Source organism: Triticum dicoccoides, chromosome 6B (genome assembly GCF_002162155.2).
Source record: "Triticum dicoccoides isolate Atlit2015 ecotype Zavitan chromosome 6B, WEW_v2.0, whole genome shotgun sequence".
Lineage (NCBI taxonomy): Eukaryota > Viridiplantae > Streptophyta > Magnoliopsida > Poales > Poaceae > Triticum > Triticum dicoccoides.
Window position 1 is genome coordinate 78,957,050 of NC_041391.1, and position 72,089 is coordinate 79,029,138.

General features: G+C 47.0%; 1 protein-coding gene and 1 long non-coding RNA gene across 5 annotated transcripts; both read right to left on the reverse strand.

Moving 5' to 3' along the window:
- Positions 1-8,498: 8,498 nt before the first annotated feature.
- LOC119321968 (collagen alpha-3(VI) chain-like) lies at positions 8,499-10,472 on the reverse strand. Its single transcript, XM_037595473.1, has 2 exons — positions 9,903-10,472; positions 8,499-8,956 (listed from the first exon to the last, which is right to left on the reverse strand). Exons 1-2 carry the CDS (start codon positions 10,250-10,252, stop codon positions 8,701-8,703), a joined length of 606 nt encoding a protein of 201 aa, XP_037451370.1. The 5' UTR covers positions 10,253-10,472; the 3' UTR covers positions 8,499-8,700.
- A 28,611-nt stretch (positions 10,473-39,083) lies between these two features.
- On the reverse strand, positions 39,084-49,767 carry LOC119326337. Of its 4 annotated transcripts, none has more exons than XR_005157921.1 (5): positions 49,189-49,767; positions 48,788-48,918; positions 47,753-47,867; positions 41,151-41,250; positions 39,084-40,566 (listed from the first exon to the last, which is right to left on the reverse strand). It is a non-coding gene; the product is annotated as an uncharacterized LOC119326337 (long non-coding RNA). The 4 variants fall into 4 exon arrangements; XR_005157920.1 differs by having other exon boundaries at positions 47,753-47,858; positions 48,788-48,914; positions 49,189-49,766; XR_005157919.1 differs by having other exon boundaries at positions 47,753-47,858; positions 48,788-48,932; positions 49,189-49,766.
- Positions 49,768-72,089: the final 22,322 nt, after the last annotated feature.

Here is a 72,089-nt window from a genome sequence, read left to right on the forward strand (position 1 = left end):
AAGTTTCCCTGAGGGGGCGCTGCAAAGGGCTCTGGTTCGGACCAGTACTTAGAGAAGCACTGGCCCGGGGGGGGCTAACTAAAGATGACCCTCGAGAGAGCGACTCCCAAGGGAAAAGTAGGTGGTGGTGAGGCAAATGGTAAAACCAAGGTTGGGCCTTGCTGGAGGAGTTTTATTCAAAGCGAACTGTCAAGGGGGTCCCATAAATCACCCAACCGCGTAAGGAACGCAAAATCCAGGAACATAACGCCGGTATGACGGAAACTAGGGTGGCAAGAATGGAACAAAACACCAGGCATAAGGCCGAGCCTTCCATCCTTTACCAAGTATATAGATGCATTAATTAAATAAGAGATATTGTAATATCCCAACATAATCCTGTCCACCATGGAGCAATCTTCAACTTCACCTGCAACTAGCAACGCTATAAGAGGGGCTGAGCAAAGCGGTAACATAGCCAAGCAACGGTTTGCTAGAAAGGGTGAAAAGGTTAGAGGCTGACATGGCAGTTTGGGAGGCTTGATCAACAAGAGATAGGTAGCGCGACAAAGCAATAGAACGAAGCAACTAGCATAGAATGATAGTAATGAGATCCAAGGCGACGGTCATCTTGCCTGAAATCCCGCAAGGAAGAAGAACGAGTCCATGAAGAAGACGAATGGGAGTAGTCGAATGAATCCTCACAATCGCAACATTATCGGAACTAAGAAGCAATACCGGAAAGAAACAAACAACATGGTAAATGCACAAGCATAAACATGGCATGATGCACAAACAAGCATGATGCATGTCCGGTTTAATAAGGCATGGCATGGCAAAATGCAACAAACAATACTACAAGTTAAATGGAGCTCAATATGCAACGAGTTGCATATTAACGAAACACCACATTCAACTATTTAGTTAGCTCTCGTTTAGGTACACAACAATATTAAATGTTGCTAATCATGGCAAGAGGTGAAACATAATGAAACTACCTATCTAGGCAAGTTTAAATGAGGCCGGAAGTAACAAACAACAATTTCGGAAAATCCCCAAATGCAAATTATGAATTTGGTACTGTTCTGCCCTAAAACATATTTTATTGTTGTTAAACAGGAAAATAAAGTGCACCATGTTAAACTAGGCATTTTTCCACCCCATTTACATATATAGTTTATTAAATTTGGAGCCACGATTAAATAGTTATGGAATAAATCATTTTAACATGCTATTTGAGCAAATTTAAACAAACATCATTTTAAACATTTTAAACATGGATGAAAGTAGGATATTATGAAAGTACATGAAATTCTAAGCACTTTACATATATAACATGTTTCATTTGGATGCATGGACATTTAGTTATTAACAATCCAAAACAGTGGCATTCCTGTAATTATGCATGCATTGGAAATTAGGAAAATCGTCAGCAGGGAAAAAAATGTAGCCAGGCTCAATCTGGTCTACCAGGCTACACAGGACATGGGCGCTTGGGGGTGGCCTCACCTAGTGGGCTGAGGCCCAGTCGGTGGAAGAGGATGCAGGCTAGCTGGATCGAATGAGGTGGAGGGGGCGCGATCAACGGGTGCTGCGGGGTCGAGCACTGCTCGATGCAGCGCGATGCAGAGGCGGGGAGCAGAGGCAACAGCGGGAACGGCAAGGGCAGCGGCCCTCCGGATCTGGCTGGCGCGAGTATGGACGGCCACGCGACGAGAGGCGGTGCTGGAGCTTCGAGGCCTAGGTGGTTCGGGCATCCATGGACTCCTGAAGCTCCTGTTCATCTGAAGAAACAGAGAGGCAGTGAGGTACGGAAGCGAGAAGAACCGGGAGAAGAAGGAAATAGAAAGAGAGGCGCGAGGATCTGGTCCGGCAGCGGTCTGCAGGTGCGGGTGCAGGAGGAGCTCAGGGCTTTGGTGCAGCTCGGGCGCAGTGGAGCTCCACGCGGCTGCGGGCTGGAGGTCGAAGAAGAGCTCCTCTCTTTGGGTTCGGGTGAGGCAAGGAGGAGGAATCGCTCGGGCAGGAGATGGCCAGGGATCGAGTGGAGGCGCTGGGAGGTGGATTTGGATCGGGGTGAGGTGGAGGCTGCCGGTTGGGGTGGTGCTGAAAACGAAGGAGGAAGTGGTGGCTGGCAGTGGATCGGGGAAGATCCCGAGGTGGAAGAGAACTGGCGGCGGCGGCGGCTGAGGGGATTTGGTGGATGGGACAAGGCTCCTAAATTCTAGGGTTAGGTAGGTAGGTGGTCTATTTATAGATAGAGGAGAAGGTTTAGGGACTCGTCGATTTAGATCCGATGGTCAGAAGAATAGGCTAGGGAAACCAAATAAGAAACCGAAGATATTTAGGGGATGATTGGAGATGATCCGGACCCATCGATGATGACTGAGCGGGTCGGGTTCGGGGCAGTTTAGGACACGCGCAAAGGGGTTGGTGGCTGAGCAGAGAGGGTGGGCATGAGAGGTTAGGTGGTCACGGTCAAGAGGGAAGCAAAAACCCGATTGGTCTCGGAACAGTCAACGCAAGCAGGGGTGACGCGGCAACTAACAACGGATGCACGTTTTATGAAAACATGCAGATGCAATGCGCATGATGCTATGAGATGAAATGCAAGACATGAACAAAATGCAAAACAAAAGACAAAAACCCAACCACGGAGAAAATATCATATCGCATCTCCGGAAAAGGCAAGAGTTGGAGTTACAAATATAGAAAGTTGTATCCGGGGCGTTACAACACTCCACCACTACAAGAGGATCTCGTCCCGAGATCTAGGATGGCACCGGAGAGAAACGGAAGAGGAAGAGAAGAGGTAAAACTAAGTTGCTTCTTTGACGAATGAGTGAAACCATGAACCTTGAGAGGTTGAGCAATTTAAAAGAAAGAGTACAACAGAGATGAACGAGATTGCAAACAATCCGTTAGAAAAGAGGAACAAGGAACATTACGAGAACTTGAAGGTTTAGTGATAAGATAGATATTGAAACCACTCCAGTTAAAACTAGATAGAGAAGGAATAAGATTGATATAATTTGGGCAGCACTCCGACTGAAAGAAGAAGGAAAACTTGATAAGATGAAAAGCACCTGAAGAGATGACACAACACTCCGGTTAAATGGATAAGCAAGAAAAGAACACGATCCTAACAATTCAAGATGATGAGTGAAGAGAGCAACATCATAATGCCTCCGGAAGAAAGAATAGAAGATAGATCGCCGAAATAAGAGAACGGAGAAGGAAATGATAACTTCTGCCACAACTGAATTTGGGAAGCACCCTTCCAAGAACCCTTCCAAGAAGATTATAACGGAGTTGATTGAAAACCAACAACAAAATGAATAAGCTTGTAGTGGGTTTATGGAAAACTTCCCAAAATTATGAGGTTACAACCGGCCACTAAAGGAAACCATTGATTTGATTGAGAGCACCAAAGAGATGAAAACTTCTTCCACCAAGAGGATAAAGAGCAAGCTTGGGTCATGCATAATCACCACCAATAGCAACAACCCTTAAGGAAAGGCTTTAGGTGAAATCTGACACAAGATAACTCCAACAAAGAAGTTGATTGGTCGAAAAGATCTTTTGAACGAAGAGAAAATGATGGATTTAAAATACCTCATTCTTGACAACATAAGAATCATGAACCATGAAGGAAATTGTCAAGAGTGACATAACACCACCTCAAAAGATAAGGTAGAAAGAATTGCACTTTGGAATGCAAGATGAAGAATACTTGAGCACCTCCAAAAAGATTCTTGAAGAACACTTCGAGAATGAGTTAAATCTTTAGCGAACCACCATATAGAGCCTCCATGAAGAACTCTGGTAATAAAAGGATGATAAAAAGAAAAAGAAGTTGAAAAACACAAGGTGAAGCCTTGCAATGATTTAGATGGAACTTCGTGACGAGATAATGCGGAAAACTTGGAACTCCGGAAAAGGAAAAGATGAAACACTAGAACCGAGAATTACTTTATCATGACCAATCTCCAGAAGAAAAGAATTGAATCACCTCGAGGAAATAAGAATAAGATTTATTGTATGCTTATCCTTCATCAAATTAAATTGATGACAAGCAATGGATTTGGCATACTACTTATTCCCGTAGAAAGGATTAAGAGAGATATAGCGCAAACTTGAGAAGGTATTGATGGAACCACCGGTGGAATTTGGAAACAACAAATATTCGATATGATAACAAAGGGAGTGAAATCTTGAACGAACCACCGTAAAAATTGCAAAAGAGAGTAGCAAGGGCACAATTCACCGGAAAGAATTTGAAAACGAATGAAGACACTTGAAGGGATTTAGGTACATGAGAACGAAGAGAACATGAACTGATTAGAGGATATTTGAATGATTCACCGGTAAGATTTGGAGAACGATAACTACACGCCGACAATGAAGAATTATGACCTGATGGCCTTCGGAGGAAAGAAAAGGAAACAACTCAAGAAATGCTCTGGATGGTAAGAAAAGAATTGTCACAATCAAAAACAATTATGAGAGGATGGCATAAAGCTAGAACCATGAATCTCTGGAAGAACGGGTAAGGATTTAAGAGGAACTCTTCATTGGTCTTCAAAATCCGAGAATGAAGATGAGAACCACCATGAATTGTTGAGATACTCCGGGAGAATTAAAAGAGGAAAGGTTGAGCCAAAGATGAAAAGAATTTGAAAACGACCTTGGAGAAGGCATGTGACTGATGAAAATTCATTCTTACATCAGACTTGGAAATGAGTTTGAGAATCGCTCCTGATAATTCGAAGAGTCAGGTAAGATCCTGGGAAAAGACCTGTGGGTTAGGGCCCACTCAAAAGAAAACACCGTTGGAAATGATTTTAAAGAGAGATTGCATCGGTTGAATTAAATGGCTTGAATGAGATAACAATCTCCAAATAGCTTGAACGGATTAAGAATGGAAACACAAATCTTCTGAGATATCTTCAACACTCTGAAACAAATGAATAGCAAGAGGTGAGTGATTGAGAGGTGCACCGGCATGAGAAAGCATTTGACACGAGGAAAGGAATATGATCAACACTGAAAGCTTGAATTGGATCCACCGGAGAAGAAAAAAGAACGAAGGATGATGAACTTGAAACTCCTGGCCAACTTAATGATAATCACCGGGTAAGAACATTGACGGAAAAGAATGGAGAGACTTCCCATCAATAAAAGGATACTTGATTAAGAAATCTGAGTCCTTGAAGAAAAGGGTGGGAGGGCGGGGAAACAAAGGCAACTTGGGGACGGATGAAACAAACACTATAGAGAAAACTTAGAATTGATCTTGCGGATGGGGAAAAAGATGGGATCATCTCGAAGAGAAGCGCATCGGTTGGAAAAGACTTAACATGACAACCTCAATGATCAAAAGGATTAGTATTCACATAGCAATATGAGAACACCGTTTAAGAAAGGTATGAATTCAACATTTGACTTCGAAGCAACTCAAATACCACAAATAAAACAAAACAAAGGATTTGTCTTGCAGAATAAGCCAGAACAAACACATATGATAGAGATTTACCCAATCCCATATCAGGCATCTGTCGAAAAGATATTCTAGGAGCTACTTGAATTCCCACCTATAAAACTCCCGAAACTTTCTGGTTATGCAATCAGGTGTTGGGGATACAGGGGAAGCATAATATCTCACTCAAACTAACAATCTCTACATCCAGCTGTATCCATCCGTCAACACATAACCAAGAAACCTTTGGAAATCGTGTACCTCAACCTTCGAAAAGCATTCGTTATACGAGCTATGGCAATACTCCCGAACTCCCGCCCCAGTACTGGGTGGCGTCGAGGTTATCTCACCAACCACTGCATAAAAGAGATTTTCGATGTCGGCAAAACTCAGGTATTCCAGAACTGCAATGATAAAATTGTGACGACAACACCTCGGAGCTCAACTCCCCGGGACACTGCCACAACCCCTAAATGCCAGGAGGCACCAAGAACATTGTTCTCGTCACAAGACTATCGGAACGATCCCAAAATACCCGCGTGATCCTAATTTTTTTTAGTGAAATTTGAGAAGAGGAAAGTCAAAACATCTACGTCAAGAGTCCTCACCAGAGCGACAAAGGGGGCTGAGGAGTAAAAAGAATCCTACTCTCCGATATATATAATCCTAAGACTCAAAATAGTTTTCTTCTAGACTCAACAACAGCCAACAATCAAGGGGGCTCCTATGGTCGATCGAGGATCTGATACCAACTTGTCACGCCCAAGATGCGACCCTATCCTAAAGGAACTCGAAGGTCTCACCAAGGATAGAAGCGCATCTTGAAGACGCTTTTGCAAGGTGGATATCATTACATCAACATTACATAATAGATAGGGATACATACATAAGGCATACAATGCCACACGTACAACAATACACATACACAATAGCATCATCCGACTATGGATGAAACACAAACAGAAACTCAAACGACATCCACCCTGCTAGCCCAGGCTGCCGACCTGGAACCTATCCCCTGATCGAAGAAGAAGCAGAAGAAGAACTCCAAAACAAGTAACATCGCTCTCGCGTCAAGATCATTGCATACCTATACCCGCAACTGTTGTTGTAGTAATGTGTGAGCCACGAGGACTCAGCAATCCCATTACCATGGGTATCAAGACTAGCAAAGCTTAATGGGTAAGGAAGGGGTAAAGTGGTGAGGTTGCAGCAGCGACTAAGCATATATGGTGGCTAACATACGCAAATAAGAGCGAGAAGAGAGCAAACGAAATGGTCGTGAAGCTAGCAATGATCAAGAGGCGATCCTGAACTCCTACTTACGTCAAGCATAACCCAAAACCGTGTTCACCTCCTGGACTCCGCCGAAAAGAGACCATCACGGCTACACACGCGGTTGATGCATTTTAATTCGTATCTGGTGTTAAGTTATCTACAACCGGACATTAACAAATTCCCATCTGCCACATAACCGCGGGCATGGCTTTCGAAAGATAATACCCTGCAGGGGTGTCCCAACTTAGCCCATGATAAGCTCTCGCGATCAACGAAGGATATACCTTCTCCCAGGATGACCTGATCAGACTCGGAATCCCGGTTTACAAGGCATTTCGACAATGGTAAAACAAGACCAGCAAGATCGCCCGATGCGCCGACAATCCCAATAGGAGCTGCACATATCTTGTTCTCAGGGCAACACCGGATGAGCAATCCGTACAACTAAAACCAGACCTCAAGTTTCCCTGAGGGGGCGCTGCAAAGGGCTCTGGTTCGGACCAGCACTTAGAGAAGCACTGGCCCGGGGGGGGCTAAATAAATATGACCCTCGAGAGAGCGACTCCCAAGAGAAAAGTAGGTGGTGGTGAGGCAAATGGTAAAACCAAGGTTGGGCCTTGCTGGAGGAGTTTTATTCAAAGCGAACTGTCAAGGGGGTCCCATAAATCACCCAACCGCGTAAGGAACGCAAAATCCGGGAACATAACACCGGTATGACGGAAACTAGGGCCGCAAGAGTGGAACAAAACACCAGGCATAAGGCCGAGCCTTCCATCCTTTACCAAGTATATAGATGCATTAATTAAATAAGAGATATTGTAATATCCCAACATAATCCTATCCACCATGGAGCAATCTTCAACTTCACCTGCAACTAGCAACGCTATAAGAGGGGCTGAGCAAAGCGGTAACATAGCCAAGCAACGGTTTGCTAGGAAGGGTGAAAAGGTTAGAGGCTGACATGGCAGTTTGGGAGGCTTGGTCAACAAGAGATAGGTAGCGCGACAAAGCAATAGAACGAAGCAACTAGCATAGAATGATAGTAATGAGATCCAAGGCGACGGTCATCTTGCCTGAAATCCCGCAAGGAAGAAGAATGAGTCCATGAAGAAGACGAACGGGAGTAGTCGAATGAATCCTCACAATCGCAACATTACCGGAACTAAGAAGCAATACCGGAAAGAAACAAACAACATGGTAAATGCACAAGCATAAACATGGCATGATGCACAAACAAGCATGATGCATGTCCGGTTTAATGAGGCATGGCATGGCAAAGTGCAACAAACAATACTACAAGTTAAATGGAGCTCAATATGCAACGAGTTGCATATTAACGAAACACCACATTCAACTATTTAGTTAGCTCTCGTTTAGGTACACAACAATATTAAATGTTGCTAATCATGGCAAGAGGTGAAACATAATGAAACTACCTATCTAGGCAAGTTTAAATGAGGTCGGAAGTAACAAACAACAATTCCGGAAAATACCCAAATGCAAATTATGAATTTGGTACTGTTCTGCCCTAAAACATATTTTATTGTTGTTAAATAGGAAAATAAAGTGCACCATGTTAAACTAGGCATTTTTCCACCCCATTTACATATATAGTTTATTAAATTTGGAGCCACGATTAAATAGTTATGGAATAAATCATTTTAACATGCTATTTGAGCAAATTTAAACAAACAGCATTTTAAACATTTTAAACATGGATGAAAGTGGGATATTATGAAACTACATGAAATTCTAAGCACTTTACATATATAACATGTTTCATTTGGATGCATGGACATTTAGTTATTAACAATCCAAAACAGTGGCATTCCTGTAATTATGCATGCATTGGAAATTAGGAAAATCATCAGCAGGGGAAAAAAATGTAGCCGGGACGAATCTGGTCTACCGGGCTGCACAGGATAGGGGCGCTTGGGGGTGGCCTCACCTAGTGGGCTGAGGCCCAGTCAGTGTAAGAGGATGCAGGCCGGCTGGATCGAATGAGGTGGAGGGGGCGCGGTCAACGGGTGCTGCGGGGTCGAGCACTGCTCGATGCAGCGCGATGCAGAGGCGGGGAGCAGAGGCAACGGCGGGAACGGCGAGGGCAACGGCCCTCCGGATCTGGCTGGCGCGAGCATGGACGGCCACGCGACGAGAGGCGGTGCTGGAGCTTCGAGGCCTAGGTGGTTCGGGCGTCCATGGACTCCTGAAGCTCCTGTTCGTCTGAAGAAACAGAGAGGCAGCGAGGTAAGGAAATGAGAAGAACCGGGAGAAGAAGGAAATAGAAAGAGAGGCGCGAGGATCTGGTCCGGCGGCGGTCTGCAGGTGCGGGCGCAGGAGGAGCTCAGGGCTCTGGTGCAGCTTGGGCGCCAGAGGAGCTCCACGCGGCTGCGGGCTGGAGGTCGAAAAGGAGCTCCTCTCTTTGGGTTCGGGCGAGGCAAGGAGGAGGAATCGCTCGGGCAGGAGATGGCCAGGGATCAAGTGGAGGCGTGGGGAGGTGGATTTGGATCGGGGCGAGGTGGAGGCTGCCGGTTGGGGTGGTGCTGAAAACGAAGGAGGAAGTGGTGGCTGGCAGTGGATCGGGGAAGATCCCGAGGTGGAAGAGAACTGGCGGCGGCGGCTGAGGGGATTTGGTGGATGGGACAAGGCTCCTAAATTCTAGGGTTAGGTAGGTAGGTGGTCTATTTATAGACAGAGGAGAAAGGTTTAGGGACTCATCGATTTAGATCCGACGGTCAGAAGAATAGGCTAGGGAAAACAAATAAGAAACCGAAGATATTTAGGGGATGATTGGAGATGATCCGGACCCATCGATGATGACTGAGCGGGTCGGGTTTGGGGCAGTTTCGGACACGCGCAAAGGGGTTGGTGGCTGAGCAGAGAGGGTGGGCATGAGAGGTTAGGTGGTCACGGTCAAGAGGGAAGCAAAAACCCGATTAGTCTCGGAACAGTCAACACAAGCAGGGGTGACGCGGCAACTAACAACGGATGCACATTTTATGAAAACATGCAGACGCAATGCGCATGATGCTATGAGATAAAATGCAAGACATGAACAAAATGCAAAACAAAAGACAAAAACCCAACCACGGAGAAAATATCATATCGCATCTCCGGAAAAGGCAAGAGTTGGAGTTACGAATATGAAAAGTTGTATCCGGAGCGTTACAACTGCATCTCCGGCGCCGCGCCACTGACCCGCCGGAGCCGTGTCTCGCTGAATCCCCGGCCTCGAACCGCCCCTTCCGATGAGCCGCCACCACCGGAGCTCGCCCCCGTGGCCCTGTATCGCCGATCCACAGGCTGGCCACCGCTGTTGCCTTGCGTCTTGAGCTGGCCCCGTCGTCGAAAAGCCCCGGCCTTGCCTCCGCTGCTGATTCTTCCGCCGTCCCGGCCCGTGGGCAGCCGTCTACCTGAGCCTCCGCTGCGGCCTCTCCCCATCGGCGTCATCTCCACTTCATCGGCCCGCGGCCGTGCCTCAGAGCCGCCTGCGTGTCGCCTCCGGGTTGTGCCGACCATGCCTCGACCGCCGCTTCAGCCGCTGCTGCGGCCCCGTTCTTCCCGCGGCCATGCCGGCCGGTGAGTGGCACCAACGCGTGGAGCTTCGGCAGCAGCTTTTGGGCGCGTCCATGGGCCATGGCAGAGATAGCAGTAGGAGGCGAGAGCTACGGGACGAGAAGAATCGATAGGGATACAGGCGAAGATAATCTGCCATGGAAATAGTGCTGGGAGGAGTGGCTCTCGCTGGAGCTAAGAAGATAAGGCTTCTAGTGAGCAAGCCCCACCTGGACGCGTGTCATCTGGAGCCAACGATTGACAGGAGAGAAAATCATCTGGTCAAAACAGAGAGTATTCCTTGAAGAATAAAAAAAAGGAAGGCCTCTTGTGGCTAGTGCTACATCATGTAGACGTACATCTAGACGGTTTGTCTTTTTGTCTGACAACTACGTCTGAGTATCATCCAACACCCGCATCCTGTTCATCCAGAAAAAAATATTAGGTGCTATCCTTCCTATATTTTTTATCAGAACTATATTAACTCATCTGAGAAAAATTACTCTGGTATATGATATTTTTTCGCAGGACCATTATTCATTACAAAGGTGTTGCGAAGGGGCATGCGCCAACATTATTTTTGCACTAATGCTCGTCCATGCCATACTGCTCGACGGATACATGTGCAAGTCGCCGCCCTCACTACATCAATACAACATGGCTGACTCGCCTGTGTGCACGGTTTATTAGGCCTGCAATTAACTCACCCGTCCGTGCCGGCTTACAACACCGCGGCTGATTCATCTGTCTGAGCCACCTCTGATGCCGCGATCGTCTCTTCCGCCCATCTATTGCGGCCTGGTCTACATCAACCCACTGGGCCGCACCTGTCCGGATGAGCTGTTTATTGAGTATGAGCAAGTCACTGCTTGGGTAGCCGGTTTTCTTTCAACAAATTGGAGGCAAATTATCATCAACCGCCGTCTGCACTGGATGGATCAATGAACATGCGCACAAATCGTTGCCACTACAACTAAGTTAAATTTCTAATAGCCAGTTGGAAGGAACCATTGGCCGAGTTGCTGACACGGCTCATACGGGACATTTATAACCCACCGCAGTCACCTCAACCTTCTGTGGATTTACATCGCGTTATCAAACCAATGATATATACCTTCTGCTATGGTCAAGCACGGAGAATCTCAAGACAACTCCTTTAGTCATCTTAAGACTCGGGTGCTACGATGATATGACTCAGCAAGTCTTGCCAGTTTCAGCAAATTCAAGTGCCCCAGGATGTTGAAGGGAAATATAACCCGGTCCCGGAAGCTACTGTTATATTGATGAAACTTTAAAAGCAGTCAGAGAATTTCCGGCTCAAAAAGGATATGACAAAATCCCGGCTCAATGAAGAAGTTCCGGGTCATCAGAAAGGATTCCGGTTTACAATCCGGTTCAAGGGGAAATCTATCTCCCACAAATCTCTGAAGCTCTCAATATCCGGTTTAAAATCCCGGTTCAAGAAGAATTTATCTCTTGCAAAAAGTTAAAGGTTGCCGAAGAGGACCTGTTGCCATGATGCATGGTTCAAACATGGGTATCCCGCCTTATTGGCTTATCATATTATTGGTTACATGGGGGCTTTAGCTGACAAAGTGGAGTTATGTCGATTAATCCGGCTATCACGCCACAACAAAGCTTGCGAGCTTCACACCCAAAGGGCCAAAAAGAGTCTGGATGCTATGCACAACTCAAACATAGGCACCTAATAAGCACAACTCATCATGTTACTTGGGGGCTCCTTGTGTCAAATACCAAGGAATTTGAATGGACCCTTGTAGCTGGGTATCGACCCACGGCTTGGAAGCCTAGTATATTTACCTAAAACCCCGGGTTAACCTGCCTTCATCAAGTAAGCCACTCCTATCCAGGTAATCCTGGCACGACCCTCCGAACGTTTGACAGTTACTCTCATTGAGACCCTGAACTTGTCAAAGTTAAAACGGTGATTGGTTAGTTGGAGGTCCATCTTAAAAGGCTTCGTCAAATGGTTTAACTCAACGGCCTGGCAGCCCATGAAAAGCCTTGAATTTGAGTCTGGCAGCCCTTGAAAAGCCTCGACTACACGATTTTATTTGACTTTGTCAAGATTTTTCTATTCTGATAAATTTTATGCTAAACCGGTGTCTATTGACTCGGCATGACTATCAGTCATCATATTAACCCGGTGTTCATTAACCCGGCTTGACTTTCAACTACAAGTTGTCAGTACATAATCACTTATAATCCGGTGTTTATTGACCCGGCCTGGCTTTGGACAATAAGTCGCCAGTATATATTTGGATTGCGCCATTGGAATCATGCGCTTATAAATCATTGGGTATATTATTCAAATAGCCAACATGGCTGGATTTTATTATGGTTATCAATAACCACTATTATGATCAAGGTTTTCAAAGTCGTTTTAGTGCAATGGCTATCATATTATCAATGGATATGATTTTTATTCTACAATTGAAGGAATAGTCCTGAGTTGCTGCAGGCTTACAACCCGGCACTTGGGGGCTATATTACATCAAACACACAAGTCTCATGTCGCTGCAAGCATGCACCATGACACTTGGGGGCTAATGCAAAGTCATTTTTTGCTCCTTGAAATATTGAAGACCCGACTCATCACATTATAATGAGACGGCCCTTGGGGGCTACCAATTGCTCCTATCAACAATTCAAGGTACAAAGCTTTTTATCCATTATATTGAAGGGTCCACTGCTCAGTTGGTAAAGCATAAGGCTCTTAACCTTGTGGACGTGGATTCAAGCCCCATGATGGGGATTACATCATATGATGTTATTTTCATTGAAGTATATATCAAAGTCCCAGCTCAATATTATCTTACTGAGCCGGCCCTTGGGGGCTACACGTTTCTGTTCAAAGTTTACAAGATTATATTTACAAAGTCCCTGCTCATTATTGCATAATGACCCAGCCCTTGGGGGCTACACTGGTTGAAGTTTTTATGAGCATCAAGCAATTACAAGTCCCAGGTTGCTGCAAGCATGACAACCCGGTGCTTGGGGGCTACATATGTGGAATACTCAATTCTGACTAGTGATTGAGATGAACAACCTGGATTTCTTCAAGATTGTGATATTTATATTGAAGCAAGTCTTAAGTTGTTGCTATGCTACCTTCTTAAGACTTGGGGGCTACAAGTGATAGGCATATAAGAGGTATATTTTCAAGCTGGATGATAACTACAAGTATGACCCGGTGCTATCAATATTCATAAACCGGTGATCTTGGCAATGATAAACCGGTGAGTTCTACGTCCTTAAACCGGCTGAAGATCAGATGAATATTTCAAGGACCAATATTGTTTTTAAGCATTGGGAGCTGAATCAAAGGAGTTATTCTTCACAATATATTTTCTATGATAAACCAGTGTCAGCAAGTTGATTATGAAGCTGGCTTATTAAACCGGATTTTCTATAAGAAGGAAGTGACAAGGACTTAAGGATGATCAGGATCAATTTAACATGGATAAATCCAAATTAAACTGGGGGCTAATGTCGGGGATATACCCCGCGGTATGACCCGTCCGGAGTCGTAAACCGGCCGGGACTTGGTAAACCGGTGGATGGTAAACCGACAGACAGTTAAGACAGATGGCTAAGTCAGACGGTAAACTGGCGGGTGTTAAACCGGTAGATGGTTAAGACAGACGGTAAATCGACAAGTGTTAAACTGGCAGACAATGTTAAACCGGTAGACGTTTTTAAACCGGCAGACATTGTTAAACCGGCAGACATTGTTAAACTGGCAAACGTTGTTAAACCGGCAGACAATGTTAAACCGGCAGACATTAAGAAGCCCAGGAAAGGAAGTCAAAATAATTTAAGTCCTAGTTCGAGATGGACTCTACATGTAACCCGCCCCTTCAACTTATATAAGGAGGGGCAGGGCTCCCCAAATAGGGACAAGCAAGAAACAATCTCTAGGGCTAGACACAACTAGAGGAGAGCCGGTTTACGGCGACTCCCTCGTGATGATAATGAGATCTAGCCTCAAACAACATGTAGGGTTATTACCGGATGATGTTTCCCGGGGCCCGAAGCTGTCTAAATCTTTGTCTTGTGTTGCGTCTCTCGATTCCGCTCAACCCCTCTAAAGCTACCACATAGATGCGTTGGCCTCACGACTAAGTCCTAACACTAAGGACATCTGACGTGTTAATTTCACGACACCTTCCGTCGTTTTTCTTCATTGGTTTATATATATACTAGAGAGACACTAGCACGATTGCAAAATAGGAGGATACGCAAACTTGTGCACAACCTACTAGGCAACAATGCAACGAACTCTATCTCAAGTATGCTATATGTATGATATTTCGGTGCTATGATCCAAGATGATCGGATATGACAATCTTAATGTTGTATGATGCTATGGTTCTTGCTTATAAGCTCTTTGCTTATCTTTCCTCTTTGCTTAAAAACTTGGGTGGCTCTTTCACTTTTGAGCTCTTTTCTCATGCAAAACTCACGAACCAAGGTAGCAATTGTGTATGCTATGACAACTTTGTGACACACAAGTTGATCTCAAGATATGCACCACTATGGTATGATATGTATGCTATGATGTATGATCACTAATGTGCACAAGTCGCGTTGCCTGCAATACTCAACCGCTAGTCTCGATGGGTAAGCTACGCAAAATGAGGCAATGTGGGTTATCAATGCAATGCAAAGTTTGACAAAGATGTCGTCGAAGTTACCGTCCTTGGCGATGATGAGACCCTCGAGAAGTTGAGTCGTGGTGGTGAAGAAGTCAAACCATACCTAGATAGCCGAAACACAAAAGGATACGGGAAACCACAACCAAAACTCTCAAAGACCAAAACGTGTCAAAATCGACATAGGAGGTATCATGGAAGATATTGGTGAATCTTGGTTTGGAAGATGTGGTGGAATGTGGGGTTGTGGTGGTGGCTTACTGACAAAGTTCAGTTTCGTCAGGGTTTTACGGACGTCCGGTCGTCGTCGGACGTCCGACCTTTTCCGGTCGTCCGGAGCCTGTGTGAAAATCGGGCTCGGGAAGATGAACTGCGAGAATTCGGGGAAGAAGAAGATGGTGAGGTCGAAATCGAGTGATTTGGTGGATGGAAAAGGGTGGGGAGAGTGGGAAAAGCTAGATCCACACGCAGCAACACAAATCCATGGACCAAATCCAACAAAATATCAACTCACAAACAAATCACAAAAACATTTGGGGCTATTTTTGGTGGGGAATTTTTGGATTTATGACAAAAACAACAAAATCAAGCTAGAAAACACGGGGTAGGGGCTCCAAAACGTGATCAACGTGGCTCATGATACCAAGAAGATGTAGGGTGGAACCCTAGGTGGACGATCTTTCACGTTTGGAGTGGATCCTACGGGGAATCACAAAGAACACGCGGAAGCAAAAAGTGGAAACACGGGGAAAACGAGAGAGAGAATCACTAAACCGACATAGAATCAATTACACGAGTGCTAGATCACCGACAACATAGAGTGACATAAGATCCACAATCAACCAAGGTAGGATACAAAGGAACAGTTCTTCTCCGTATGGAGGTCTTGATGGTCTTCCCTAGAAAGGGGTCTTGAATCCGCTTGGGGGATCTTCTCCGAAGAGGTCCTAAGCTCCGAGGAGAAGTAGCCAAGTGGATGAGCAAGGCTCTCACACAAAATATGAGCTAAACCTATGCTACCCTCAATAGGAGGTGGGGGCATCCTATTTATAGTCTTAGTGCAAATGGAAGTCAAAGTGAAGGGGTACAAGGGCTCCAGCCCGCAGGTGCGGTCACTCAGGTGCCGGACGTCCGGAAGGCGTCGGACTTCCGGAGGCTCGGGACGGCCCGGACGTCCGGTTGGGCTCGGGCGTCCGTAGAATCAGCTCTGTCGTGGGCGCGTCGGACGTCCGGAGGGGGTCGGTCGTCCGGAGATTCGTGACGGTCCGGACGCGTCCGGAAGTCGTCGGTCGTCCATAGATTCGGTTCGAGCGTGCATCGGCCGGACGTCCCGTGGTTTTGGTCGTCCGTAGTTTCGGTTCGGGTGCCCAGCTGCCGGACGTCCGGAGGGCGTCGGTCGTCCGTGGGCTGGGAGTCGTCGGACGTCCGGACTTGGTCGGACGTCCGATGCCTGTAGCTTCAGCAGCATCTCTTCTTCTTCTTCAACATGCTTGGGGTCCTCGCTGTCTTGGATCTTGCAAGTAGTTGATCCTTGGCTCACCTCCATGTACCTGATTACACATAGAGTCTCCGAATGAGGTAGTAGCCATGTCTCGTGAGTAGGAAGAGGGAGTTCGGAGAGGAGCGAGTTCACCTTATCTTCGATAGCCTTAGCTCGGGCTCGTGTCATGGGTCCAAGTGGTGTTGAGGGAGATGTAGGCACGTCCATTGGGATGAGCGAGGGATGCTCCGCATCATCTCCCCCCCTTGGGAGAGATCCGACCTCGGATCAAAAGGTGCATCTCCATGGAAAGGTGTGAGGTCCTTGACGTTGAAGATGTCGCTCACATTGTACTTGCATCGTGGTAGGTTGATCTTGTAGGCGTTGTCGTTGTAGCGTGCTAGAACCTTTAAAGGTCCATCGGCGCGAGGGAGAATCTTGGACTTGCATTCATTGGGGAAGCGGTCCTTGCGAAGGTGTAACCACACTAGATCACCAATGTTGAATACCATGGGTTGCTTGTTGATGTTGAGCTTGGTCGCTAGGCGTTGTACTTGGCACTCGATGGTGTGCCTTGTATCTTCATGCATCTTCTTGATGTAGCTTGCACGAGCACTTGTGTCGAGGTTGGTTCGCTCTTGTAGAGGAAGAGGTAGAATGTCCAATGGGGACAAAGGGTTGAAGCCGTAGACGACCTCGAATGGGGACTTGCCGGTCGTGGAATGTCTTGCACGGTTGTAGGCATACTCGGTGATGGGTAGACACGCCTCCCACTCCTTGATGTTCTTTTTGATCAACACGCGAAGTAGAGTGGAGAGTGTACGGTTCGTCACCTCCGTTTGGCCATCGGTTTGAGGATGGTATGCCGAAGAGAACAATAGCTTGATTCCGAGCTTGGCGCATAGGGTCTTCCAAAAGTAACTCAAGAACTTGACGTCGCGGTCTGAGACAATCGTCTTTGGCACTCCATGAAGTCGCAAGATTTCCCTACAAAAGAGATTGGCAATGTGTGAAGCATCGTCTATCTTGTTGCAAGGAATAAAATGTGCCATCTTAGAAAATCGGTCCACAATAACAAAAACGGAATCCTTGCCATTTTGAGTTCTAGGCAAACCAAGTACAAAATCCATGCCAATGTCTTCCCAAGGTTGATAAGGAATAGGAAGGGGCATGTAAAGACAATGGGATTGAGCTTTTGACTTAGCTTTGCGACATGTAGAGCAACGGTTGGTGAAGCGTGAGACATCACGAAACATCTTGGGCCAAAAGTAGTTCTTGGAGAGCGTGGCGAAAGTCTTGTCACGTCTGAAGTGTCCCATAAGTCCGCCTCCATGAGCCTCTTGCAAAAGTAACAAATGAAGAGAAGACTCGGGAATGAAAAGTTTGTTATCTCTCATAAGATAATCATTCTTTATGTAGTATCGTTCCCAAGATGTGTGTGTCAAACACTTAGCATAAGGAGTAGCAAAAGAAGGATCATGCTCATACAAGTCTTTTATATGCTCAAAACCAATAACATTCAACTCAAGTTTAGTGACAAGCGTGCATATGCGTGAAAGTGCATCCGCAACTACATTTTCCTTACCCTTAATGTACTTGATCACATAAGGAAAAGATTCAATAAATTCACTCCATTTGGCATGACGCTTGTTCAACTTAGTTTGACCTTTTAAGTACTTAAGCGTTTCATGATCGGTATGGATGACAAACTCATGAGGTCTAAGATAATGTTCCCAAACATGTAGCACACGCACTAAAGCATACAATTCTTTGTCATAGATGGGATAATTAAGTTGAGCACCTGAGAGTTTTTCACTAAAATAAGCAATGGCTCGTTTTTCTTGCATCAAAACTCCGCCAATTCCGGTACCACTTGCATCACAATGAACCTCAAAAGTTTTGTCAAAATTGGGCAAAGCAAGAATCGGAGCATGAGTAAGCAAAGACTTGAGCTCATCAAAAGCGGTGGATTGCAAAGATCCCCAAACAAAAGGTGCATTCTTCTTACTCAAAGCATGCAAAGGAGCGGCAATTGTGCTAAAGTTTTTCACAAAGCGGCGATAAAATCCTGCAAGGCCAACAAAACTACGCACTTGTTGCAAATTGGTGGGTTGGGGCCAAATTTTAATTGCCTCAATCTTAGTTTCATCAACATGGACACCCTTGGAAGAGACAACAAAACCCAAGAAAACCAGTTTGTCAACGCCAAAAGTGCATTTCTTCAAGTTCGCATAAAGGCTTTCCTTGCGGAGGGTTTGCAACATAGATTTAACATGATTAATGTGCTCTTTCATGGTTTTGCTAAACACAAGGATATCATCAAAGTAAACCACAACGAAGACTCCAATGTAAGGTCTAAGCACATGATGCATAAGACGCACGAAAGTTCCGGGTGCTTCCGACAAACCCATAGGCATCACTAACCACTCATATAATCCAAATTTTGTTTTGAAAGCGGTTTTCCATTCATCACCTTCTTGAATGCGGATTTGATAATAGCCACTTTTAAGATCAATTTTTGAGAAAAAGTTGGCTCCACTAAGTTCATCAAGCATATCATCTAAGCGAGGAATGGGATGCCTATATCGAACGGTAATGGCGTTTATGGGTCTACAATCAGAACACAAGCGGAAACTTCCATCGTGTTTAGGCACAAGTATGACGGGAACGGCGCAAGGGCTTAAGCTTTCACGTACATGACCGTTGTCGATGAGTTGTTGTACTTGCCGTTGAATCTCCTTGGTTTCTTCGGGATTGACACAGTATGGAGCTTTGTTTGGAAGTGGCGCTCCGGGGATGAGATCGATTCGATGCTCAATGCCTCATAGTGGCGGTAGACCCGGAGGTAGCTCATTGGGGAAAACATCTTTGAATTCCTGCAAAAGAGATTGAAACACTAAAGGTAGCTCGTGAGAAGTGTTAGTTGTTGGCTCTCCATCTTTGCACACAAGGACGAAGTGCAACACTCTCGATGGGTTCTCACACACTTTTCTTATCTCACTTTTGGTGGCAAATAGGATGAGGTTTTTCTCTCTAGGCGAAGAGGCGCTCAAATTTGGCTTGTGGCTCTCACTCACTCTTGGTTGTGTCACTTTTTCACTCTTCTCTCCATGTTTGGTGGTTTGCTTGTCGGCTATCACTTGACTAGGAGACATCGGTCGTAACACATATTCTTTCCCTTTCATCTTGAAGCTATAGTGATTGGTACGCCCATTGTGGATGACGCCACAGTCGAATTGCCATGGTCGACCAAGAAGGAGGTGGCAAATGGTCATTGGGACCACATCACACTCCAAAGTGTCTTCATAAGCACCAATTTTGAAAGAGACTTGGATCGTATGCTCGACCCGTATGGTGCCGGAGTCACTTAGCCATTGAACCTTGTAAGAGTGCGGGTTCTTCCTCTTGACCAATTGAATCTTGGAACATAGTTCTTCACTTGCCAAGTTGTGGCAACTACCTCCATCGATTATGACCTTGACGGACCTTCCATTGATGCCGGCCTTAGTGTGGAAGATGTGGCATAGTTGGTCTTCTTCTTGTTGATGTTGAAGTGTCAAGACTTTGGAGACAACGAGAGCGGGGCTCGAATCCTCATCACAAAAGACTTGATCATCTTCATCCTCATTCACGCGCCGGTGCATGGCCACTTGCTCAAGGGCTTCCATATCCTCTTCACTCATTGAGTCATATGTGCCGTCGTCATTGAGGATCATGGTGCGCTTGTTCGTGCATTGGTAGGACTTGTGGCCTCGGCCGCCGCAAGTGAAACACTTGAATGAGCTTGTTTTGACGGTCTCATCGGTTGGAGTAGATGATGAAGCACGCGGCTTGAAGTTGCTTGTCGTAGGAGGAAGACGGCTTGAACTTGCCGAAGTTTTCTTGTAATTTGACTTGTTGTCGTTGTTTGGAGAAGGTTTGGTTGATGTAGATGTTGAAGGAGTCATTGAAGCTTCGGTGTTGGAGAAACCGTAGGTCTCGGATGAGTACTTGGCGTACTTGAAGTCATCTTGCACTTGACGTTCCGCCTTGGTTGCTTGATGTACGACCTCAATGAGGTTGGAATAGGGTTGGAAGTCGGCAATCTTCTTGATGGGATGATTGAGTCCATTCAAGAAACGTGCCATTGTATGCTCATCATCTTCCGTGACATTGGCTCGAATCATGGCAATCTCCATTTCCTTGTAGTATTCTTCAACACTCTTTGTTCCTTGCTTGAGGAGTTGTAGCTTCTTGAAGAGATCGCGGTTGTAGTAGGTTGGTACAAAGCGTGCCCGCATGACATCCTTCATTTGAGCCCAAGTGGTGATTGGTGGTTCACCTCTTGCTTGACGGCGTTCAAGTACTTGTTCCCACCATATGAGCACATAATCTTGGAACTCAAGTGATGCCATAGCGATCTTCTTCTCTTCCTCATAGTTGTGCAAGCGGAAAATTTTGTCGACCTTCAATGCCCATGAGAGGTACTCTTCCGGATCATTGCTTCCATTGAACTTGGGCATTGTGAACTTGAGCTTGCCATAGCGTTGCTCTTCATTGTGTTTTTGGCGATGGTGATGGTGACGCCCTTGACGTGGAGGATAGTCATCCTCATGTTGCTCTTGGCGCGGATGAAGTCCATGATCAACTTGCTCTTGTTGAACTTGAGGTTGAAGTGGAGCTTGACGAGCTTGTGGAGGACCTTGTGGAGCTTGATGTTGCACACGCGGTTGGTAGTTCCTCTCTTGGATTTCTTCTCGAAGAGCTTCCTCTTAATTGCGCCGCTCGTGATTGCGGTTGGCAATGGCTCGGCTCGAATCTTGAAGGGCACGTTGCGCCTCAAAAGCTTGTGCTTCACGTTGTTGTTGTTGAAGACGTTGAGCCTCGGCGTCTTGTTCCTCTTGGTGTAAACGTGCTTGTTCTTCTTTTTGGCGCCTTAGTCGTTGCCTTTCTTGAGCTTGAGCAAAAACGACTTGGTTTGATTGAGGACGAGGGATTTGCTCGTCGACTTGTTCTTGTGAATGCTTGTCATGTAGCGGGTTCCGAGATGCATGCCGGTCTTGATGCGCAGCTCGACAAAGAGTGTTCGATGACGGTGTACTTGAGTCGGAGAAAGTGTCGTCGGAGTGTCGACTTGAGCGGCTCCGTCTTGAGGATGAAGAAGTGGAAGGACGCCGGGTCCTCATCAAGGCGCGGATCACATCCATTCTTGCATCGTTCTCTTGCTTTTGAGCATCGAATTTGTTATCGAAGTAGTCCCTCATTGCTTGTTGCTCTTGGTGCAATGCCTTTTGAGCTCCAAATAGGTGGTTCTTGGTGAAGAATGATGACATGTCGTCGTTGTTCTCGATGAGAGGTGGAGTGGTAGAAGAACTTGGCCTATCCATCATACCAAGCAAAATGTAAGTGGTAGAAGGAAAAGAACGTGTACCAAATGTACCTTGACCGAAGTTGAAGATGAATCAAGTTCACTCAAATGCGGACAATGAAATAGCACTGTTGGTACCAATAGTTGTCGGTTCTCACACCTACACACGTAAAAGCTTATGGTGGAGCTTGGTTAGGATGGTGGCACAAAATTTGATGTAATAGTAAGTGAGCTTCAATAATGTTGGAAAAGATTCACAAATCTGCAAATGCAACAAGTAGACCAAGCAAGTATGGGTACACGGAAACACACACGCAAATAGAAAAATGGGATTGTGCAATCCAAAATTGAGCCAAAATGTGGGAAACCACGAAATGCTCTTGTTGCACAATACTAGAGAGACACTAGCACTATTGCAAAATAGGAGGATACGCAAACTTTTGCACAACCTACTAGGCAAAAATGCAACGAACTCTATCTCAAGTATGCTATATGTATGATATTTCGGTGCTATGATCCAAGATGATCGGATATGAGAATCTTAATGTTGTATGATGCTATGGTTCTTGCTTATAAGCTCTTTTCTTATCTTTCCTCTTTGCTTAAAAACTTGGGTGGCTCTTTCACTTTTGAGCTCTTTTCTCATGCAAAACTCACGAACCAAGGTAGCAATTGTGTATGCTATGACAACTTTGTGACACACAAGTTGATCTCAAGATATGCACCACTATGGTATGATATGTATGCTATGATGTATCATCACTAATGTGCACAAGTCGCGTTGCCTGCAATACTCAACCGCTAGTCTCGATGGGTAAGCTACGCAAAATGAGGCAATGTGGGTTATCAATGCAATTGCAAAGTTTGACAAAGATGTCGTCGAAGTTACCGTCCTTGGCGATGATGAGACCCTCGAGAAGTTGAGTCGTGGTGGTGAAGAAGTCAAACCGTACCTAGATAGCCGAAACACAAAAGGATACGGGAAACCACAACCCAAACTCTCAAAGACCAAAACGTGTCAAAATCGACATAGGAGGTATCGTGGAAGATATTGGTGAATGTTGGTTTGGAAGATGTGGTGGAATGTGGGGTTGTGGTGGTGGCTTACTGACAAAGTTCAGTTTCGTCAGGGTTTTACGGACGTCCGGGGTTTTACGGTCGTCCGGTCGTTGTCGGACGTTCGACCTTTTCCGGTCGTCCGGAGCCTGTGCGAAAATCGGGCTCGAGAAGATGAACTGCGAGAATTCGAGGAAGAAGAAGATGGTGAGGTCAAAATCGAGTGATTTTGTGGATGGAAAAGGGTGGGGAGAGTGGGAAAAGCTAGATCCACACGCAGCAACACAAATCCATGGACCAAATCCAACAAAATCTCAACTCACAAACAAATCACAAAAAAATTGGGGCTATTTTTTGTGGGGAATTTTCGGATTTAGGACAAAAACAACAAAATCAAGCTAGAAAACACGGGGTAGGGGCTCCAAAACATGATCAACGTGGCTCATGATACCAAGATGATGTAGGGTGGAACCCTAGGTGGACGATCTTTCACGTTTGGAGTGGATCCTACGGGGAATCACGAAGAACACGCGGAAGCAAAAAGTGGAAACACGGGGAAAACGAGAGAGAGAATCACTAAACCGACATAGAATCAATCACATGAGTGCTAGATCACCAACAACATAGAGTGACATAAGATCCACAATCAACCAAGGTAAGGATACAAAGGAACAGTTCTTCTCCGTACGGAGGTCTTGATGGTCTTCCCTAGAAAGGGGTCTTGAATCCGCTTGGGGGATCTCTCCGAAGAGGTCCTGAGCTCCGAGGAGAAGTAGCCAAGTGGATGAGCAAGGCTCTCACACAAAATATGAGCTAAACATATGCTACCCTCAATAGGAGGTGGGGGCGTCCTATTTATAGTCTTAGTGCAAATGGAAGTCAAAGTGAAGGGGTACAAGGGCTCCAGCCCGCAGGTGCAGTCACTCAGGTGCCGGACGTCCGGAGGCTTGGGACGGCCCAGACGTCCGGTTGGGCTCGGGCGTCCGTAGAATCAGCTCTGTCGTGGGCGCGTCGGACGTCCGGAGGGGGTCGGTCGTCCGGAGCTTTGTGATGGTTCGGACGTCCGGAAGTCGTCGGTCGTCCGTAGATTCGGTTCGGGCGTGCATCGGCCAGACGTCCGGTGGTTTCGGTCGTCCGTAGTTTCGGTTCAGGTGCCCAGCTGCCGAACGTCCGGAGGGCGTCGGTCGTCCGTGGCCTGGGAGTCGTCGGACGTCCGGACTTGGTCGGACGTCCGATGCCTGTAGCTTCAGCAACATCTCTTCTTCTTCTTTAACATGCTTGGGGTCCTCGCCGTATTGGCTCTTGCAAGTAGTTGATCCTTGGCTCACCTCCATGTACCTGATTACACATAGAGTCTCCGAATGAGGTAGTAGCCATGTCTCGTGAGTAGGAAGAGGGAGTTCGGAGAGGAGCGAGTTCACCTTATCTTCGATAGCCTTAGCTCGGGCTCGTGTCATGGGTCCAGGTGGTGTTGAGGGAGATGTAGGCACATCCATTGGGATGAGCGAGGGATGCTCCGCATCACAAAGGCAGCAATGTGCCACTGCTATTGGATCCAAAGTTGATCCTCGATCTCATTGACCTATGGCACAAAGACCCTAACACACCTTTACCAGAGATGAAACTCACTCCTGGTCAAAGTCATGTTCTTACTGCCTTCATTGAGGAAGAAAAGTGGAAATTTGAAGAAGGCAGAAGGCTGAAGAAAGCGCAGTACAAGAAATAGCGCTTCCTTAAGGACAATGTCCTCACTCTTACTCCTGATCAACTCATTGCGTTGCAAACTGAAATCAAGCAACTGAGTGATGAATTCAATCGGTACTATGCTGATTGGAAGGGAGCCAAGGTTCAGTTCGTCAATTTGATGAAGAAACTCACTTCAACTGCTGCTGCACCTGTGCATGTTGAAGTTCCTCAGGCTGAAGCATCTGCTCAGCCTACTGAAGAACATGCCAGCACCGCTGATGACAGTCAGGCTGCTGAAGAAAATGAAAGTGCCAGGGCTGATGACCTCAGTCGAGCCGCTGAAGAAATTGCCAGGGCATCCATTAGCGGTGCGCCTGAAGAAAATGAAGAAGTCAGGGCAACTACATCAGTTACGCCTGAAGAAACTGAACCAAAGTCCACTGCACCTCCTGCACCTACACCCACTCCGATCCTTCCATCTGCATCAGATGCAAAGAAGACTAAGGCTGCAGAGCGTGCAGCAATGAAAAAGAGGAAGGCATCAGCTTCATCAGATTCTTCAGCTCTGAAGAAAATGAAGCCTTTGACAAGTTCAATTGACAATCCAATTGATGCCGTTCCTGACTCTTACATGCCATCAAAGGACCTTGTTCCTTTTGGTGAAGATTATGTGATTCCTGATGAATCCGATGAAGAAACTCCTTCTGCTGCTTCGACAGCACAGTTGGATGAAGAAATTGAAGTGGACAAAATCCCTTCAACCCAGTTGTTTCCTCACCTATGCTTCAGTTCACTGTTGAAGAGGCAGGTATTGAAGAAATGGAAGATGAGGACGTGGACATTGGCTGTACCACACCTGTGCTGAATGATGACTTTTGGGAAAGTCACCACCCCAACTCTCCGATGTTCACTCCAATTCAAGCATTTCTTCAGTCCCTTGCTGCTACTAAAGTGCAAATGGGACCTGAAGAACCTCAAGCAACCCCGTCTGTCCATGAAGAAATTCCAGCCACTAGTGCTGAAGAAATTATAAATGAAGAATTGATGACCCAGGCTGCAACTGAAGAAGAGTCGGAAATTCCTCAGCATGAGGAACCTGAGATTGCGATTCCTGAGGTGGTGATGCAGTTAACCGACACTCCTCTGCCCAAGCCAAAGGATCCCTTCTCAAAGAAGCAAAAATTCAAGGCTGATGATTTCTTTGGGGAGCATGTGTTCTTCACTTAATTCAACCCATATGACAAAGCTCGTCTTAGAAGGAAGCGTTTCTGGACTGCCAGCCAGGCTAACTTCTATTCTTCAGTACTCTTCAACAAGGACAAAGTCTTCGACCACCAACATATTCCTCACATGGACATGGAATCAATGCCTTGTTTCACACCAGTCCTCAGTATGATTCACGATGCAGGATTGCTCAACTTCTGCACTGACATAGTGGATTGGAATGAAGAGCTTATTCTTCAGTTCTATGCAACGCTGCACATCACTGGTGAAGCTAATGACATCAACACTTGGGTGTTGGACTGGATGGCCGAAAACACTCACCACAAGGCACCAGCCTCTGAATTGCTTCGTGCCTTGCCACTCAGTCCTCCACCTAAAGGTGCTCATTGTTTGTACGATGAGCCTGAACTCACTGCTCATTACATGCAAATGCTCATGAAACCCCTGAAGCCTAGTCAAGCCCCAAGGACCAAATTCCTCGTGAAGGAATTGTTGTATGTGCCAAGAACCATCTATCGCATTCTGACGAAGACTATGAGTCCCATCAAAGGTCATGACTCATCTGATGAAGAAAATTGTTGGGATGATGAAGAATATGCTATTCAATATAATGCATGACATCCCTATCAATTATCATGATTTCTTCATGAGGACTCTCGCAAATGTTGCACTTTCACCATTTGAGCTGAAGCCTTATGCTCCATGGATCATGAGATTCCTCAGAACAAGGTCTTCACTCAACTACAAGGTTGACACTCTCAACCATGGCAGCTACTTGCCCTCGATTGAAGTCCTCAAACGGACATATTCTTCAGCTGAAGAAAAGGGCAAAGCACCAGCTGTTATCGATGAAGGCATTCGTCCATTGGATGGTCAGTTCCGCAAAGCTGCATCTTACTCCACCAATGATGACTCTGCCACTCATGATTCTGCTGCCAATGCTCCCAAGTCAAGTCCTCAAGCTACTGCTCCTCGTGTGATGATTGACCGTGAGCTGCTTCTAAGTCTTCACCAGAAGGTGGATCGAAACCACAAATAGGTTAAGCGTCAGTTTGGCTCTATTCTTCACAACATGACCTATACACATAATGCAGTGAAGAAAAACGATTACTACCTCCATGAAGTCTTTGATCGCACATGGGCTATTCTGTCACATCTGTATGGTGAAGAAGATCTGAAGCAAATGGGCTTCAAAGAAGACTTTGACTGGTCTGCTCCTCCACCAAAGAAGCTCAAGAAGGTCAAGGTTCCTCCCTTGGTCGCCAGTTCATATTCTTCATCACGCGACACAGATGAGTATGAAGACTTGGACGACACTGCAGCAGGCCCTACATCGACTCATGACCCCAACGACGCTGCCGCTCTTCATGATATTCTTCAGGGGCGTTAGTCCTCATTTTCAACTCTTTTGGTCATTCGATGACAAAGGGGGAGAAATTTGAGTTAGTCTTCAAGCGGGTCTATCTTATATGGGCATTTTTTTCTAAGTTACAACTCTCGTTCTTTTGATGACTTTACTGGATCGAGTTGTAATCTTAAACTCTATGGTGGCCTGATACTTCTGCTGAGTTCTTCTGCATGCTTATTCCTCATTAATGTCAATGCACGCATGCTGAATTACATCAGTCACCATATTTCATCATGCATTTCAAATTCTTCACATTATATGTCAAATGCGTGTATGAGTTACAAGATATAGGAGGAGATCTCCATGATTATACTCTTCAAGTGTGCATTGCTTCAAAAGCAAATTCCTCATTATGCACATCTCCAGGGGGAGTTCTTCTACATCTTGCAATCAAATTCCTCAATATCAGTATTTACACTTTATATGTTTATCCCCGTTGAAACATAACCTATATTGTCATCAATCACCAAAAAGGGAGAGATTGTAAGTGCATCTAGTGCCCCTTAGTGATTTTGCTGTATTGAAGACTTATAGGTTAAGAGACTAATGCGTTTGTGAGTGTACACAGGTCTATAAGTCTATAAGGAGTTTGATATTTACAGAGAAAGTCGACCCCTAAAAATGAAGTGCTTCAACTGAAGACTTTCTGAAGATTTTGAAAGTGAAGAAATTGGTGTGACCTTGAAGACTTGGCAATCATTCGAGGAACATGAAGCGTGAAGACTCTGTATTTCATAGTTTCATTTTCTCTTTCTTGTGTCATAGGAAACACCGTACTGTTAAAGGGGGTCGAGGAAATACGAAGGAAAATTTTCCATGTGATGCTCAACTCAAAATCCTACACCTATCAATCCCTTCGAGTGAAGCCATTGGAAATCTCACACAGTTCAGTCATATTCTTCAGTGACAGAGACGAAATTCTTCCGGTCTCTGAGGAATTTGTTCCGACTGAGGAGTTAGGAATTCGCCAGTGTGGATTGCCTACATAGTGAGGAACATGATAGCCCTGAGGAATTTGAGAGTCAAATATTCCGACCGTTGCTGTGCTATGCGCCAACTGTCCCAAAATATCTACCCACCTAACAGTCATATCAGACAAGGGCATTTATGTTTTATCATGTCGGGCTGCTCCCTAGGCTATAAATAGCCACCCCCTACAACCACTAGTTGGTTGGCTGCTCCGAGAGAAACTGACACTTGTCAATTGAGAGCATCCCATCCTCCGAAGACTTTGAGTGAAAATCATCAAGTGAGGAAAACCCAAACCCAAACCTACAAAACCCCAAAGTGATTGAGCATCACTGAAGAGATTGATCCTACGTGGATCCGACGCTTGTTTCCTTTGAAGATTGTGCTTCTTCCAGATGGTTAGGCATCAAGGTCTAGAGCATCCAAGAGGAATTGTGGATCGCCGAGTGACCGAGTTTGTGAAGGTCCGGAAGTCACCTGAAGACTTACCACGAGTGATTGGGCGAGGTTTGTGTGACTTTAGCTCAAGGAGAATACGGTGAGGACTGTGTGTCCGGGACTGTGTGTCCTCGAGTTTAAATACTCAATCGCTCCAACCAGATGTACAACTGAGACAGCAGTTGGAACTGGTCTACCAAATCATTGTCTTCACCGAGCTTACTGCTTCTATTTCTTTAACTCTTTCATTTCCTCATTTTTGTTGTTGTGTGCTTGTTCATATCTGTTTGAAGACTTTGACTGGAGACTTTCTCAATTTCCTCAGTTCAATTTCTTCGTCTGTCCGTCTTCATCTTGTGTTATCCTGTGCTTATGCTTTCTGTACTCTGTGCTTGTCTTCATTTCACCATGATGACTATGCGTGTGTTCTGCTATGTTTACTTTTGAGTACTTATTCCGCTGCAAGTAGTTTTTCATTTAGGAATTTCCTCACCAGCAAATTCCTCAGTGAAGAATTCATAAAAATCGCCTATTCACTCCCCCTCTAGTCGATATAACGCACTTTCACTTGCCATGTTGCAGCCTCAGTCCACACTGCCCTCGATAAATTGCAATTCCGGAACATGTGGACTGAAGTTTCCAAGTTTCTTCTGCAGAAGGGGCAGAAATACTGGTTTGGCCACCCACGCCATTGTAATCGATCATTGCACCAGAGCTTGTCTCAGTGAAGCAGCCAGGAAAAGTTTTTGATTTTTTTCGGGGCCCAAGCTTTCCAGACCGCGTTCTTCGCTTGCGTCGAAGGGATGCCATTGAATGGTGCCTTGTAAACTGAGTCCGCGGAGTAGACTCCTTTTTTGTTCCCTGTCCAGGAGATTGTGTCTTGTATCTGCTCTGTTAGGTCCTGACCATGCACTCGGAGTTTCCTCGCCAACGCAACAACCTCGGTGATAATGTGCTCCCAGTTTCCATGCTGCAGGTCTTTGATCCATTGCTCGTTTTGAAGTGCATCTACCACCGTCCTGGTTTTTCTTCTCGAGTGCCTGAACAACTCGGGGAAGGAGGTGCAGAGTGGTGTGCCTCCTAGCCAGTTGCATGTCCAGAAACTTGTTGTTTTCCCATTGCCGATCGTAACCCTGGTGGCCGAGGCAAATAGTTGCTTGTCTTCTCTGTCGCGAGGGGTGGGAAAAATCTTTCCATGGCCTAGACGGGTGTGTCCAGGCCATCCAGAGCTATCGTAGCCGGAGGACCCTACCAAAACATCGTAGCCGGATTTTTCTGGAGTCCATGGGCGAATCGCCGCCAGATCCTCCACGCTCCAGATCTGGTCGGAGGTACGCGCGGACGTCGGGGCTGTTTCAGTTGGGGAGTCTCTGTTGGGAGGGGCTCAAGGCAGGTATCGTTTCAAGGGGCTCGAATGGCGGTTAGACAGGTTCGTTTACGTTTGCTCATCTTGATATTATACGTTTCAGTTAGGATTGGAAAAATCATGTTGTCATCTAAGTTCTTTTTCATGAATCCACGCCAGCGAATGCATACAGGGAAAAGAGGGAACATTGAAGAATGATATTCTCTATCTACTTTGCTCTACGTTGCTGAAAGCAAAAAAATTGATTTACTTACTTCTGGTGTGATTACTATTTTTTATCCTTGTATTAAGCATAGCAGTGCATATGAATATATTAGGCCATGCTCTTTGTTTACGATTGAGATGTTGCAACTCCATGTGTAATATGCGAGCAGCCAAAGTGATGTACCATATCAAAGCAATAATTCTGACATTTTTACAATAGTTGATGTCCCTTCTTAGTTTTATAAATATATATTTCCTTGAATAAAAATAAATAAATATATGGTAATTTGAAACAGGTCCATCGCACAGGAGGCACTACACCTAGCAGTCTTATTCCCATAGATTGAAGAGATGTTTGAAAGACGTGCATATACTACTTTTCAATTGTTCCTCCTGTTTATTCAGGTTTAGAAACTACACGACTGAGGGCAAGAGCTATACATCTTGAAACAGTTCACTGACGGTTGACTGTGCATCTGCAGGTGATGATTGTATAGACGTGTGCAGATTTGATATCGACAATTTCTCTACCCAAATGTTTCATAGGAGTTTAATGGTGCACTATCTGAATTATGGATCTGTGTGCATCATTGCACTGAGCAGAAAATAAACTGTTGAAAACTATTTGATCGATCAGTTGAATTTATATTGGAAATTAAATTTGTGGAATTTGTTGTTATAAAACATAAAGTACGTAATGCCAGTTGCACGGGCATCTATCGCTAACACTACATTGTGCAATAATGGAGGGGGCGCAACGCGGTCTAGTAATAGATTAAAAAGCAGTTGCACGGGCTGCTGAACAGAAAATTGTGAAGTAATTAACACATCAATGGCATCTCGAGATAAGTTCTGAGCACAACTTTCTTTCCTCGAGCCTTTTAAACAAATGCGGCCGTCGTGTCTCGTGTACGCCATGCATATTATGCGTTGGTGAGGCCTCCACCGATCGCCATTGCGGAAACACTATGGTCAAAAAACTTTGCTGCAAAATTCCTTGCCCACCTAGGGAATACTGTGGTTTTCAATTACCACAGTTTTAAAAAAACTTTGCCTGGGCACCGTTTTGAGGTTTCCCTAACGGGTGCGGCTAATCTGCACCCGGGCTCATCTGCACCCACGTTTAGTAAAAAATTCAAAAAAAATACTAGAAAAATTCAAAAAATTCCAAATTTTTTTGTGGTGGTAGATAATTTGACGCGTGAGGTGCGCCCCAAAAATAAACTCATTTGAGCATCTGAGCAGCTCTCGACAAAAAAGACAAAATCAGGGTCTGTAAAAATGTATACTGTTCACGTACTGTTTTGACCCGATTTGTCTTTTTTGCCGAGAGCTGCTCAGATGTCCAAATGAGTTGAATTCTGGGGCGCACCTCACGTGTCAAATTATCTACCACCACAAAAAAGTTTGGAATTTTTTGAATTTTTCTAGTATTTTTTTTGAATTTTTTGCTGAGAGGGAGCAGATGAGCCTGAGCACCGTTTTGAGTTTTCCCTAACTTCAAAGTTATATAGGTAAAAAGGCAAACACATGTTAAAGACACGTATCATAGGAGCACTCTCGAAACAGGCTTTGCGTCCCGCTATACTGATATAGCAAAAGGGTGAACAACACGGATAATTCATCCTGGAGCCCGGGCTCATCTGCTCCCGCTCAGCAAAAAATTCAAAACAAATACTAGAAAAATTCAAAAAATTACAATTTTTTTTGTGGTGGTAGATAATTTGACGCGTGAGGTGCGCCCCAAAATTCAACTTATTTGGACATCTGAGTAGCTCTCGGCAAAAAAGACAAATCGGGTCAAAACAGTGCGTGAACAATAAACATTTTTACAGACCCTGATTTTGTCTTTTTTGCCGAGAGCTGCTCAGATGCTTAAATGAGTTGAATTTTGGGGCGCACCTCACGCGTCAAATTATCTACCACCACAAGAAAAATTGGAATTTTTTGAATTTTTCTAGTATTTGTTTTGAAATTTTTTTCTAAGCATGGGTGCAGCTGAGCCCGGGTGCAGATTAGCCGCACTCGAACAACACATCAAACCCAAAGGTAAAACAAAAAGAACAAAAGAGCAACAAAATGCCAACGATGGCAGCTCGACGACATGTGGATGACCCACCACCGCTGCGCCCTTCGAAGTCGTCCCACCACATACGTAGCACTCCGAAGCGCCGCGTACCAAGCAACACCTTCAGAAAGGAATGCGACGACGATGACGTTGCCCGAACATGTCCTAAGGTTTCTCCTGGCACGCGGAGGAAGGAAGTGAATGGGGTCACCCGACACCCTCCAAGGGGGGATGGCAGCACCCGTAGGCGTCACGCGTCGAAGTCAGATGAGCCGACAGGGATTTCTCCCACCCCCAGAGCACCACTACGCAACCGCTATGGAGCCTTCCACCCAGCTCACGACCATGGTCTTGACGCCGCCCATGTCATCTCACTATGGTCAGCATCGCGAGGCCTAGAGGACCGAAAATGAAAGCGCACGGAACCGGGGGCGGCAACATCGCGGCCAACTGGGAGGGAACAACCTCCACCGCCGTTGCGCGAGAGGCCAGTGCCTCCAGGGCATCGCGGTAGCCGGCCGGACGCAACAACACAAGGTACACCAGGCCACCTGGGCCCGACCAGGCTCAGATCGAGCTCGCAAAGTCTCCGCCACCAAGCTATGGCAAGCCGACGACGGCGCAGCTATGACCCAGGCTCCCGACGCCCCACCACCGCCTCCATGAAGCTACACCGCAGACACAGGAGCCGTTGCCCCGCCCTCGGCCCAAATGGGGCCAGATCTGGGCCGAGCGGGCGCCGCCAACGGCCGCACCGTCACGCCACCGACCACCCACGCCAGTGTCGAGCCACCCGCCACCGCCTGGGTGCGCTGCCCAGGGCTGCTCCACCCCGCACAGGAGTCGCCATGGGAGGGGAAAAGCAGCGGGCAGGCGCCGCCCAGGCCGAGCTCGGGGATGCACGCTGGCAACGGTGGCGGCGACGGCGGGAGGAGAGAGGATGGAGGAGGCCGCTAGGGAGGAGGGATGAGGGGCGCGGCCGGCCACCCCCGGGGGGCGGATGCGGTCGCGAGAGCGGGGTGTATTTCCTGTTGGTTTTGAACCCTTAAAAACCTTCGGGAGATACACACACGTACAACCAGCTAGCAAGCAAGCTAGCAGGCAGCTCAATGGATTCTGGCGTACGTGTGTAGCCGGCGATACTTGCGATCGAAACTGTAGACAGAGAAAACTACTTTTTATGGTGCGTCGACTTGCACCTTTTCGTATATTTTTTCTAGTATATAAAGGAGGGATACAGGCGTTGCCGCGTCCAACGCGTCGCCGACTCGGGCGACCAACACGACGCAACCCCGGACTCCGGACTCGTACAAGCACTCGTCCGGTTTTCTCACGTGAAAAACACAAATGACTCGTACTAGGACTCTAGACTAATACTCCCTCCGTTCTTTGATATAAGGTGTATAGATTTTTGAAAAAAAAATCTAAAATATAAGGTGTATTGCGCTGTACCACTCGTTTGGATAATTTTTTAAGGGATTTGTTTACATTTCCTTATATCACACAAACTTCTCTATTTTCTCATGTCAATTAGTCATGTGTAATGTCGCCCAAAGCTTGTGAAATTTTCCCTCCATGTGTGTTCTTTAATTTCCGTGCCAAAAACTATACACCCTATATTTAAGAATGGAGGGAGTACGTGACTATACCTAATACTACAACTAGATTAATTCTTACATTCACCTCCTTAATCTGGTTGCTTTGTCTTCATTGCTTGCACTCCGACTTTCTTCCTCATCTCGATGAACTTCTGTCGACCGAGGGACTTCGTGAGAATGTCGGCAAGCTGGTCCTTCGTGTTCACGTGCTGAACTTCGATCGTCCCTTCCTCAATGCACTCCCGGATATGGTGGAACCGGGTATCTATGTGCTTGCTCCTCTCGTGATGAACCAGATTCTTGCACAATGAGATTGCAGCTTGGTTGTCGATCTTCAATGACACCTTCTGCACCTCCCGCTTTGCAAGATCAGCTAGGAGTCTTCTCAGCCATACTGCTTGACAAGCCTCCGTGCTTGCTGCTATGTATTCTGCCTCGCATGAAGACAGCGCAACCACCTTCTGCTTATGAGAATTCCAGCTGATAGGATTTGGTCCAAGATAGAATATCATGCCCGTTGTGCTTTTCCGGTCATCCACATCACCTGCCATGTCGCTATCTGAGTATCCACAAAGGATCAATCCTTCCTTTCCCTTTCGGTACATGCAGCCAAGATTAATAGTGCCTTCACATAGCACAGGATTTGCTTGACCGCGCTCATGTGTTCGGTTGTCGGATTCTCCATGAAACGACTCACGATCCCGACTGAATAAGCCAAGTCAGGTCGGGTATGCACCAAATATCTTAGGCTGCCCACAACGCTTCGATACATTGTGGTGTCCACCGGCGGATTTGAGCTATGCTTGCTCAACTTGTGTCGTTGGTCCATTGGAGCATGTGTCTCGTAGCAATCTGTCATGCCACACTTGTCCAATAACTTGACCGCGTAAGCCGATTGACATAGGGAAATCTCTCCGGAGCTTTGCTTCACTTTGATGTCAAGTAATAACTGAGTAATCCCAGATCGCTCATGCTAAACTTCTTCTTCATCTGTACCTTGAAACGTTCAATTTCTTGTGCGCTGTCTCCGGTGATAATCAGATTGTCGACATAAACTCCAACTAGCAGGTTTGAGCCTTTGGAGTTCTTTGTATAGACCGCATGCTCGAGGGGACATCTCTTGAACCCGAGCGAGATCAAACTTCGGTCTAACTTTGCGTTCCAAGCTCTTGGCGCTTGCTTCAACCCGTAAAGTGCCTTCTTGAGCTTGTAAACTTTCCCTTCTTCGCCTTTCTTCTCGTAGCCGAGGGGTTGTTCCACGTACACTTCTTCTTTGAGGTCGCCGTTGAGAAACGCGGATTTCACACCCATCCATATGATGAACCTTCCAATCCTCTTGTGCTGCCAAAGCTAGGAGCCCTCTCACCGTCTCGATTCGAGCAACCGGTGCAAACACCTCCTCATAATCAAATCCTTGACGTTGTACGTAGCCCTTTGCGACGAGTCTTGCCTTGTGCTTCACAATGGCGCCCTTCGTGTCCTTCTTCAACTTGTAAACCCACTTCAAACCTATGGCCTTTTGGTTCGGAGGTCGGGTTACCAAAGTCCACGTGCCATTGCTCTCGATCGCCTTCATCTCCTCATCCATGGCGTGCATCCAACTTGAACTTTTGCTTGCCTCTACGAAGTTCGCCGGCTCCTCAACTCCGAGTAAACACAAATCGGAGTACTCGAGTGTAACTGGCTTTGCGTACTTGTAGACTTTCTTGAGGGGCTTGTAGCGACGAGGACCGGAAGAATTCGTCATGGCTTGCGAAGGAGGTGACACAAATTGTGTCAGTGTCGATGCACTTGAGGAAGACCGTTGAGTCTCGGGCGTGGTAGATGCCAGATCGTTGGCATCCTCGTTGTTGGCGTAGTCGGCGTGATCGTGACCATCATCTTGATTGTCATCATCACTATGCGCCTCGTTGTCGATGTCATTGCCGAGATCTCTACCTGTGTCTTGCGCGTCGTTGTCGCTATCACCTTGCGACCCATGCGCGTCGTTGTCGGTGTCGGCACCATGGTGATCACTGCCGTTGCGGTCACCTTGGTTGGGTGTCTTGCCAACCACCTGGATGTCCTCCCCTGCATCATCATCAGTTGGAAATTCAACCGTGAATATATTACCGTTTGGAGCATCGTTGGCTGTTGCGCTCCAATTCCACGCTTGGTTTTCTTCAAACACGACGTCGCGTGAAATTCGTAGACGCTTGGTTTGTGGATCGTAGAAGCGGTATGCCTTGGTGCCGGAACTCCTCTCGTATCCGATGAACACCATCTTGATGCTACGATCGGCAAGCTTTGAGAGATGCGGCTCCACCGTCTTCACATGTGCCACACACCCAAACGTTCGTAGATGAGACACATTTGGCTTCCGTCTATAAATTGCTTCATATGGAGTCTTGCCGATCACTGCCCTCGTTGGAGCCTGGTTGAGAAGATAGACCGCCGTCGAGACAGCTTCTCCCCAAAAATTCCCCGGCAAGTTCTTGCTCTTGAGTAAACTTCTCGCCATGTCAATGACGGTTCGATTGCGCCTTTCAACAACCCCATTCTGCTGCGGCGTATAAGGTGTCATGAGGAACCTCTTTATGCCAATCTTCTCGAAGTAGTCGTCGAACTCGTTTGACGTAAACTCTCCACCGTGATCATCCATAGAGCGCGAACCTTCAGCTTCTGTTCCATCTCCGTTGTAGCCTTTAGCTTCTTGAACGCTTCAAATGCCTCATCTTTAGATCGTAGGAGAATGGCCCACATGTATCTCGAGTAGTCATCTACCACAAGGAAGAAGTACTTCTTTCCTCCGTGAGTTGCTGGGGTGATAGGGCCACATAGATCACCATGGAGCAGCTCGAGTGCATCACTTGCATGATAGGTAGACTGAGCAGGGAACAGCCTGCGGTGCTGTTTTCCAACCAGGCACCCGTCACATACTCGATCAACATGGTCGATAAACGGCATCCCGGATACCATCTCCATCTTCGACATCTTCTTCAAGGCATAGATGTTAACATGTCCAAATCTAGCATGCCATAACCACGAATCATCATCACTCTTGGCGAGCCAACACTCCGGTTGAGATTGATCAAGGTTGTGGATATAGAGCCTGTTCCACGTGAGATTCACACGTGCTAGCACGTTTCGGAGGTTGTCGAAGATCGTCATCACTCCGTTCTCAATATCCACCTTGCATCCATTCTCATCAAGTTTCTGACAGAGATGATGTTGTTGCGAAGCCGTGGGATGTAGTACACTCCGGTGAGTATGCGATATTCTCCTGTGAGACCCTCGAAGAGGATAGAACCTTGCCCGCAAATCTCCACATTTGAACCATCACCGCACTTGACCGAGCCTTGAACATCATATTCTAGCTCGAGGAACTTCTCCTTGCACCCCGTCATGTGGTTACTGGCACTCGTGTCGAGATACCACGACACATTCTCGCTCCCGGATAACTTTGGTGTTACCTTTTTCTCGTGAAGTAGCACCTTCCGGTTTGGTTTCACAGCTACCGTTTGGACGAGATCACAAACTTTGGCCATCAGAAGACCTGGACGCTCGTCTTCCTGCTTCGCCAAATTTGCCTTGATCTCCCTCTTGTTAGGCTCCGGACAATCCTTCGCAAACTGACCCATCTCGTTGCAGTTATAGCACTTGACCTCGGACATATCCAAGTTCCGTGGATTCCGCTCTTTAGATCGGTCCGCCTTACCACGACCTTGTGGCTTGCCTTTTCCTTTGCCTTTTCCGGTTTGTCCGCCGCTCTTCGCGTTGTTTGAGCCTTCGCCAACGTTGCGTCTTCCTTTGCTACTTGGGGACTCCCAATCTGCGCGCGAGTACATGAGTTGGTCACCACCTTCTCCTTTGCCTTTCCGACAGCCATGAGCATTCTCTTCCCATGTCCGCAAACGTCCGATCGCCTCCGTTATGGTCATGTCGTCGATGTCGTAAAGCTGCTCGAGCGTGCCGATGATGTACATGAATTTATCAATCACCGAACTGAGAAACTTCTCCACAATCTCGGTCTCGTCGAGCTTTGCACCAAGTGCGCGGATTTCTCGCACCAAAGTAGTCAGATGCATGGCATAGTCGTTCACCGATTCAGTTTCCTCCATCTGTAACTTGTGAAATTGGCGCTTTAACACTTGTGCCCGAGCCTTCGTGACGTGATCTTCTCCGATCCTCATCTCTTTGAGTGCGTTCCACGCCTCTCTTGCTGTCTCGAACTCCGCCAATGTCATCAGCACGGAATCTGGCACCGACTGGGCTATGGCGGCCATGGCACCTTCGTCGCACTCCTCATCGACGTCGTCGTCCGTAATGGCCTCCCACACTCGAAGGGTTCGGAGAATAATCTTCATCTTGACTGCCCACACGCCGTAGTTGGCGTCGGTGAGCATCGGGTACTGGATGAGGATGTTGCGATGCGCATGCATGTTGACGCCGCCTGTTCCGCCACCACTGGTCGCTGACTTGCTGCCTTTCTTCACCTTGTCGCCGTTCTTGTTCGCCTTGAAACCACCGTTGTCGGACTTGAGTGACTCCTTGTCGCTGTCTGTCATCGTAGATCGTAGATCGTCAAGGCTCTAGATATCAATTGATGGATCTGAACCCTTAAAAACCTTCGGAAGATACACGCACGTACAACCAGCTAGCAAGCAAGCTAGCAGGCAGCTCAATGAATTCTGGCGTACGTGTGTAGCCGGCGATACTTGCGATCGAAACTGTAGACAGAGAAAACTACTTTTTACGGTGCGTCGACTTGCAGCTTTTCGTATATATTTTTAGTATATAAAGGAGGGATACAGGCGTTGCCGCGTCCAACGCGTCGCCGACTCGGGCGACAACACGACGCAACCCCGGACTCGTACAAGCACTCGTCCGGTTTTCTCACGTGAAAAGCACAACTGACTCGTACTAGGACTCTAGATTAATACTCTCTCCGTTCCTAAATATAAGTCTTTGTAGAGATTCTACTAGATAGACTACATACGAAGCAAAATAAATAAATCTAAACTTAAAATGCATCTATATACATCCGTATGTGGTTCATAGTGAAATCTTTACAAAGACTTACATTTAGGAACAGAGGGAGTATGTGACTATACCTAATACTACAACTAGATTAATTCTTACATTTCCGCCCTCTACGTATTGCCAGATCCAAAATCATATCATATGAGCACGTGACACGAACTGCACTAAAAATAATAATGATGGACTGACCATTGACTGGGAAATAACAAAGATTGGTGAATGAATAATGGATACTGAGAGACCAAAACGTAACTGCATAAGAAAGCGGATAATTGTTAAACTAATAACGACAAAGTGGAAATGTTCACAGAAATGAAGATAACTCGTGGAAATGGAGATACAACAATCTCTACTTTTAAAGCGCAACCTGCAGTCGTCGTGATGGTTCGACCAATCCCACCACCCCTCGACCGCATCCCGTCACTAATTAACTCGGCCCATGAACGAGATCCATCGCCAACTCAGCCCACGATCACGCACCAGCAGGAGAAAAATTACAGTTGCGACTCAATCCACGAACCACGTCCACTCCATGCATTGACCAAAAAAGACCTCCATGCCCAAACCAAAGAAAAAAACGTCCGAGCCAAACCAAAACAGAAAAAAAAAAGTGTGAGAGCTCCATCGAGCCCTGAACGCACGTCGCCAGAAACACCAGTTCCTCCTCTCGATGGACGTATAGTCGCCGTCCGGCCACATCCGCCGGAACCAGTCCGGCCACATCGGTCTCAGGGCAGATGTGCGAGCTGCAGCCTCTGTTGTCGCCGGAACCAGCAACCTCTGCTCCCGTCTCATGCTGCAGCCTCTGCTGCCGCCGGAACCAGCACCTCTGCTCCCGTCTCATGGTGTTGCTCGACAGGGCCGCCAGAACCAGCCACCTCCGCGCGCCGGCTGTTGCTGCACCCATCTCCAGACGCCGCAGGTACATCCTCCTGCCACCATCTTCATAGTTCCCTAGGTTTACCATCCTCAGCTGGTTCCTACAAAAATAAAATGCATTCATGCATTCATGATGTCAAAGCAAATTACCTACATTACAAAGATACTTAAACGATGCAGGATTTTAAGCTATGTACCAGCTACCTGAAAATCATAAATTTCAATGAAGAATACACCCATTAGGTTCTGGGAATTAATATGTTTCATAATCAAGGACTAATAGGCAAGTTCTGATGTCTTTCCAGCAAGTACACCCAATGCAAACAACTTATTCCCCCAATCTGTATTTGGTGCCCAATACAAACTGAGACATGCAGAACAATCTTTGACATCGGGATAGTGATCAATACATCATATAATTTGCTGACATAGAGTATTGAACAAAACATCATGTAATTCGCAATGTGTACGCCACACTTGGTCATGAGTGTGTTGCGATAGGTATCATCTTATATACCTAAAAATTAAACAAATTCGAGGCGACTCATACTCAAATTTCAGGGTAATATATTTATCGTCATGGTTTAGTCTAGAACATGGGTATCATTACTTATTTTCATGACCACATAACTAATATTTCCACTTCTGAAGATAGATAATTGTGCAACTCCATTATAAATGCTCATACTCACGATACCCTCAGGCCCAGAATCCTACTATGATAAAAAATGAACATGACCCAGAAGATAAATAAACTTGAACAAATTCACCAGTGATCCTTGAAGGGGTTGTGCAGTCAGGGTTGTGCTCTTCGCTCCGCTACGAGAGAATGGCAACACCTACACCTCAAGCTGAACCTAAAATGCAGCACCAAACCGGAATTTGTGATGTAATATAAATTATGTTGCTTCCATCCTAAACGGCTGCCAGCTAACATGATCAACATTGCAGCTCACAGCTTGTGGAAAAAATAATCAAAATACAGCAACCTAGGTTCAAGTATATAAACCTGCAGACTAACCTAATCATTTGCGTTTTCCCGATTGACATAGAGAGGCATGTATTACCTCCACTTGTGGCAATGAAGCAATGGCTCTAATGGTAACCACAAGTAAAAGGAAGAAATTTTTACATAACTCTCAGTTCAAATTCTCGTACCACAAGTGTATTTCGTTCCCATTTTATGAATCTACAATTTTTGGTACATATGTGAGTGCACAGTACAGTCATTGGCTTGAAAATATTAGGTCAGTTTGGTAAGATACACCAAAAAAGAGTTTCTACTTAATTGTGTAATCAAAAGAGGGGAATGAGGGGCAACATAAAATGGATGGCAGAATGAAGATTATTCGGTACATGTGAACAAAGAGTCGAGGTCCAGCCACACAACTTGTAAATTCCTATATGAACAATTACAATCATAAGAAAATAAAAATAGTACCTCCTTTTGCTGAAGTCCTTTTTCAGATCTTGCAGCTCCATATCCAGTTTTTCATGTATGGATGAGTGTTCTCTTTCCTTTTCTCCTTCGTTAACTTCATCTGAAAAAGAAGAGTGCTTATTGGAGAAAGTGTCACGAACACATGATATTGTTTCAGTAACTTACTTGCATTTTGTTCCCGTACTTAAGCATCCATTACAGTAAGCATCTAATCATTTTTCTAATGCAAAATAATGCAGGTAATAAGAACATAAAGCTTCTATAGGACATAGAGATGTCACAGGACAAAGGGCATCTGTATGATAAAGGGAAAAGAGGTATGTGCATGCCACTCACATGTCTCGACATAAGGTCTTCAATAAGCTTTCAGAGCTTAGCCTACCTTCATTTTTATCAGTTGTTGATTATGAGAGGAGACCAAGATCACAACCCACCAATACACCCCGGCCACCATCTGGTTTCTTCATACGCGAACAAACGGACACCACTAACTACAGTGTTTCGTCTTCTGATGATGATGACAATGTGTGCACACATGTGGCTATGATGGTTCCCATAGCCGGCAATCTAACAGCCTTTCAGCCAGTACAACATGTGCAGACGTCAATCGGTATCGACCTTACACATGAAAATATTTCAGCTTGCATTTATACATTTGTTAACCTAAGTGGTCCACAAAATGGTTCTTCAGGAAGTCACTCTCGGGAAGCCACTTACTATGATCACCATGTATCACTTCAAGGAACACAGAGCAGCATTCAGCATAATATTGGTTCAGATATAGCGGTTCGACTCAACACCTCACACACTGGTCCTGAACACATTGCTTCAAACGCAATCATTACATCAGACAAAAAACAGAAAAGGCGAGAACAATACATAGCACGGCGGGATAGATTAACACCCGAAGAGAAGGAGAAAATCAATGCACACCGCAGAGCAGCTAGGAAGAAGAAAACAGACGAGGAGAGGAATGCATGTCAAAGAGAAGCCAGGCAACGGATGACAGCAGAGGAGAAGCAAAAAAGTAACACCCTTAGAAGGGCGGACTACCAAAATATGATGGTCGAGGACAAGCAAGAGAGGAATAGCTGCAGAAGGGCGTCCTACCAAAATATGCCGGTCGAGGAGAAGCAAGAGACAAACGCCCGCCGAAGAGCATGTGTGCAAACCATACCACCCAAGGAGAAACAGAAGATGCTAGCTCAACGCAACGCAATACTCACGGCTAGGCGCAACATCCCTTGCGCTGAATCCATCGCAATGCCGCGCCCAGATGCAGCTACCTTAGCTACGCCCAACCTGATGTCGACCACTCATGCCAGAGACCCCGCCGCTTCAACTCCTTCCCCCAAGTTAGCGAGTAAGGCTGGTTACAGCTTCGAATCAGACGGTAATCCTCCCATCTTTACTCTACTTGTTATGTTCATGTGCGTTGGACCAGTATTTACCAGCTCCTCAACCATGCAGGCGAGTACCTTAGTCGTACCCTGGACAATAATGAGCCCCCCGGCGAACTCATAAATGCCTCGCAACAAACCAATGATCAGCAAATACACGACAACCAGAATCAAGCCCATGAGCAGAAACAGGAGACCAGAGCACGGCGTAGGGCTCGCGAGCGAGCTCACAAACGAGGTATGGTGGTAAAGAACATTCAAGGGAGTGCCGCAAAATGAAGAGCGCACACGAAAAGCGTAGCAGAAGGTGAGAGGTCAGCGTTGCTAGAGCGTCGTAATGCAAGCTTTGCAGCTAAGCAGAGGTCTCCACACCCAAGTACCTTACATGTGAACAGAGCAGCAACAAGCTCAGAAACACCGCCCACAGGAGCTGCTTCACCGGCTTCGTCCCCTCCATCGAGCACGCCGTCTTACACCATTGGAACCGATGGTAACCCTCTCATCTTTTACTCCCCTCCCAGTGACCACTCACACTAAACCATTACTTACCAGCTCAACAATGTTGCAGCTGAAATGGACGCCTTCCTTAGCGGCATCATGGACGATAATGGACTTTCCGGTGACCTCATGGATGATGAGTACTACCTATTTGCCGATCAAGGTATTCCCAGGCGCCTTTCGCTGCTCGTCCCTCTATACTATTGATTTATGTTCTGCATCCTATCGTGACATGTTATGTCTCGACAATGCTTGCAGGATCCGATGCTGATAACACTGACATTGATGAGCCTGTAGACTCCAACACGGGATCTATCGAGCTTGATCCTTTCGACTATGTGTACTCGAACATCCCAGACAGCACGCACATCCTGAAGCACGCGGCAAACTGCGACCATTGCAAGGCCAAGAAGTTCCAGTACGAGACTGACGGCTTCTGCTGTCGGAACGGGGAGATTAAGCTGGCTGAACCGGAGCCTATCCCGGAGCTGATGAGGTTATGGTCTAGCACGGATGGAGACTCTCGGCATTTCCGGGAGAGCATTCGGTTCTTCAACGGGCACTTCTCCTTCACTACCCTTGGTGTCAACCTAGACAACAACTACACAAACATGAAGTCGGGAGTGTACACGTTTCGGGCACATGGCACTATGTACCACAAGGTGCACTCGTTCGGTCCAACATCTCGTCCTGATCATCTGCAGTTGTACTTCTATGACGACGACCCAAACTTAAGCCATCGCAAGGAGGCCACCAAGCAATTGGACCAGCGTGTTGTCAGCAAGTTAGTGGACATCCTCAGGGAAAACCCCTACTCCCAGCAGTTTAGGAGTTTGGGTGCCCACAAGGAAAACCTCGAGGAGTACCGGATAGACCTCAACAATGACCAGAAGCTAGACCAACGGAGATATAACAGACCGGTGTCTCATCTGAGGTGGCTGCGATTTGGGTCGAGGGAAGCGATCTAGCAAACAGGTTCAACCGCAGCATTACACTCTCTGGGGACAACAACGAGAAGCATAGTATACATGCTACAGAAGGTTGCTATGACCCGCTGTCGTATCCCCTCTTTTTCCCAAGGGGGGAGCTTGGTTGGCATCCAAATATCCCTAAGCACAATGTCCCTTGGGAACTTGCACAACAACCAAGAGGAAACCGCGATAACGATTCAGGTTCGCCTATTTGGTATGCTTATATGCAAAAAATAACATTGTCTATCCTTCCCATATGGTACCTAACCTTCTTCTTTCACATCTTTCCATAGAGGGGAATAGTCGGTTGTGTGTCTCTGTTAGGGACTACTACTATTACCGGCTACAGACGCGCCCTGCAATATTCAACCCCATACTTCACGGAGCACGCTTGTTCCAGCAATGGGGCGTCGACATGTTCATCAAGATTGAGGGTTGTAGGCTGAAGTGGATCAGGGACCACCAGCCACAGATACATGCCGATCTATACCAAGGCCTTGTGGATAGCATCGCAGTTGGGGAGATGCGAGCGAGCGCTGTTGGCAAGAGGATCGTGCTCTCAGGGACACATCAGGGGTGCAACCGAGACATGAAGCAGAGGCATATGGACGCCATGGCATTGGTGCAGACGTATGGGAAGCCTGATATCTTTTTGACTATGACATGCAACCCTAGCTGGGAGGAGATACTGAATGAGCTGCTTCCAGGCCAGACTCCCCAAGACCGACCAGATCTTGTCGCACGCGTGTTTAGGGCCAAGCCGGTAACCATGAAATAGATGTTGTTCAAGAAGCACATCCTAGGTGTTGTGGTAGCGCATGTGTATGTCGTCGAGTTTCAGAAGAGGGGCCTCCCCCATGCGCACTTCCTGTTGATCATGAATTCAAATTATAAACTTGTGGTGCCAGAGCAGTATGACCGCCTCATATCTGCAGAGCTCCCGGACAAGCATAAGTATCCAGAGCTCTATGCCATGGTCATGAAGCATATGATGCACGACCCATGCGGTAATCTAAATCCCAAAAATGTGTGCATGCAAGACTTGAAGTGCAAGTGCAAGTACCCACGGCCGTTCAACCAGAACACCTTACAAGGGAAGGATTCATACCCGGTTTATCGACGACGGGACGATGGCCGTTGTGCTAAGGTCCGCCGTCATCTGCTAGATAACAGGTGGGTGGTGCCTTACAACCCTTATCTGTTGCGGATGTTCAACTGTCACATTAATGTTGAGGTATGCTCCAGCATCAAGGCCGTCAAGTACCTTTACAAATACGTATACAAGGGCCACGATCGAGCTTCAATCAGCATCGACCAGCCTGACAACAACGGGGTTGTAGATGAGATTAAAAGGTACATTGATGCGAGATGGGTTACTCCACCAGAGGCGATGTGGAGGATATTCGGCTTCAACCTTTCTGAGAGTTCCCCATCGGTCCTACAGTTGCCGCTTCATCTCCCTAATATGCATAGTGTCACGTTCAAAGTGCAAGAGGACCTGACCGATGTCGTCGCCCGTGATAATGCATCTAAGTCAATGCTGACGGAGTATTTCCTCGCTAATCAGAAGCACGAGTGGGCTCGGGATATCCTTTACAAGGACTTCCTAGGAAGTTTCACATGGCAGAGACAGAAGTACTGGAGGCCGAGAGAAAAGCGGCACCAAGTTGGTCGAATCATGTCAGCCCATCCGGCCGAGGGGGAGTGGTACTTTCTGCGAGTGCTGCTCAACCACGTGCCAGGCAAGACATCTTTCGAGGACCTGCGGACCGTGGACGGTTTGCTATGTGATAGCTTCCGTGAGGCTGCCGAGAGATTGGGCTTCATTGAGGCCGACAACACGCTTGACGAGTGTCTTACAGAGTCAACAGAGTTCGCGATGCCAGCCTCACTCAAGAGGCTCTTTGCAACAATCTTGGTATTCTGCGAGCCAGGTGACGTGCGCGGTCTATGGCATAGGCACCTAGAGGCGATGTCTGATGACTACCACCGATCACACACGTGCTCAAAGGCAGTGGAGCAGATGGTGTTGCTTGACATCAGGGGCATGCTACAGTCCATGGGCAAAGACATAGCATTGTTCCCTCTTCCGGACATCGACGAGACCTATGACACTACTAGAGGTGAGGCTAGAGAAGTCACCGAGTCCACAATCGAGGTTGACGCGAACGACGCTGCTTTAGCGTCCTCGCTAAACCCCGAGCAGAGACTTGCATACGACGAGATACTGGCAACAGTCGATGCCGGTGATGGGGGTGTATTCTTTGTCGATGGCCCGGGAGGCACCGGGAAGACCTTCCTATACAAGGCACTACTCGCAAAGGTTCGAGGCGAGGGCAAGATCGCGGTGGCTACGGCGACGTCTGGCGTCGCAGCTTCCATCATGCCTTGAGGAAGGACAGCCCACTCGAGGTTCAAGATCCCACTCAGCATTGAAGATGGGGCGTCGTGCAGCTTCACCAAGCAAAGTGGGACAGCCAAGCTCCTACGCATGGCTTCACTCATCCTATGGGACGAGGCCACGATGACGAAGTGGCAAGCGGTTGAGGCACTGGACAATAGCATGCGGGACATCATGGGACGACGGGACCGACCTTTCGGGGAAAAAACTGTCGTGTTCGGTGGGGACTTCAGGCAGGTGCTTCCTGTCGTCAGGAAGGGGTCATGGGGTCAGATAATCGATTCAACCCTGCGGAGTTCATACCTTTGGAAGGGCATGCACCAGCTAAGGCTCGTCACCAACATGAGGGCGCATAACGACCCGTGGTTCGCAGATTACTTGCTAAGGGTAGGCAATGGCACCGAGGAAACCAACGAGGAAGGCAAGATAAGGCTCCCCGAAGATATTTGTGTGCCGCCAACAGGAGATGGTGTTGACCTAGAGAAGCTAATCGACCATGTATTTCGTGCTCTAGATGACAACATGGCTGATCCAAATTACATGACATCTCGAGCGATCCTCTCCACCAAGAATGACAATGTTGATAAGATAAACACACGCATGATAGAGCGCTTCCAGGGCGAAGAGAAGATCTACCACAGTTTTGATAGTGCAGAGGATGATCCACACGGCTACTATGCCCCCGAGTTCCTCAACAACCTGACTCCCAATGGCCTGCCTCCGCATGCACTCGAACTAAAGATAAATTGCCCAGTTATACTGTTGAGAAATATTGATCCAGCTAATGGGTTGTGTAACGGCACAAGGCTTGTGGTCCGGGGTTTCCAAAGGAACGCCATCGACGCAGAAATCGTGCTAGGACAACATTCTGGTAGGAGGGTGTTCCTTCCTCGGATACCTCTCTGCCCATCCGATGACGATATATTCCCTTTCAAGTTCAAGAGGAAGCAGGTCCCTATTAGGCTCAGCTTTGCCATGACAATCAACAAGGCGCAAGGGCAAACCATCCCCATTGTCGGGGTTTACCTACCGGACCCGATTTTCTCTCATGGTCAGCTTTACATCGCATTGTCTAGAGCCACCGCGAAGAGGAACATTAAGATTCTCGCCATCAAGGACAACGACAATGGTAAGGGCAAGGGCAAGGACGAAAGCAAGAATTCAAAGAAGCGAAAAAGATCTGAGCCCTTATTAACGACCATGAAGAACATAGTCTACAAGGAAGTCCTTAGCACATGAAGTCACTGGATCAAATTATATCATGTCAAAGTAAAATATGTTCAATTCTGCATTACAACCACATAACTATTGTAGATATTAATGCACACTAACCTGAGTTTGTTGCTGCGCAGTACTCGAGGGAGCATAGTCAGTCTTCAAAAACCATGAGCATTCCTTCCGTGACATTTGCTCGTCCTATACTTGGTCAAAGATGCACCTGTTTAAGCTGGAAATAACATGAGACAGCGCGAAGTTTCCAACATATGCAGGAGGAAGATGCTTGGACAGTGACTTGGTAAAGAAGAACAAAAATACTAAGGTTTCGTATTTCTTTCTAAGGCATATGCTTTTTAATATGGTAAAAACCCGAGGCATCTTATATCATATAGCAATAAAAATACTGACTTAAACTTCAGGTGCATAAAATCTCTTGTTAGAAATACATGGATAATGAACTATGTATCTGATGATTTATGAACAACCCAAATTTGAGCTGAGTTTGCCATCAGTGAGCTCCTCATATCTCTACTATCTATACTATTAAAGGATGAGTCATTCAAGCAAATAGATACTTCTATATGAACAAAAAGAATATAATCTGTTCATCTACTTTTTTCTGTAGCTCTGTGATAAGATTTAGCATGCATGTGTCCTTAAATTCTAACACTTCCTTGAACATCAATTTCAGGCCTCAAAATTCATTGCAGAATATGTCCAAAGTGCATGTACAGGATTAGAAACTCAGGCACATCAATAGTAACACTTGAGTCACAACGTTAAGGTGTTAACCATCTTCTGTAGTAGACTATAACTATATACAACTAACATGCCTGACTTTATCGCACCCTTGAGATAACATCAAACTGACTAACAGAAAGCTAGCCACTATGGTGTTAGTATTTTGCCAAAAGTTGAGAAAGCTGCTCATCAGTCCATTCTGCTACAGAAGCGACTGAAACCATCTTATGATTGGAAGGTAATGTTCCGCCGGTGCTAGATATAGAACAATTTTTTTGAGTTAGACTGGAGGATAGCCGCACTTGCACGGATGTCCTTTTACTGATGATCAGTTTTTTTTGATTAAATTGTGATCACCGAGGAAATCATCTGCTACGTCAACCAGACCATTGCCATCTGAAACCTTACCGAGGAACGCTGTCATGCCATCAGTTGTGTCAGCTTCCCTATCCATGTTATCTCCCTGGCCATGTTGCTGCCTTTGCCTGATTGAGGCGTACAGATTTGCTTGATCTGATTGATGCTCACGCCATGCCTTTCTGAATAGGAAAGGCTAAAATGGTTTAAAGAAAAACTATTAGAAGACACTTTCCCTGTTCTACTAAAACCAAGTTTCACTAATTTTGTCCCTAGAAAAAAACTATACTTTTGTTACGCTAACAAATTTCTGGTGGTTAGCCCTTTAAACGAGTTTATGGGAAATAGAATTGACAAAAAAATCAGTATCCAATCTAAACAACCCTTATCCTAACAAATTTCAGGTTGTTAGCCTTATATATAAGAGAGACTACCTCCAGATTTTTGCTTACCTCCAAGATCGAACTTCACCGGCGTTGCCAATCCAACAAAGCTACCAATGCTGAACGCGGAGGGAGAGAGGGGAGCCGAACGTGACAAAGCAAGATTCGTGGTGCACCACGGAATCCACTCCTGCTCGATCTCCGCCCATCTGGGCGAGCACGGCTTGCTGCAGGGTCTCCTCGCGCTGCACGGCGCGCGCCAGTTGCCGGGCGTTGCCACCAGAAGATTCCGACCGGCGTGTCGCCGTCGCAGCGGGGGGCGCGGGGCAGGGGGCGTTGCGCGGTCGATGCCGCCGCCCAGACTGCGCGCGCGTCCGCGAGAGGGCGCTGCCCCCCGGATCTCGTCGGAAAGCAGGGAGTGATGGGGGGGGACTGTAGGAGGCTCGCGACGGCGCAGCCAGGCGGTAGAATGGTTCGGAGGCGGGGGGGATGGGAAGTTGGGCCGGGATGGGTGCCACGCACCGTCGCACGGTGTGCGGATGCGCCATGACGCGCCGGCGGCTGCACAGGGGAGCTGAGTGGGTGGCTCGCTGGCTAGCTGAAGGGAAAAGGGTGGGCGGTGAGGAGGAAGTGAGACAGCGGTGAGGATAAGGTGAAACTGAGTCACAGATGTACAATTGTTTTTTTTTTGGCAAGGCTCTATATTTTTATATATATATTTTTTTCGAAACGGAGGCAAAAGATTTGCTTCATCAATTAATTAAGAAGAAGAGAGTTGTCCGGTTAATTAATGGAAAACCGGGCGAAAACCAATACAAACAAATCACATGCGGACTACTCCCAAAGTCTAAACCCCCAAGATCGCACTGTCGACCCTACAGACATTTCCAACAAGCAACAGACCCAAGCCCACACGCATCTACATCGCAAAGGAATCCCCAAAAAGAACACCTCGGATGTAGAGAAATGACCCCCCAAAAACCACGATGATAAGCTAAACCATGAGGACGGCCCATAAGACCAAGGAGCAGCCATTAAGCAGCCGCAGACGCCTTCCCTAAGGCATCACTCTTCTTGTTTTTGCTTTTGAGAGACTTCTCCACCTTTTTGATCTTGTCTTTGTTAAACTTTTCGGTCAGGATGCATGCAACCACTTTACCAGACCCAGGGCTAGCCGCCTCCAAGCTAGAGAGCAAGCTGCAAAGCTCTTTTGCAAAGAGAGCATCGGAACAAGGTGCCAACGTATTTGTCCCAACAACATCTCCACCTGGGGGCACCACGTGCCCAACGGTCACAGGCAAGCGCGTGACCGAGGCATCCAAACCTGCACACACCATAAAGTCTGTCTGGCTAGACTCCAAGGGCGGTGGTGAGGGTGTCATGGGCACCGCCAACGCCCCTAGCAAGCCCATCTCCTTCGGAATCGCCACCGAAAGAGGTGGAGTGGACTCCTCACATAGCACTGTCAACTCAGGCATAATCTGTAGAATTGGAGCCACATCCTCAACAATCACTTCACCCCCAACGTCAGTCGACACCATAGAGCAGGGTCTAGCACGAGGAGAGAACCCTCCATAGAGGTCGACTTCCTCTCCATCTGCAGAGCCAACCTGAAGCTCGGGAAGTAGAGACCCAATCGACACAACCTGAAGTTTACCAAGAGCAACCTTCGCCCTTGCCAAGACACTCTCAACACGCACAAGGCATTCGCGAAGCTCAACGCAAAGTAGCCCAGCCTGCTGCTCAAGGACAGGTTGTAATGGCACATCAGCTTGGATGACGGATGCAGGCGGTGGAGCAACACATGGTTGCGGCATAGCCTCGTCGACGAGTTGCTTCGCACGACAAAAGCGAGCAATGTGGCCGAAACGGAGGCAATTCCTGCAATGGATTGGATCCCTGCAAGAGTGTGCTCGATGACCCCGACACAAACACCGGAAACATCTATCTCTCAGCCATGTCGGAGGAGGCAGTCGTGCATTGAAGGTAGGGCGATGAAAAGCCGGAGGAGACGCCGAACGACGCCCCTTCAAGACGAGCTGCCAGCCCCCCAGCTCATCCCCGGGCGGAGCGGCCGCACAACACTCAACGGTAGGTGCGTCATCCCGACGAAAGCATCCACGCCAATCCCCCCAACCAGGGCGCACAGGCGGGACGAATCGGTCGCCTCCAGCAATGATCTGCGACGCAAGAGCAGTGGGCGCAACGTCCGAGGATGTTGTTGCCTTCCGCCCCCCAATGGTCGGGTCTGACCTGCGGGAAGCAAGGGCAGTCGCAGCCAGCGCAGCAGCGGTGGGTGGCGGTGCCGAAGAATCTGTAGTCGCAAGCTCGGGGGAGAGCGAGTGTGGCGGCGACGGACGCGGGATTTGTGGCGCAGATTGTTGGAGCAGGGCCGGTGTCGTCGCCGGGACGACGTTGCCAACGGCAATCGCGTGGACGCACGGAAGAGACTGTGGCGTGGACTCCAGTTCCAGAATGGATGCTTCACTTGATGGAATGCTGCTGGAGAAGCCGAATGGGGTCGAACCACCGGGGACGACGGCGGGCGGCGGCCGCAGCTTCACCACGAGCTTGGAGGTGGCTGGAGGGGCGGCGTCCGACGGGGCCGCAGGGGCCGTTGCCGGCGCGGGGGAGCCGCCTGGTCGCGGGCATCGGCTTGGCCAAGGAAGCATCCTCTGCCCATTGGTATCCGCGCCCAGCGCGGCCGGAGCAGCAGCCGACGCCGATGACGATGGGGGTGCCGAGCATGGTGGAGCGCAGGAGGCCGAGAGAGAGGCGGACGGGGCTGGGGAGGCCGCGGCTGCCGCCGCCGACGGTGGCGCAGAAGCCGGCTTCGGGCGTGGAGGAGGAGCCATAGCGGAGGGAGCCACCGCGGGAGAAGAGCAGCCGCCGAGAGAGGACGTCGAGGGGATCCCGGATCTGGTCGCAGCTGCTGAAGGGGAGGTCGGAGAAGGGAGATCGGGGCAGCGCCGCCGCGCGCTCACCCGTCTTCCGCGAGGTCGCCCGCCATTTGCTCTCGCTTGCTCCCTGGGTGGGATTCTGATATTTTTTTATATATATTGATGTATATATTATACTAGCATAGAGGACCGAGGTATTTAGACAGTCTTTCAGGGCTATCAAATTTCTTGGATGTCTGTCTTTTTAATCTTTTTATTTTGCATGTTGCATATGAATTATTATACTATCCCTGGGAAAAAATATGGCAGTACTATATTTAATTCATATATTTGTATATATGTTTCACTTCGCAGAATGTGTCACTAATAAATATGGATATTATTGAATGAAACATTTATAATATATATTTTTGCAGATATTCGCCGGAAAATAATAGGTGGGTTGATTGATATGAAGTTTGTTCAACGATTTATTGAGTGGAGGTGGGGGCATTCCTAGCAAGCAAGTTGTCTACAAAGGATCCCTCACACAGGATGTATACAAAGAAAGCTCGGCGCACGTAGGTGGTTATGTCTATTACGCATGATTGTGTAGTTATCACGTGCTTGGTTTGTATCTACTATGTAGATGACTGTTTCGTCACGTTTGTTTGTGTCTGATGTTTTAAGGGATGTGCTAATTTCACGGATGATTTGTTTATTAGTATCTACATTTAAAAACAAGTTTATCCATGTTCACAGATTTTGAATTACTTTTGACATTGTTCTTTTGTTGAAATATATTCTATAAAAAGCACTATCCAAGTCCATGCTATCACTTTATCGAGTAATCTTTTAATATCATATTTCGTATTCCATGTGTCCGTGGCAACGCACGGGCATTTAATTAGTGTATATAAGAACTAAACACTCGCATAAATGGTTGACTGAATAAATAGGGGTCCATTTCCATAAATAGGAGTACGCGGCACATTGAGCCTAATATCTGAAAGAGACTAACTATTTTCATAGATAAATTGAAGAGACTAACTAGGACTAAACATTGATGAATTAATGGGGACAAAGGAAGAATGATGCAATCTTACAAACTGAGGACAAACGAACTCCAATAACTGAATGTAAGACAATATTATTAGAAAAGTGGTGTTAATTAGAAAAACTTCAATATTCTTAAGCCTTCTATAATGCAAGGTGCTTGGAGATATTCTTAGTAAAATAAAAGTTTTTTTTAAACACGAGTGCTTATCTCTATAGGAGGGATGCCTAATTAAGCGTCTATCTTTTAAAAATAAGTACCAATGCTTAAAATAACATGGTTTATTTCTCTAAACATCTTAGGTACGCACCTTGCATTTTACAATGCCTTAGGGCACTCTAAAAATACCGAGTTATCAATATGGCCTAGCGGTTGTCGTCGGGCCCACTGAGAAGCCGCCGCTATTAAAGCCCCTTCAAAGGATCGGAGTACAGCCAACGCGTAATCCTCAAATTGGACAGAAAACACCACAAGGGAAAAAAAGGTCACACCGAGCAGGATAAAAAGCCGAGGAAAGGGAGAGGGGAAATAGAGGTCGCCGTACCTCCCCCTCCCAACAACGATGACATGTTCCATCCTCACCGACCGGAGCTCGGTGATGCCGGGCCCGATGGAACAACACCACTGGTCTGCTATCCATCCCACTGCTTTCTGACCCACCCAAAAACTTGCCCCGCTCCTCCTCTGAACTTCTCAGTGGCGGCTGAGCGCACTCCACAACGAATCTCCAACCCACCTTCCACCTGCTCGTCGGAGGGGACGCCTGCATCCACCTCCTCCGCTCGCCGGTCAGCTTCAGTCCTCCCCTACGCCGGCTCAACCACGAAACAAATACATGCCTTGGGGACGGGCCCGGGCGAAGACGAGGTAAAATGCAACCTAATAAGCCCAAAACCCGGTGCCCATGTGACTCTCGAAAAGCGGGACACATGCACCTGATACGCCAAGTTTGAGACTGAATCAGACGGCTAATTTTTTTGACTTAAAGCCAAATCAAAATCAGTCGACTGAAAAATAGCAAAAATGGAAAAAAAACATGTACACCAGCATTGCTTTCTAAAACAAGAAAAAAAAATCTACCATGGCTCAAGCAATTAGAAAACAAAATTTTAGGCTTAGTCTGGATGCATTTAATTTAATCATTTGAATCTTCAGTACACTGCTTGTGTATTTGTGTGATGCACATAAATTCTTTAGTCGACAAAAAAGGTCGACAAAATTTCATTTGTGTAGCGCACGAGCTTTCTGTCACTACCTCTAAGAACCTATCGGTTTCTGGTGACAAAAAACCGGGCCATCTCTGTCTTGCTAAAAAAAAGCAAGCAAGGAAAGATCATGCCTTAATCATATCGCTGCCGTCAGTTTATATTTCATGTCTGGCCACAATAGCAGATAATCCCACTCTGAGAAATCCATTACCCCCTTTTCTCTTTTTTTTCTTCCGAAAAGGCCCCCCTTTTCTCTTGCCATTGTGCTGTCTGTCCTTTAACACCATGATCTTGACCAGAAGGTTCCATGGATTAAGTTGCCTTTATTTGTTATTGACGGAAAGACAATCATCTTCCACTGATGCACAATAAAATTGTTACACTTGAGGAAGACCTTTGTTTCAGTCCAACAGGACACTAATTTCACGGTTACATCGTTCATTGGCGCTATTGCTCGAGCAAACACCTTATATGATCACTGAACAAACTCTCAATTTACAGGATATATTAGTGCGTGATCCCAAGATTTGGCCACCCCCTCTTACACTGGAACAAACACGCTGGAAAACAAAAGTCAAGAATCGGAAGCGAGTTTATTCCTAAGGAGGAGTGTGCTGAAGCAAAACTCTTTCGTGGACAACAGAAAGGTTTCATTCGTGTTGCCGGAGCTTTCTGTCACTGCCTCTAAGAACCCGCCGAAAAAATTAAAAGAAAGTAAGCAAAGAAAAGATAACGGCCCCTAATTGTATCGCTGGCGGTACATTTGGTGCCTGAAAATGCAACCAAATTCTGCTCCGAGAAATCCACCCGTCCATTGCTCATTTTCTTTTCCACCTTCCCGCTGTGTCTGTCCTTCTAGGTGATGAATGATCATGATAAACTGAGTGATGCGTGGACGGTACAGTAACACATTTCGTCAGCAGATATCTTCACCAGCGAAGCAGCCGGCTTTTGCCGATGCAAACAACCTCCGATGTCACCCCGTCCTGCTCTTATCCCCTCTGACATCACATTCCTCTAACCTGCCTCTTGGTTGAATGCCCATGCCATTAGCGTCATTTCCTGGCTGGATCATGAGGAAGTGGCAGTGTGCACACTGCATCCCCGTGATTCCATGACACCATACCTTTCAGTGCAAAAAGCTGGCATAAGGCTCTTAGCTCATGAAACGCATGCAACCTTCTTGATCGAACAGCACCATTTGCATTGTGTAAGTTTGAGTCGAGTACTCAAGTATGTGGCCACTAGAAGAGTTAAGTAAAACAAATTAAATTAACCGGGGGTGTGGATTTTGAAATCCCTCACACCTTTGTTGCATCCTGTTAAACTTCAGATATCTTCAGATATACATCGTACGTGATCTAGGCATCGTACATGACTTGTAGCGTACTTCAGTAGGATTCTTCTGTTGGTTCGGTTGGAGGTGTTTATCTTCTGTAACCACAATTCTCTATCTCCTCCTGGCTTGATTCCCAAGTTGTAATCCCAACTGTATGCGCATCAGGACTTCGCACCCCTGCCTATAATACATGCAGCGTCCCCTCGATACGAGGTAAGACGTCTTTCGCTTCGTACATGGTAGTCAGAGCTTCTCCTTTTCCCATCGAGAGCCTCTGTCGAACCCATCCATCCAAGCCATGTCTTCCTCCGGCTCCTTCTCGCCTAGCCTCAACAACCAGGTCACAGAGAAGTTATCACGCACGAACTATGTGCTGTGGCGCACGCAGATCACACCTCAGCTGCGCGGTGCCGGCGTCTTCGACTACATCGACGGCACCAATCCGGAGCCGGCCAAGCTCCTCGTCACCACCAAGGAAGGCAAGGAGACTTCATCGCCCAACCCTCTCCACCCTATATGGGTACGGGAGGATCAGCAGGTCCTTGGCTACCTGCTGAACAACCTCACGAAGGAGGTCCTGGTCACGGTGACCACGGTCACCACGGCGGGCGCGCTCTGGACGACGCTCGCGGCCATGTTCTCGTCGCAGTCGGCGAGTCGCATCAACAACATCCGCACCTCCCTCATCAATGCGCAAAAGGGAAACCTCTCGGTGGCCTCCTACTTCGCCGCCATGCGTGGCTATGCCGATGAGCTAGCCGCGGCTGGCAAGCCAATCCAGGACGACGAGCTCATCTCGTACATCATCCATGGGTTGGAGGCGGACTATCAACCTCTGGTGTCGGCTCTCGACGCCCGAGTTACTCCTGCGACCCTCGACGAGCTCTTCGCCATGTTGTCCAACTTCGACCAACGCATGGCCCAATTCCAGGGATCTGGTGGCTTCAAATCGTCTGCAAATATGGCGTCGCGCGGACGGGGTGGCGGATCCCGCTCGCGTGGCCCTCCTCGCTACAAAGGGGGGCGATCTGGCGGCGGCGGCAATGACCGCGGCCACTCTCCTCCGCGCTCGGGTGGCCGAGGCCGCGGGCGCGGGCGCGGTGGTGGCAACCGGACGCGTCCAGAAACTCCAAGGTGCCAGATCTGCGGGAAGCCCGGCCACACCGCCAAAGATTGCTGGTACAGGTATGATGATGATGCTGATTCGCAAGACGATGACAAGGTCGCTGCTGCCGCTGATGGTTCCTATGGCATTGACACCAACTGGTATGTCGATAGTGGAGCCACAAACCACATCACGAACGAGCTTGAGAAAGTCACCATGAAAGAAAAATACCGCGGCAAAGATCAAATTCATACTGCCAGCGGAGAAGGTATGGGTATAAGTCACATTGGTCACTCTATATTTCGTACCCCTAGTCGCAACCTACACATTAAATTTTTTTTGCATGTTCCCACTGCCCACAAAAATCTTCTCTCTGTCCATAGAATTGCCTTTGATAATAATGTCTTTCTCGAATTTCATCCTTTTTTCTTTTTGATCAAGGATCAGGCAACGAGGTCAATTCTCTATCGAGGTAGATGTGTTCGAGGGCTCTACCCGTTGATTCCGGAGTTTAGAAGATTCAATAAACACGCTTGTGGTGCTATCAAGCTTTCGTCTACACGATGGCATGATCGTTTAGGACATGCCTCTTTTTCTTTAGTAGAAAAGTTGCTTAGGAAAAATAAGCTCCCGTTTGTTAGTGAGCGTCATGTTGAAACTATTTGTGATTCATGTCAACGTGCCAAAAGTCATCAATTACCGTATCCTATTTCCACTAGTGTCTCTACCAAACCACTGCAACTCATTTTTTCTGATGTTTGGGGTCCAGCCCCCACCTCTGTTGGTAGACATACATATTACGTCAGTTTTATTGATGACTATAGCAAATTCTCTTGGATCTATCTCCTCAAACGGAGATCCGATGTGTTTCCAGTTTTCCAAAACTTCCAAGCACTTGTTGAACGAAAGTTTGATAGCAAAATCATCGCTGTCCAATCGGACTGGGGAAGGGAATACGAAAAGTTAAACTCCTTCTTCCAAAATCTGGGCATTTCGCACCACGTGTCATGCCCACATGCTCATCAACAAAACGGTTCCGCCGAACGCAAGCACAGGCACATTGTCGAGGTTGGTCTTGCCCTCTTAGCAGGTGCATCCATGCCTCTCAAGTTTTGGGACGAAGCTTTTCTCACAGCCGTTCATATCATCAACATGCTACCTAGTCGTGTCATTCACAACGAAACTCCCGTAGAACGACTTCTTCACACTAAACCAGACTATAAGTCTCTCCGTGTCTTAGGGTGTGCATGTTGGCCAAACCTTCGCCCCTACAACAATCACAAACTCATGTTTCGCTCAAAACAGTGTGTTTTCATAGGATATAGTGCACAGCATAAAGGGGTCAAGTGTTTAGATGTCTCCACTGGCCGTGTCTACATCTCACGAGATGTAGTCTTTGATGAAACCAAATTTCCGTTTGCCGATCTCCATCCAAATGCTGGTGCACTCCTACGCAAAGAAGTCCTTCTTTTGCCCACTCATCTCACTGGTTTTGATCAAGGGGGACCTAATATAGATGATTTATTGTTGACTAACCCATCTAATGATGTGCATGACGTTTGTGTTGATGAAACAAGAGAAAACAGTGCTGAAACTGAAGAAAACGGAGCTAAAACAGCGCCATATTCCATGTGTTTCACCAGGGGAGACAGCTCGCCCTCGGGATCCGCCCGGCTGCAGCGGATCGGATCCGCCTCGGGATCGCCTCCTGATCCTCTGTCCGGTGCAGGCGCCTCGGGATCCACCGACGCAGACACGGGCGCGCGCGGCGGTTCCCCTCCAGATCCGCGTGCCGGTCCCACCGGGGCCACGACCGCTCAGGCGCGCGATGTCCTGCACCAACCAGGCGGTACGAGGTACGCCCGCGAGCCCGTGACTTACACGCGGCGCGACGGCACGCGACGGGCCAGGGAGGGCGCAACTGACGCGGCAGGCGCCCCGACCCAGGTGGATTCCCCATCATCACGCAATGATGGGCTGCATGCACATGCAGATGCCGCACCGGGATCTTCTGTGGCCATTCCAGGCGCTCTACTTCAGCAAACAGCCGCAGAAAATCACCTAGAATCCTCCTCGGGATCAGGTGCCACACAGGAGCAGTCTGGTGGATCCTTTGTGGCTGATCCGGCTGTGCCTCAACAGCGGCGTACACGACTGCAACAAGGGGTAATTCAGCCTGTTAATTACAAGCACATAACCAAGTATGGTATGATTTGCTCCACAGGTGAACCAGGTGAACCTAGCACCCTTGAAGCAGCACTGCGTGATGAAAAATGTAAGAAAGCCATGCATGAAGAATATATGGCATTGAAAAGGAACAAAACATGGCACTTGGTTCCCCCACAGCAAGGTAAAAACTTGATTGATTGCAAGTGGGTTTTCAGGATTAAGAGGAAAGCTGATGGAACTATTGATCGATATAAGGCCAGACTAGTTGCAAAGGGTTTTAAACAAAGATATGGCATAGACTATGAGGACACTTTCAGTCCAGTGGTAAAGGCAGCCACCATTCGTCTTGTCCTGTCTATTGCAGTCTCTAGAGGATGGAGTCTCAGACAGCTCAATGTTCAGAATGCGTTTCTCCATGGCGTTCTGGAAGAGGAAGTGTATATGAAACAGCCTCCTGGGTTTGAGAGTAAGAATGCTCCCTCTTATGTATGTAAACTTGATAAAGCATTATATGGTTTGAAGCAAGCTCCAAGGGCGTGGTATGCACGCCTCTGTCATAAAATGCAAGCACTAGGTTTTGTTCCTTCCAAGTCAGACACGTCATTGTTCATCTACAACAAGTCCAACACATGCATATTTGTTCTTATATATGTTGATGATATTATTGTGACTAGCTCGTCTGACGAAGCAATCATAGGACTTCTCAAGGACTTGAGTGCAGACTTTGCTCTGAAGGATCTTGGTGACTTGCACTATTTTCTTGGGATTGAGGTGAAGAAACACAAGGATGGACTTCTCCTCTCTCAAGAAAAGTATGCAACTGACCTGGTCAGGAAAGCTGGATTGCAGGGATGTAAACCCTCACTTACTCCATTATCTAGCTCAGAAAAATTATCTCTTGCAGAAGGTGAGCTTTTGAGTAAAGAGGACAGCACTAAGTACAGGAGTCTGGTAGGAGCTCTTCAGTATCTCACACTTACCAGGCCTGATCTTTCTTTTGCTGTCAACAAGGTCTGCCAGTTCCTTCATGCACCTACCAATGTTCATTTGACAGCTGCAAAACGTATAGTTCGATATGTTAAGCATACCTTGAGTTTGGGACTAAACTTCAGCAAATCTCCATTCACTCTTGTTAGTGCTTTTTCTGACTCTGACTGGGCAGGTTGTCTGGATGACAGACGTTCCACTGGTGGTTTTGCAGTGTTTTATGGACCAAATTTGATATCATGGTGTGCACGTAAGCAAGCTACTGTATCCAGGTCAAGCACAGAGGCTGAGTACAAAGCATTGGCAAATGCCACAGCAGAGATAATATGGGTTCAGTCCATGCTGAAGGAACTTGGCATACAAAGCAAGCAGGCTCCTTGTCTATGGTGTGACAATCTTGGTGCCACGTATCTCTCTGCAAATCCAGTGTTCCATGCCAGGACAAAACATATTGAGATAGATTTTCATTTTGTCAGAGAAAGGGTTGCTAAGAAGCAACTTGACATTCGCTTTGTGCATTCCAGAGATCAACTTGCAGATGGATTTACAAAGCCTTTGCCTACAAGAAGTTTTGAAGACTTTAAGCATAATCTCAACTTGATGAAGTTGTGATTAAGGGAGGGTGTTAAACTTCAGATATCTTCAGATATACATCGTACGTGATCTAGGCATCGTACATGACTTGTAGCGTACTTCAGTAGGATTCTTCTGTTGGTTCGGTTGGAGGTGTTTATCTTCTGTAACCACAATTCTCTATCTCCTCCTGGCTTGATTCCCAAGTTGTAATCCCAACTGTATGCGCATCAGGACTTCGCACCCCTGCCTATAATACATGCAGCGTCCCCTCGATACGAGGTAAGACGTCTTTCGCTTCGTACACATCCCACCTACTCGTAACAGCCTCCGGCGATGATACCGGTGCGGCGATTGGATAAAAGAGAGAGCACAGTCATGCTAATCGCCAGATTTTCACTAATTGGGCACTTGCATTTCTGAAGTGCATCCCCGAAATGGCATAGCGAGGTGTAATGGCCCTATGTTTTGTTGATGATGCAATGCAACACCATTGCAGCAGCAGCAGCCTTCAGTTGAGAGGGTTCTTCAGTTAGCAATTGCTTTCAGCTGATACACACCGTTTTTCCGGATCGGTCCATCTGTCGGCCGATCGCCGAGCAGCCTCTAGTGAAAGGTAGCTTTCTTCTGAGCCCATCCAAGAACAACCATGACATTGACACCAAGCAGTCTAGGTTTATGTAATTCTGTTAGCTCACACTTGATTTTGATCCTCTGCTTGCTGATCAGCTGATGGTCATGATGGTACTGGTACTATATAATGTACTGTACTAACTTTGCTGCTTGCAATCGTGTGTAGTCTGAAGTTTCTTGCAGCCCGTGACACCGCGGTGACATCAACAAATCCTATCCTGATTCCTGACCGCGCTCGGTGGCGGCGCTCGGCGACATCCCTTCCTCCATCCCTCTCAACTCCCCCTCCATCGGGTAATTAAACCAGCCATGTCGATCGCCATTATTTTTGGTCGGAGCTCTGCTGAGTGTTGATTTTGTTGGTTTGTCAGGATGCACGCGCAGGCACTACTGTCGAACCAGCCGATCTGGCAGAGCAGCGGCGGGGCGCCGGGTCCGGATCTCCCCACGGGCTGCGAGACTGCCGCCAGCGGCGGCGAGAAGACGCGGCTCCTCGTCCCCGTCGCCGGCGGGATCGTCGAGCTCTTCGCGTCGAGATATGTACGTGCGTGCGTGCGCGCGTGCGTGGCCGGTGATGGGAAATATATTCGGTTAGTTTGGAAGTAGTTAGGGAGCACGCCGTTCGCGTGAGCCGACGCGACGGCGGCGGCAACGACGGTGCACCGTACGCAACAGCCTTCGCGTTTCCATGGTCCGTATATATATACGGCTGACCTGACGTGACGCGGTGCCATGAATGCAGATGGCGGAGCTGGTCATGGCGCAGTGCGGTGGCGGTGGGCAGGGGTGGCAGGAGATGGAGCCGCCGTCGACGGTGGCGCGGGAGCATCAGCAGCTGCACGGCTCGGGCGTGGGGAGGGCAGATTCGGGGTCGGAGGTGAGCGACATGCAGCTGGGGGACGCCAACGACGACGTCGACGGCGAGACGCAGAGGGGCTCCGGCAAGGACGGCGGCCGGAAGCAGCAGCAGTGCAAGAACCTCGAGGCGGAGCTGAAGCGGCGCAAGAAACTCACCGACCGCCTCTACAAGCTCCGCCCTCGTCCCCAACATCACCAAGGTAATCATCGTCATCCATGGCCGCCGCCCTGTTTCGTGTTGGGGCTGACGAGCTCACGACACGCCGGCGATCACCGGAGACAAGAAATCACGGCAAGGGAGAAAACAGAGACAATATGGTGGCGCACAAACACCCTGCCGCATCAACGGCTTTTTCTGTTTTTCTACTCGAGCTCGAACTCGATCTGCCCGTCACGTTACACAGGAGGGAGTGGGCTTTACGCACGCGCACTGACGCGCATGCCGTGGCCCCGACGCACCCACTCACAGACTAGCCACGTCCCACGCACCCCAGCACACGCGCCCTATGCGGTCAGATCCAGCCCCTGACGCGGTTGCTCCTCTGCAGTTCACGCCAACTGACACACACACGGTACACATGCACATGCACACCCCTGTGCCACAAACGAACGCACACGCCATGGACCCGATGCGGCCCGGACCACACCTGACGCGCCCAATGCCACACCTGCACAGGCACGGAACGCGGTCCGCCGCGGCTTATTACCCAACAATCACCCCCTAAGCCACGGCCTGTACAAGGTGAAGCATTGGGAGGGATCTATAGCATGTGATCGGTAGTTTGATCCCTAGTGATCTCCACTTAAAATAATGATCCTAAAAGACATGGAGCATGCACGTACTGGGCCAAGTGATTTTAGGGCTTCTTTGGATCACAGGATTTGCAAAACAAAGGAATAGGAAAAATGGAGGATTTGATTGCCATGACATAGCCAATCCTGTGGATTTTTTCCAGAGGTCAGACCTCATGTGTAAATTCCTTTGGAATCAGCACCTTGGAGACCCAATCCTGAGGAATTTTAATGGCCCAATCCTTTGATCCAAATGCGTTTCATAGGAAACAATCCTGAGGATTGATATCCCATGAAAATCCTGTAAAAATCCTTCAATCCAAAGAAGGCCTTAAAAAGGGAAATAGAAGGCATGTGCTAGGGATCTCTGTGTCTGACTAGGGGCATGGGGCGTGGGGAATGATTGGGATAGATTTTGTTTTTTTTAGGAAAAATCACCTCGCGAGGTGGGACTGCATGAGGTGTGACATGGCTTGGTGTGTTTTGGATATTGAGGTGTCCATCCTGCAACTTGAGATAAATCAAGTAGTGCGGGTGTTTTTTTTTTTTTTTTGCAAAAAGTGGGGGTAAAGTATATAGGATTCTTGTAATATTCTCACTTACGGTTAAGCATGTCCATACAGGCATAAACCATATTATAAACACAGTATATATTTGGTTCTGCAAACAGGATTTCTTGTGCAAATGCGACAAGGAACACTCTGATTTCTTAAAACGCAGAGCATTCAGTGAATATTCTTATGATGTTGCTCTGCCATCTTTCTCAACTACCAGCAGACAAGGAGCAAAATGGTTGAACAGCTTGGCACTAACATATACTAGTACTGATTGCAGTGATTTTTCTTTTCACTGTCATATAAAGCGCATTTGTCATTCTTAAATAATGTCCATACCACCCTTTTTCTTTCACTCGTTTGATTTGATGGCGTCGATTCAACCACACTTATTTCTTGCTACTTTCGAAAGGGTTCATCATGGCTGTCATCATTTCTAAAGGCACGGGGTTCTTCAGGCTCCTATGATCCCGTAACCTTCACAGAGTGGTGCTTACTCCATCTCTTGAACATAAAGCGTGTGTTAGCCTTTAGCAGATTCTTACTCAGTTTAACGTAAAATGTGCATCATCTGAAAAGCTTCAAGGCTTGTGATGGCTTTGGCATGCTTTTGAGAATTAAAACTAGGAGCACCATGCAAAGCATCAACCTCTTTAAAAATCTTTGAAATACCCCTGAGGCTCTCCTTGACAGTTACACCGGCTCTTTGGAATGCTTCATCTTGTACGTGGAAGATCACATGTTATTTGTGAAACGAAAATGGTTGTTTTATAATTTAGTTAACATGCGCACGACAAAAAAATCTTCATCAAGGTTCTTCATGGGGCTCTCCATGTCCTCCTTTTGTATTCCCTGGTTAGAATGGTCCTTCGCAGCGATCTCCGTGACATCCTTCTGTTTTCCCTGGTCAGAACCATTATCAGCCTTCTCAGTAGGGGCCTCCATTGGGTCTGAAGGTGCTCAGAGGTCAGAAAGATGTATGTCCTCCACTGCTGGGAATATTCATAATGGTGGTTCTTAAAAAAACATGTTAGTATGGGGTGTTTGGATAGTAAAGTTATTTAGAAAAAACCTTCTTCACATATTTCTCCAATTATAATAATCTCATAATTAGATAATTTACATCATAATGTTATGCTTATGTACAATTCTTTGATGAGGTCCACCAGGAGCTTGCCATGTGTAAGGGTACGCCTAAGACACTTGTCCATTTTTTTTCAAGGGTGCACATCTTATCGACTTGTTGTGCACCGGCCTCCCGCACGATGGACCCAACTTCTTTCAAACAACCAATACATGGTCGACGAGTACCTTAGCTTGCAACTTTGGAGCAGTTAGAAGCATATAACTTCAATAGTAGTTGCAATATTACAATATATATTTATGCCTGATGTAACCACTAGTGCAGGCGACTGCTATGCAAATGATTTTTACCCCCTTTCCGTGACAGACTTTTAAACTGTCGTCTTGCCTGTTTGTGCGATAGGGGTCCATCCCACACAACCCATAAAATGTCGGCGATGCTGGAAATATGCCCTAGAGGCAATAATAAAAGGATTATTATTATATTTCCTTGTTCATGATAATTGTCTTTTATTCATGCTATAATTGTATTATCCGGAAATCGTAATACACGTGTGAATACATAGACCACAATACGTCCCTAGAAAGCCTCTAGTTGACTAGCTCGTTGGTCAACGGATAGTCATGGTTTCCTGACTATGGACATTAGATGTCGTTGACAACGGGATCACATCATTAGGAGAATGATGTGATGGACAAGACCCAATCCTAAGCATAGCACAAGATCGTGTAGTTTGTTTTGCTAGAGCTTTTCCAATGTCAAGTATCTTTTCCTTAGACCATGAGATTGTGTAACTCCCGGATACTGTAGGAGTGCTTTGGGTGTACCAAACGTCACAATGTAACTGGGTGACTATAAAGGTGCACTACAGGTATCTCCGAAAGTGTCTGTTGGGTTGACACGGATCGATACTGGGATTTGTCACTCCGTATGACGGAGAGGTATCTCTGGGCCCACTCGGTAATGCATCATCATAATGAGCTCAAAGTGACCAAGTGTTTGGTCACGGGATCATGCATTACGGTACGAGTAAAAGTGACTTGCCGGTAACGAGACTGAACAAGGTATTGGGATACCGACGATCGAGTCTCGGGCAAGTAACGTACCGTTTAACAAAGGGAATTGTATGTGGGGTTGATTGAATCCTCGACATCGTGGTTCATCCGATGAGATCATCGAGGAGCATGTGGGAGCCAACATGGGTATCCAGATCCCGCTGTTGGTTATTGACCGGAGAGCCATCTCGGTCATGTCTGCATGTCTCCCGAACCCGTAGGGTCTACACACTTAAGGTTCGGTGACGCTAGGGTTCTTAGGAAGACTTGTATGTGATTACCGAATGTTGTTCGGAGTCCCGGATGAGATCCCGTACGTCACGAGGAGTTCCGGAATGGTCCGGAGGTAAAGATTTATATATGGGAAGTTGTCATACGGTCACCGGAAAGTTTCGGGGGCATATCGGTATTGTACCGGGGCCACCGGCCGGAGGGGTTCCGGGGGTCCACCGGGAGGGGCCACCCCTCTCGGCGGGCCTCATGGGCCGTAGGGGGCAGGGAACCAGCCCCTGGAGGGCTGGGCGCCCCCCCTTGGGCCCATGCGCCTAGGGTTGGGGGGGGGCCTAGTGGGGCCGCCCCCCTTGCTTGGGGGGCAAGCCCCCTCCCTTGGCCGCCGCCCCCCCTGTAGTTCTCATCTAGAGGGGGCCGGCCCCCTTCCCCCTTCCCCTATAAATAGAGGGGCGAGGGGAGGGTTGCACACTACATCCAAGGCGCTGCCCCTCCCCTCCCCAACACCTCTCCTCCTCCATTAAGTGCTTGGCGAAGCCCTGTCGGAGTACTACCTCTCCACCATCACCATGCCGTCGTGCTGCTGCTGGAGCCTTCTTCCTCAACCTCTCCTTCCCCCTTGCTGGATCAAGAAGGAGGAGACGTCATCCGCTCCGTACGTGTATTGAACGCGGAGGTGCTGTCCGTTCGGCACTTGGTCATCGGTGATTTGGATCACGACGAGTACGACTCCATCATCCCCGTTCTCTTGAGCGCTTCCGCACGCGATCTACAAGTGGTATGTAGATGCAATCTCTCTCCTATCACTCGTTGCTTAGATGAACTCATAGATGGATCTTGGTGAAACCGTAGGAATTTTTTTATTTTCTGCAACGTTCCCCATCAGTGGTATCAGAGCTAGGTCTATGCGTAGTTCTTTATTGCACGAGTAGAACACAATTTTGTTGTGGGCGTAGATCTTATCAACTTGCTTGTCGCTACTAGTCTTATTTTGCTTCAGCGGTATTGTGGGATGAAGCGGCCCGGACCGACCTTACACGTACGCTTACGTGAGACAGGTTCCACCGACTGACATGCACTAGTTGCATAAGGTGGCTAGCGGGTGTCTGTCTCTCCCACTTTAGTTGGAGCGGATTCGACGAAAAGGGTCCTTATGAAGGGTAAATAGAAGTTGACAAAATCACGTTGTGGTTATTCGTAGGTAAGAAAATGTTCTTGCTAGAACCCAATTGCAGCCACGTAAAAGATGCAACGACAATTAGAGGACGTCTAACTTGTTTTTGCAGCAATTGTCATGTGATGTGATATGGCCAAAAGTTGTGATGAATGATGAATGATATATTGTGATGTATGAGATCATGTTCTTGTAGTAGGAATCACGACTTGCATGTCGATGAGTATGACAACCGGCAGGAGCCATAGGAGTTGTCTTTATTTTTGTATGACCTGCGTGTCATTGAAGAACGCCATGTAAATTACTCTACTTTATTGCTAAACGCGTTAGCCATAGAAGTAGAAGTAGTCGTTGGCGTGACAACTTCATGAAGACACGATGATGGAGATCATGGTGTCATGCCGGTGACGAAGATGATCATGGAGCCCCGAAGATGGAGATCAAAGGAGCTATATGATATTGGCCATATCATGTCACTATTATATAAGTTTATTATGTTTATGCATCTTGTTTACTTAGAACGACGGTAGTAAATAAGATGATCCCTTATAATAATTTCAAGAAAGTGTCCCCCCTAACTGTGCGCCGTTGCTAAAGTTCGTCGTTTCAAAGCACCATGTGATGATCGGGTGTGATAGATCCTTACGTTCACATACAACGGGTGTAAGACAGTTTTGCACATGCAAAACACTTAGGGTTAACTTGACGAGCCTAGCATGTACAGACATGGCCTCGGAACACAGAGACCGAAAGGTCGAACATGAGTCGTATGGAAGATACGATCAACATGGAGATGTTCACCGATGATGACTAGTCCGTCTCACGTGATGATCGGACACGGCCTAGTCGACTCGGATCGTGTAACACTTAGATGACTAGAGGGATGTCAATTTGAGTGGGAGTTCATTAAATAATTTGATTAGATGAACTTAATTATCATGAACTTAGTCTAAAGTCTTTGCAAAATATGTCTTGTAGATCAAATGGCCAACGCTCATGTCAACATGAACTTCAACGCGTTCCTAGAGAAAACCAAGCTGAAAGATGATGGCAGCAACTATTCGGACTGGGTCCGGAACCTGAGGATCATCCTCATAGCAGCCAAGAAAGATTATGTCCTAGAAGCACCGCTAGGTGAAGCACCAATCCCAGAGAACCAAGATGTTATGAACACTTGGCAGTCACGTGCTGATGATTACTCCCTCGTTCAGTGCGGCATGCTTTACAGCTTAGAACCGGGGCTCCAAAAGCGTTTTGAGCGACACGGAGCATATGAGATGTTCGAGGAGCTGAAAATGGTTTTTCAAGCTCATGCCCGGGTCGAGAGATATGAAGTCTCCGACAAGTTCTATAGTTGTAAGATGGAGGAAAACAGTTCTGTCAGTGAGCACATACTCAAAATGTCTGGGTTGCATAACCGCTTGTCCCAGCTGGAGATCAACCTCCCGGTCGAGGCGGTCATTGACAAAATCCTTCAGTCGCTCCCACCGAGCTACAAGAGCTTTGTGTTGAACTACAATATGCAGGGGATGGTGAAGACCATTCCTGAAGTATTTTCAATGCTGAAGTCAGCAGAGGTTGAAATCAAGAAAGAACATCAAGTGTTGATGGTCAATAAGACCACTAAGTTCAAGAAGGGCAAGGGTAAGAAGAACTTCAAGAAGGACGACAAAGATGTTGCCGCGCCCGGTAAGCCAGTTGCCGGGAAGAAGTCAAAGAATGGACCCAAGCCTGAGACTGAGTGCTTTTATTGCAAAGGGAAGGGTCACTGGAAGCGGAACTGCCCCAAATACTTAGTGGACAAGAAGGCCGGCAACACTAAAGGTATATGTGATATACATGTAATTGATGTGTACCTTACCAGTACTCGTAGTAACTCCTGGGTATTTGATACCGATGCCGTTGCTTATATTTGTAACTCATAGCAGGAGCTGCGGAATAAGCGGAGACTGGCGAAGGACGAGGTGACGATACGCGTCGGGAATGGTTCCAAGGTCGATGTGATTGCCGTCGGCACGCTACCTCTACATTTACCTACGGGATTAGTTTTAAACCTCAATAGTTGTTATTTAGTGCCAAGTTTGAGCATGAACATTGTATCTGGATCTTGTTTGATGCGAGATCGCTACTCATTTAAATCCGAGAATAATGGTTGTTCCATTTATATGAGAGATATGTTTTATGGTCATGCCCCGATGGTCAATGGTTTATTCCTAATGAATCTCGAACGTAATGTTACACATATTCATAGTGTGAATACCAAAAGATGTAAAGTAGATAACGATAGTCCCACATACTTGTGGCACTGCCGCCTTGGTCACATTGGTGTCAAGCGCATGAAGAAGCTCCATGCTGATAGACTTTTAGAGTGTCTCGATTGTGAATCATTTGACACATGCGAACCATGCCTCATGTGCAAAATGACCAAGACTCCGTTCTCCGGAACAATGGAGCGAGCAACCAACTTATTGGAAATCATACATACTGATGTGTGTGGTCCAATGAGCGTTGAGGCTCGCAGAGGATATCGTTATGTTCTCACTCTCACTGATGACTTGAGTAGATATGGGTATGTCTACTTGATGAAACACAAGTCTAAGACCTTTGAAAAGTTCAAGGAGTTTCAGAATGAAGTAGAGAATCAACGTGACCGAAATATAAAATTCATACGATCGGATCGTGGAGGAGAATATTTAAGTCACGAATTTGGTACGCACTTAAGGAAATGTGGAATCGTTTCACAACTCACGCCGCCTGGAACACCTCAGTGTAACGGTGTGTCTGAACGTCGTAATCGCACTCTATGGGATATGGTGCGATCTATGATGTCTCTTATTGATTTACCGCTATCATTTTGGGGATACGCTCTAGAGATAGCTACATTCACTTTAAATAGGGCACCGTCTAAATCCGTTGAGACGACACCGTATGAATTATGGTTTGGGAAGAAACCTAAGCTGTCGTTTCTAAAAGTTTGGGGATGCGATGCTTATGTCAAGAAACTTCAACCTGAAAAGCTCGAACCCAAGTCAGAAAAATGCGTCTTCATAGGATACCCTAAGGAAACCATTGGGTATACCTTATACCTTAGATCCAAAGGCAAGATCTTTGTTGCCAAGAACGGATCCTTTCTGGAAAAAGAGTTTCTCTCGAAAGGAGTAAGTGGGAGGAAAGTAGAACTCGATGAAGTACTACCTCTTGTACCGGAAAGTAGTGCAGCTCAGGAAAATGTTCCTGTGGTGCCTACACCGACTGGAGAGGAAATTAATGATGATGATCAAGGTACTTCGGATCAAGTTGCTACTGAACTTCGTAGGTCCACAAGGACATGTTCCACACCAGAGTGGTATGGCAACCCTGTCCTGGAAATCATGTTGTTAGACAACGGTGAACCTTTGAACTATGAAGAAGCGATGGCGGGCCTAGATTACAACAAATGGCTAGAAGCCATGCAATCCGAGATAGAATCCATGTATGAAAACAAAGTATGGACTTTGACTAACTTGCCCGTTGATCGGCAAGCGATAGAAAACAAATGGATCTTTAAGAAGAAGACGGACGCAAATGGAAATGTCACCATCTACAAAGCTTGACTTGTTGCTAAGGGTTATCGACAAGTTCAAGGGATTGACTACGATGAGACCTTCTCTCCCGTAGCGAAGCTTAAGTCCGTCCGAATCATGTTAGCAATTGCCGCATACTATGATTATGAGATATGGCAGATGGACGTCAAAACGGCATTCCTTAACGGTTATCTTAAGGAAGAGCTGTATATGATGCAGCTGGAAGGTTTTGTCGATCCTAAGAATGCTAACAAAGTATGCAAGCTCCAGCGATCCATTTATGGGCTGGTGCAAGCATCTCAGAGTTGGAACATTCGCTTTGATGAAATGATCAAAGTGTTTGGGTTTATGCAGACTTATGGAGAAGCCTGCGTTTACAAGAAAGTGAGTGGGAGCTCTGTAGCATTTCTCATATTATATGTAGATGACATACTTTTGATGGGAAATGATATAGAATTCTTGGACAACATTAAGGCCTACTTGAATAAGTGTTTTTCAATGAAGGACCTCGGAGAAGCTGCGTACACATTAGGCATCAAGATCTATAGGGATAGATCGAGATGCCTCATAGGTCTTTCACAAAGCACATACCTTGATAAGATTTTCAAGAAGTTCAAAATGGATCAGTCCAAGAAAGGGTTCTTGCCTGTATTGCAAGGTGTGAGATTGAGCTCGGCTCAATGCCTGACCACGGCAAAAGATAAAGAAGAGATGAGCGTCATCCCCTATGCCTCAGCCATAGGATCTATTATGTATGCCTTGCTGTGTACCAGACCTGATGTAAACCTTGCCATAAGTTTGGTAGGAAGGTACCAAAGTAATCCCGGCAAGAAACACTGGACAACGGTCGAGAATATCCTGAAATACCTGAAAAGGACAAAGGACATGTTTCTCGTTTATGGAGGTGACGAAGAGCTCATCGTAAAGGGTTACGTCGACGCTAGCTTCGACACAGATCTGGATGACTCTAAGTCACAAACCGGATACGTGTATATGTTGAATGGTGGGGCAGTAAGCTGGTGCAGCTGCAAGCGGAGCGTCGTGGCGAGATCTACACGTGAAGCGGAGTACATGGTAGCCTCGGAGGCAGCGCATGAAGCAATCTGGGTGAAGGAGTTCATCACCGACCTAGGAGTCATACCCAATGCATCGGGGCTGATCAAACTCTTCTGTGACAACACCGGAGCTATTGCCCTTGCCAAGGAGCCCAGGTTTCACAAGAAGACCAGGCACATCAAGCGTCGTTTCAACTCCATCCGTGAAAATGTTCAAGATGGAGACATAGATATGCAAAGTACATACGGATCTAAATGTCGCAGATCCGTTGACTAAACCTCTTCCGCGAGCAAAACATGATCAACACCAGAACTCTATGGGTGTTCGATTCATCACAATGTAACTAGATTATTGACTCTAGTGCAAGTGGGAGACTGTTTGAAATATGCCCTAGAGGCAATAATAAAAGGATTATTATTATATTTCCCTGTTCATGATAATTGTCTTTTATTCATGCTATAATTGTATTATCCGGAAATCGTAATACATGTGTGAATACATAGACCACAATACGTCCCTAGAAAGCCTCTAGTTGACTAGCTCGTTGGTCAACGGATAGTCATGGTTTCCTGACTATGGACATTAGATGTCGTTGACAACGGGATTACATCATTAGGAGAATGATGTGATGGACAAGACCCAATCCTAAGCATATC

Coding starts and splice junctions, on each gene's coding strand:
- LOC119321968 (XM_037595473.1), bottom strand. CDS start 10,252: ATGGTCGGCACAACCCGGAGGCGACACGCAGGCGGCTCTGAGGCACGG. Junction 8,957..9,902: donor GCGGCGCCGGAGATGCAGTT/GTAACGCTCCGG, acceptor CTGTTTCTTCAG/ACGAACAGGAGCTTCAGGAG.